Raw genomic sequence first — 72,089 nt, 5'->3', positions numbered from 1 at the left:
ATTTTTATGGAACGAAGCGAGTATACGAGAAATTGAAAATTATGCCGAAAGAAATGAATATTGAGCAGGATTCTTGAATCTAATATCAGCCCAAGTTTTTTTGTTTTGTTTTTTATGATAAAAAAAACTTTATTCTCGTCTCCCCGTGGATAAGAACGGAACTTTAAAAGAAAGTCCATGTGGTGGATCGGTGTGCACTAAACGTAAGTCGACTCATGTCCAAACCTATACCTCTGGGCCATCATTTTTAGTATTATTTATTGCATAAACAACATATAATATTATAATTAATTATATATATATATTGATTGATCATAATACAAGGAAAAATAAAATAAGAAAGAAGACGACATGATTGAGACCGTGCCGGCTGGAGTTGCAGCCGCCATGGTGCAAGCAAATGCAAAAAAGCAAAAGCAAAGAAAAATGATACACAAACTCAAAAATTCAAATCTTTGATCATTTATTTAATTTACCAGTTAAGAAAACAGCCACTTGCACCATATTGTAGGCCCCCAGCTGCTTCCCCTTCCCGCCCCTCCCTCCACCACCAACCTCCACCAATAATCATAAACCATCTCATGCTAATTCCTCAATTAATTCTCAACATATTCAAATTAATTTCTCTTTTACTCAACTAAAACGCCATAACTGTTCCATCATCCAACACTAGCAAGACCCCCCTACACAATACTATAGAATTTAAGTCCACAGCCTTTGTCCGGTGGACAATAGCTTGACATTATTGCATAAGGTGTCGAGTTCAAGCCCTTTTACCTGTTAATTTCATCATTTCTACATGAGTTTATTTAAAAAATAAAAATAAATAAATAATATAGCATTTAAAAAAAATCAAAATCTACCAATAATAATAAACAAAAATCTCAAAACATTAAATCTAAACTACGAGGCGCATGTTATCATCACACATTCACACCCCTTCCCTAAATATAAAAAAAATACTAAACAAAAGTTAAAAAAAGAAAAGAAAAGGTTATATGTAGTAGTAACAATTATGAGCTACAGTAGTCAAGCCCGGAGTCTTCGGGCTCGGGTTCGGGATCGGGCTGCTTGTTGAGATCGATCTCTTCGTGAAACCAAGACGGTTTTAACGACAGAGGATTGGCAGCGGCGGCGTCGACTCGGGCGCCGACCTCCGCCGCCTTCTTCCGTATGGAGGCGGCGGAGAGGTCGCTGAGGGCGCCGCCGACCGCGACGATTTGGTCGGGGAAGTTCAATTTGGCGGTGGGGCCGCGGAGGTAGAAGACGGCGGTGTCGTAGGCGCGCGCGGCGGCGACGGCGGTGGAGTAGGAGCCGAGCCAGATTCTGGATCGCTTGTTGGGCTCCCTTATCTCGGCCACCCACTTCCCCCACTTGCGCATCCGGATGCCCTTGTACGGCTTCTCGCCGCTCCGCCGCCGGTTCGAGACTCTCGCTGCTCCGCTGCCGCCGTCCATCTGTGGTAGAGTTGAGAGAATTATGCGGTTAGTGTTGGTCTCATATGGTTTAGTTTTATTATTCCTCTAACTCGGTTTCGTGAGGAAAAAAAACTAACCAAAAAAACAAAAGAAAAACCACCGACACCCCACAGTGCCTCTCTATCTCTCTAATTGCGGCTTTTTCTCTCTCTTCAGTACTCATGGTTATATAGAATTGTTGCCTATTGGGGCTACACATGTGTGCATTAATATATTTATATTAGTGGTGGCAAGTTGCGCGGGTTTGATTATTATCGGGTGAATCTAGGCATGCACAAACCGACCCGGCCCGGCGGTTAACCGGCGGTTCGGAACCGCCGGTTCATGACCCGGAACCGGGCCCGGAACCGGCGGGTTGAACCGGCAGAAGGGTCGCAGGGTCATAAGGGTCGGTTCAGGTTCGGCAATATCTTGAACCGTGAACCGGCGGTTCGGCGGTTCGAACCGCCGGTTCAAAGGGTCGAACAGCATAGGGTTCGTAGGGGTTCGTAGGGGTTCAAAGTAGGGATTGGTATGAACCGGCGGTTCGCCGGTTTTGGGCGAAAGCAACCGGTTTTGGACGAAAACCGCCGGTTTGAACCGGCGATTCCGACCGGTTTCCGCCGGTTCCGGAAGCTTTTCAGGCGTAGGGGCTAGGTGAGGTCAGAAACCGGCGGTTTGTGTCGGAAAACCGTGGACCAACCCGCCGGTTTTGTGGAAAAACCGCCGGTTCAGGCGGTAAACCGGCGGTTCGGCCGAAAATTTGAAAATTTGAAATTTAATTTTTTTTTTCTTCCAATTTTACTCCAATAAATACCCCACTTCTCCTTCATATTTCCTTACCCCATTCTTGTGTTAACAAGGATTTCATTCTCAATCTCCATTTCTCTCTTCTCTCCTCATTCTCTCTAATTGCGCAAGTTTAATTCTACACTTTCTGCTCACTACTATATTTGTTGTGCTCATAATTTACCACTTCTTTTATACTTTATACATATTTCATTCCAAGTCAATATTACTTTTCATTTAAGAACTTCAACGTCATTTCTTGTCATTTGTAATTAGTTCTTCACTAATAGTCTCATTTGTATTTAAATTTTGTTTAAGACTTCAAGACTGCCATATGTTTTCAATTTGTAATTGTTGTAACTTGTAACGTGTAATTTGTAAACATGCAATTTCAATAAAATTGCAACTTTAGCCGTATTTTTTTCAATTTTATTTACTCACATTGCATACAAAAACAAACTTGAAAAGTGTAATTTAATTTGATTAAAATTGAAAAGTTGAAAAATGCAAAAAAAAAATAAAATAAAAAAAAATCGTCGAACCGCCGAACCGGCCCGGAACCGGTGGTTCAACCCGAAAACCGGCGGTTTTGAACCGCCGCGTAACCCGCCGGTTTTTTGAACCGGAACCGGAACCGCCGGGAGCTAGGCGGGCCGGTTCAGGTTCGGCAATTTCTCGACCCTTGAACCGCCGGTTCGGGCCCGGAACCGGCGGTTTACGACCCTTGTGCATGCCTAGGTGAATCTGATAAGAATATAACTCATTTGAACCTGAATACGTTATCTATTTTTAAATTCAAATACACACCGACATCTGATATAAACCGTTACGGGCATATGATATGAGTCAATACAAAACAATAACCACCCAAAACTGATTTACCCAATTAAAACATGATACTACTCCCTTTGTCTCCTAAAAATAGAAATTTTTTCCTTTTTAAGAAATTTCTTTTTTTCTAATATGACGGTGCTCATTTTCAACTAACAAACTTTTTTTTCTATATCTCTCTTACTTTATCAATTTTGCATTAAAATCCGCGTCGTTTCGAATGTTTCTATTTTTGGGAGCGGAGGGAGTATTACACGGTTAAACTCGATTTACACAATTTAAACATGATCTACAAAAACCTAGAGAATAAAACTAACAGATTATTATTATTTTCAAAGAATAAAACCCGAGTATTATTTTTTAGCGGGTTCACTCAGCTCTATCTAAATTTTTGGATTTCAACGGTTCAACCCAATAAGAACACAAACCCTAATAAAACTTGTCCAAATCCATTAATTTTGTATATGTTTATGTTGGATTTTCATACCATATCAAAAATATAAGCCATAATAAAATGAGAACTGAGAATATTATCAGTCATTGATTCAGTAATGGAGTATATCAGTAATTGACTATGAATATCACAAAATTCTATTGATATTGAGTCAAAAACTAATGCTATGTTTTATGAATCAGGCTAATGGATATAGTTTTCTTTCTCATTTAATAACAATCTTATGAGAATAAGACCCATATATCACATATGCATAGATATACGTGATCATATAGTAACTAACTTAATATCTATATATACATACAATACTCTTTCCATTTTCAAAAAATAGACAAAGTGGTAAATGATACCGGTTTTAATGTGTAATTAATAAATAAGAGAGAATGAAAAAAAGTAGTAGAAATAATATTAGTAGATTGTGGGGTTCACATAATCAATAATGTGTAATTGAATAAAAACTTTTTATATTTAGATTTAGTCTAATTTAAGAAATGTAAAAATTATTTAGATTTAGTCTAATTTAAGAAATGTAAAAATGATAAAATTTATCTATTTTTTTAAAGGTGTGAGCCGGTGAAGCCTTCCTTCCTTGCTTGTCCGTTGTTATTTAATTTATTTTACAACATGCGAAAAATATAAAGGTAGGCCGCCATGTCCATTACCATTACATTTGGTTGCGTTGCAAGCTAAGATGCCTTTTTCTGTCTTATCATTTTACTCAATTTGCTCCATCTTTTTTACTGTTCTCCACTGTTTTGCTTCAACAGAGAAAAAGGGGAATTAAAAGTTGGACCTCCTTTTATTTTGATCGTTGGATCCATCGACATAATATTATAGGGTTTTAATTTTTGCTATTAGCCTCTTATCGGAAATTATATTTTCACTCCAGATTCTCATTTCGTGATTAGTGCTCCTTTCGTTCCATAATAGATGATATACTTGGGGCATCACACTGAATTTTAAGAAAAATAATATATTTATATTAATATGAGAAAACTTTTTTAAAAAAGAAATATCATAATATTTTGGGGTAAACTAAAAAGTAAAGTGTGATATCTATGATTAGACAGAGAAAGTATAAAACATAATGTCGTATTTTATTTATATAAAATACAAGTGATAATGGTTAAAAATTCACTAACTTCCACCAATTTTTATTTTGGTTAAATATTATTCTCTCCGTCCCTCATAATTCGTCACCATTTGACTCGGCACGGGTTTTAAAAAATGTAATAGAAAGTGGGTTGAAAATGTTGGTGGTATGTGAATCCTACTTTTATATATTAGTTTTATAATAAAATGTGAGTGAAAATGAGTTAATAGAATATATGGTCCACTGCCAAAAATGATAAAAGTGAAATGTGACAAGTTCTTAGGGACGGATGAAAAAGGAAATAAGTGATAAATTTTCGGGGACGGATGAAGTACTATAAATTGGCCAAACAGTGTGTTACGTGCACATCATCAGAATATTAGATTTTATGCTGGAGGCAAACCACGCAGTGCAGAGTGTTGTGGTCATCAAAATAATTGAAACGTGTCTACTTTTCAATAAATTGAAAAATAATATTATTGTTCCAATAATTTATAAAACAAACATAAAAACTAAATTTAATAAATGCTGATCAGAAAGTACTTCCTTTATCCCAATAAATATGAAATGTTTGATTTTTGATACGAGATTTTATGCGATAATTTTTTTAGAGTTAATGAAGACTGAAGATAGTAAAATATAAGAGAAAAAAAGTAAAGATAGTGTTATTTCTATATTAGTTAATGTTCATTTTTAATAGGATAATTTAAAAAAAAATGTTTCATTCTTAGTAGGAAATAAAATAGGACAGAGAGATTAATTATTTTTCGAATCCACTGAATACAAATTTATAAAGTAGTATATCTTTATAATTAAATATTGCAAGACGTAAAGAGAGCAATTTAGTGAATACAAATGTTGAATAAATGAGAGACACGTGAAATGCATTCGATTGCCCGAGATTGAAAATAATGACCTGAAATTATTTAAAATTAAATTAATTCGTATAATTGCATGAGATTAATTTTATCATGAATGGATGACTAAGCTTTTTAAACTATTATTATTTGAAAATAAATATATATTCTGATCAATTCATTCAATTTTATTCATTCAAGTTACTTAGAGTTTTTTAAACTGCTACATAATTTAAATAATTTAAGCTATTTAGATTAAAACGATGCTGTTTTATGGCTCTTATAATTCAAAATTCAAAAGATAACTTATAAATATAGATACTTAGTGTCTAATTATAGATTAAAAAGATGGCGTTTTATGCTTTTAAGATGAAGTAAATGTTTTTTTAATTAAAAGTATGTGAACTGTTTTATTTTGCACAGTACTGTAGTCAACTGTCAATAATGTATTGTTATTATAGATAATTGATTTGAGTACTATCATTGTAATTAGCTAAAGTGGTGTATTCAGATTTAAAAAAAACTATAATTGTATAGACGATTTTATGTGATAAAATCTGTAGACAGCCACCACCAATAAGAAATAAAAACAGAGATTGAAAATATCATCTGCTTACAGAGGTAAAAGCAATGAAAAAATAGGAATATTCGTTATTGTGAAGAAATAATAAAAACAATTGTAGTAGTAGATGGTAGGTCGGTGGTCGGTGGGGAGGATAGCCTTGACTTTGGGACCCACTCCAACAATTAACGATTTTACTAAATTGACTGCCGTTGCTTTTGATCGTGTGCCTCTGCTTGGGCCATCCTCTGTTTTAAAAATAGTAAGAATTTTAATAATTCCTCCATCCCAAAATTTTAAGTACAAAGATTAAGTTTTGACAAAAATTTTAAGTATAAATATTAAGAAATTGTGTTAGAAAGGTAGGAAACGAATAAAGTAAGAAAAATAATGAGAGAGTAAAGTAGATGGTGGAATAAAGTAAGAGTGATTGAATGTTTTGTTTTTGTTAAAAATAAATGACTCAATTTAGTTGGGACATCACAATGAGGAATATGACTCAATTTAGTTGGGACGGAGGGAGTATGAAAATGATAAAGTAAAAGAAAATAGAAAAAAAATATATGTTAATAGAAAATAGGTTACATCCAGAGATGTCAATGGGCTGGCCCAATGGATTTCGGGCCAACTCTACTCGAGTTGTGGGTCAATCGGGTACGAGCTAATCGGCATCTGATTTTTTTTTCAAGTTATAAATGTTCAAATCTAACCCTAAAAGATCAGATTATAGGTTAGCCCAACGAGTTTATCGGGTTATTACTGATAAAATTAACATGCGATCAATCTAATAAGTAATGATGAAAATTAATTATATTTATAAAATGTAAAACATTTAATTATGTCAAATTTGAGATATATGCTTAAACTCAAACATAAACATAATCAAATACTAGTAATATTTGAGATTTATGCAAAATAAAACATAAACTAATTTCAAGAAATTTTAAAGAATGTTTTAGAATTTTAAATAATTTTTAGTGAATTTGAAGTTATAATTTGTTTATTTGTTATTATATTAATAAAAATATTGCCAGGTATCCCTGGATTAAGGGTTTATTTAAAAAAATGGTCCTTTAGACTATTTTTTATCCGAAAATACCCTTTTAGGTTGTTGGACAATTTTATCTTTTCCCATTTTTAACATTTTCAATATGATAATATTGCAATGATGTACTAGACAAAAAGTTAAAAATGTGAAAAAGACAAAACTGCCCAGCAGCCTAAAAGGGCATTTTCGGATTAAAAAATAGCCAAAAGGATAATTTTTGAAATAAACCCTTAGTCCAGGGATGTCTGGCGATGTTTTTAAAGTCCAGGGACTATGGACGAGATAAACAATAGTCCAAGGACCATTTTTGTAGTTCACTCTTTAATAAATATTATTCCCTCGTCTAAAAAAAATAAACAACATTTGAAACGACATGAGTTCTAATGCGCAATTGGTAAAGTAAGAGAGAAATCATAAACAAAAAATGATTGAAGTATTGTTAGAAGAGAGTGAGATCCATCTTATTAGACAGAAAATAATTTCCATAAATAGAATTGGTCTATTTATAAGGGACATCATACAAATGACAACTATGATCTATTTTTAAGAGACAGAATATATATCTACAAATATCTATATTTCCGTCTCATTTTCACACCTCTCATTCTCTCATTTGTCACTTTCAGTTTTTGGTCTATCTTCAAATTATGACACTTCATATTTGTTCGAGGTTGAGCCCCTCTGCCCTGATGACCAAATTGGAAGTTAAAATATAACTTCTAAATTTAAATTAAGAGAAATGAGATGCTATATACTTATAAATTAATGTAATTTTCTATTTTGAAATAATATAAAGTAGTTTTCTTTATTTATTTTAAATCATGATCCTGCAATAATATAAAGTAGTTATTGGGATTGAAATGAGAAAAACTAGCGTGGCAATTGAAAAATGGAGCTTGGGACTGTTTTTTTGGGGGCACATTGACGTTTTCGTAGTTGTTGGAAGATTCCCTCTCGTATACTTGAAATGGAAGTTGATTTCCTAATTTATTGGTTCCTCTATTTGACACTATATATTGTGAAGTATTTATGTTTATGTTAATTTTTGGTGGTTCATGATCAACCGTTCATTCAATCCAACATAAAAATTTGACATCAACCTGCCTAGTTAATTTCTCTTGTTCACCTAGCGATGCATACATGATCTTTTGTCGAAAATTTATTAAATTATTTTGTACTATTAAATTATTATTTTCATTCTAGTTGAAAAAGTTAATTTAGATGTTTATCTGTGTAATTAGAAATTGTAGAAAAGGGGAAAAAAGTAGTAGTTCCCATCTAGAAATACTTCCGGTTTTTTTATTTTTTTATCTAAAATGAACTTTACAAATCGTTCATGAATTCTCTCGTTTTCACATACATAATTCCTGTAAAAAATAATATCAATAGTGGTATCTGTGTTAGAGTTTTATATACAACAAAACCTTTTCTGAGTGTTCATATATTATTAAAAAAAACTGTTTATTTTTCAAGGAACAAGGAATTTATTTTGTCACAATGTATTATGATTTTAAATTTTAATAGTTGTTTTGAATATTTAAATATATAAGAAATAAAACAAGTAAAAGTTTTTTATTTACGTAGATTGGTTGTGGGCGTTCACTTTAAGGTAACACACTTAGTTTTTAACATAAGAGAAATAATATTTCACAACTTAAATATTCCTTAACTACCTATCGTGAAAAGTTTCAGTGTCAGTCCATACATTTTCAACCCTTAGGATATGTTCGCTAAGTCGTTCAGTAATTGAAGAACTTAAGATGGTTTCTCCGAAGTGTGAAGATCAAAATGCCCCTTTTCTAAAGCCATAATTCGAGATGAACTAAGGAGCTTTCTTCCATGCGGCAAATTCAGCCTAACAAATTATCATAACTCTAAAAATTTCTAAGAGTAAATGCCACAATTGATCCTGAACATATGTCCATTTTACGATTTTAGTCATATACTTTATCTTTTAAATTTTTGCATCCCAAACATTTCAACTTGGATCACAATTGGTCCTACACTAACCATTCCATTAGTTTTTAACGGTCAACGAATTTAATGTCAATTTTGACAAAATTAAGCTGTTAATTATGATTTTTTTATTATTTTGAAATTGAAATCTTATATTTAAATATATGAAATGAATTTAAATGCGATTTGGGATTATCACGTTTCGTCTAGGCGCAAGACGATTGAATTGAATTAAATTGCATAAGTGACACCTAGTGAACTTCGATTTACAGAAGTGGAGTAATCGAATTGAGAACTTCGATTTACAGAAGTGGAGTAATCGAATTGAATTGCACAAGACGATTTAGAATAAATAAAATGGAAAAAGAGTGAATTTTTCAAGCATGAAACTGGTGAATCAATTCAAGGGCGCCTTAGCCCGCAAAGGATCAAACACCTTCGGCGTCGTGTCGGCCTCATCCTCGAAGCTCTGCCGCCGCTGCTGCTCTGCGGAAGGTGAGAGGTGGCGCTTGGGATAGAACCCTAATCTTAAATTCATTTCATATATTTAGGGCATCCACTACAAGAATAGCCCATCCATAGCCCAACCATAGCCTAGCCACAAACTCCTCCTGCCACATCATCAACACTAAAAATCCTTCTGCCACATTAGCACGATAAGCAAATAGCCCAGCAATAGCCTAGTAGTAGCCTAGCCACATCACTCAAAATTATATAAAACAAATAATTGACAATCACACAAAATAATGAATTAAATTTACGACACAGATACGAGAAAATCTAATAATTTTATTTAAATTAAAAAAAAATACATTTAAAAAAATTACATAATTTAAAAAAACTAATGCCGTGCAGTCCTCCGCGCCCACAACTCTTCAATTAAATCCTTTTGGAGTCGAATATGAGCATCCGTTTGCGCATGTCGACATGTGCTTGGAGGAGGCCGGCTTCATCGTGCGGTACCCCCCCTTCGTACGTTGGGGGCGGCCATGCCGTGGCTTGGACCGGCTTCATTATCGTCGTTGGCCCAACTAGTCAGTTGTACACCTTCATCTTCGACAATCATGTTGTGCATGATAATACAGGCGTACATTATATCAGCAATGCAATCGATATGCCACAAACGCGTTGGACCTCTAACGCTTCGTTCATTCGACGTTCGTACTCCTCAGCATCCCCACCACTACCACCACTACTACCACCAGCGTTGCTCATTTCCCGATGTTGGTCTTGTACAAAAATTAAGATAGAGAGAGTACTCGTTAAAACAAGTGGTGCAAATGAAAATGAAATGCTAAGCGTGTATATATAGTGTTTCAAAAATTTAAAAAAAAAAGAGAAAAATTCGCTGGCCGATTGCTTGCCGGTCCGGAGCCTGTAATGGCAGCGAGCGGACCGGCGAGCGCATCGGCCAGCGCTCGCTGATGGCATTAACACGCCGATATTTTCGCCGAAATGGAGCTCGCCGGTTACAATGGTTCGGCGAGCGAACCTGCGAGCGCCGGGGATCGGCTAGCCGGTCCACTCGCCGCCATTGTGGATGCTCTTAGAATATAAGATTTCAATTTCAAAGTTATAAAAAATCATAATTAACAGCTTAATTTGGTCAAAATCGAGATTAAACCCGTTGACCGTTAAAAACTAACGAAACAATTAGTGTAGAATTAATTGTGATCCGAGTTGAAATATTCGGGATGCAAATATTCAAAAGATAAAGTATATGACCAAAATCGTAAAATGTGCATATGTTCAGGGCCAATTTTAGCCTTTACTCAATTTTTACATCAACCAAAACAATTATCTTTGTCGGCACAAATAGAAGAACTTAGAGAGGATCACTTTGGGAAGCCGATGACATGGACGGCGGATTTTCGGTGCCGGAGGGCATACGTTGGCTGCAGATGCTGCAGACCTCGCCCTCCTCGAAAGAAAGAGTAGTTTAAATGTTGTTAGTGAAAAATAGAATTCATCTAAAAAATAAAAATTTATTATAAATAGATAGAGACTTATTTTAATGAATAACCATGAAATGAAGTGATAGAACTAATTTTTTTTTATATTGGAATAGTTATTCATGTTGTTAACCTTCTGGTTGCAGTACAAAAATATGTTATAAAATGCAATTTAATAGTCTTTTAATACATCCAACCAAACAATGAAATTGAAACATGTATACTCCATTGTCTTAAAGTTTTTAAAATTACATCATAGTCGAACAGCTCATATATTATCCGATAGTCCACCAAGTGATAAGCGACAAAAATATAATGATATTTAATTCAAAAAAACAAGATTTGAATTATTAGATTTCTAGCAAAAATTGACAATAATCTTTATCCCTCCGCAGATGCCGGCAAGACAAATACTGAGCGAATTTAAGAACAAACAGTGTAATTAGTTAATGCCCAGATCGACAAAAACTCAGAGCAAATCTTAAATCTGTCTTCATATTTTTTCAGACATCCTACCAACTAAAATAGCATTAAAATGCAACAACTTCCACTGTCCTTATCAGTAATCTTATTCTCAAATCCTATGCAAAGAGTCGGTAACCGAGTGGAAATATAATGGTCATGTTGACCCACAAGACCTCTCTAATGATCATAATTCATAGGCATTTTGGAAATTTCTTACATAGTAAGAAACTTTAATCTTGGCATAAGTCAAGAGTAGTTGAAGAAAATTAAGTCATGAATATATCTTCTTGACCCAAAGTTTGATAAGTTTGACCCCTCTGAAAGATATCCAATGACGTAGACGGCAGTAGATCTCCCGATGCTCTACAATCACACAATGGAATTGGAATACTAAGAGCATCCACTATAGGCGGCCTTCCCAATAGCCCCACTCCCTTTTTTTTGTCCACAACCCCAATTTTTTGTCCATAGCTCCAATTTTTTTCTCCACTGCCCCACTATAGACGGACACTTCCAATAGCTTCGAAATTTAATAACCAATTTTCATTTTAATTTTTTCGTTTCGTTTTTAAATCGGCTGAATTGAAATAATTATAAAACGAGGTAATTGATACCGAATATCCCGACGGCTGTGAAGGATTGCCGCCATATCCCGATTCGTGCGAGCCGGGAGGATTCGTCGTCTCCACCGTGCATTTTTTTAGAGTGAAAGTGTAGATAGTGAATGAAGGGAAAATGTGTGAAAATGAAGGGTCAGTGGCGGACACACAGCCAAGGGAGAAAGGGCTTAAGCCCTCCCCAAATTATATATTTTTTTATATTTTGTACTTCAAAAAATTTCAAAATGTCTGAAAAATTGTCTTTAGCCCTCACCAAACTACTGTATCTAAAGTCTAAAATGTAAAAGATTGAATAAGAAGGAAGGGCTGAAACTTGAAATTGCAGAAGAAAGTTTTAAAAAAAATGGTTGTCGTTGCCGCTTGAAGAAGAAGATGAGATAACCAAGGCTAATTAAATTAATAATAATAGTAAAATTTGCAAATGTCAAGTCCCCTGCCTATAGGCTACACCCATATCACATGTTCTACATTTATTAGTACGTTTTAGTGTTTTACAAATGTTTAATTGTTGCACTGTAATTTAAAAATATTAATCCCTCCATCCTAATTAAGTTGAGATGAAACTTTTGGATACGGAGATTAAGAAATTTTGTTGAAAAGCAGGAGATAAAGAAAAAAGTAGGAAATATAAATGAAGAGTAAAATAGATGATGGAATAAAGTAAGACTGATTGGATATTTTATTTTTTGTTAAAAATGAAATGACACAACTTAGTTAGAACATTTGAGGAATACAACTCAACGTAGTTGGGACTAAATAATTACATGTTTTCACTACTCTTATTAAATATAGTTAAATACACTAACGACAAATATTTATCTTTTGATTTATTAGTCATTTTAAAATTTTGATAACCTTTTTATCATATATTATATTATTAATGACGTGGATTCCATCCACTACAACTAATACTATTTCAACTAGTTTATCAATTTATGTTTCATACTATATCAATTTCACTATAAAACTCGTGTCGCTGCAGAAATCTCTATTCTTAAATGACGAAAGAAGTATATACTATCTTCGTCCCTAAAGAATATGCAATTTAGATTCGGCACGGGTTTTAATGCAAAATTAGTAAAGTAAGAGAGATATAGAAAGAAAAAATATATAAAGTATTGTTAGTGGAGAATCGGTCACATCTCATTAGAGAGAAAAGTGTTTTCAAAATTAGAAAGTGTATATTCTTATGGGACGGGCTAAAAAAGAAAGGGTACATGTTCTTGTGGGACGAAAGGAGTATTAACTAAAAACATTTACTGTACAGCCCCCTCCCAGAAAATATTCTGCATCCGCCACTGTGAAGGGTGCGAAAGTGTGTAAAAATAGATGGTGGAGGAGTAGTATTTATAGGGTGATTTTCGAAATAAAAAAAAATTCAAATGGGGCGGACGCCCGTCGCCCCACTATAGGATCTCCCGCCATCGCCCCGGACTCGCCCCGTCCTTGCCCCCTAGTCGCCGAAGCCTCTACCGCCCCAGCCCTGCCCCCTTTTTTCTATCCGCCTTGGGGCGGACGTCCGGTCCAATATAGACCTCCCCCTCCTCGCCCCGATTTTCCGTCCGCCCCCTTTGAGCCTATAGTGGATGCTCTAAGAGCATCCACTATAGGGGCGGCGCGCCGGCCGCCCCGGAGGCTGCTGACTATAGTGGGCGGAGTGTCCGCCCCGTAGCAGACAAATTTTTTGGGGTGGAAAGGCGATCGGCGAGTAGACGCCAAGGCATCGCCAGTGGGGGAGCGGCGCGGTGATAGGCGCGCCTGTCTACCAGCGCGGCGGCCGCCGGTTTTTTTATTTATTTTTTATTTTTTAAATTTTCGACATTTTTAGAGAGAGGGGGAGATTGGAGAAGGAAGAAGGAAGAATGAGAGATTGATGTTTTCTAAAAAAATGCGAGAGAGAGAAGTAGTACACGTTTTTTTTTGGAAAATGGAGCATGAAATTTAAGTGGATGAGAGGCACTACACGTTTTTTTTTTGGAAAAGGGAGTATGAAATTTGTTTTCTGTTTTAAAATGGTTAGGGTTGGAACGGTACGGTATACCGCACCGAAATGGCCATACCGCATACCGTACCGTACCGTGCGGTATGACCAAAAACCATACTTTTACCGTACCACTTTTGTCGGTATGCCAAAATTTAGATATCGTTACTGTACCGCTTTTGTCGGTATACCGTACCGTGATTTCGGTATACCGCAATATGCGGTATACCGCGGTATACCGTGATTTTCGGTATATACCGCAATTGCGGTATACCGTGTTATTTGCGGTATGATGCGGTATATACAAAATGAATGCATTTACCGGACCTAAAACTGTCGTTACGGTATGATACAATACCGAAAAGTACGGTATACCGAAAATTCGGTATTTTTTCGGTATGGTAAGTGCGGTATTTCGGTATATTTTCCCAGCCCTAAAAACGGTATTGGAGTGTATACGTGTGTTTTCTTTCAAAATTGGGAGGATACTATTTTGTTTCTTTCCTTTCATTTTGGACTGGTGGCGGAGCCCGAGGCGGGGGCGGCGGCGGCACGGCGGGGTGGGGCGTGGGCGCGGGTGGGAGACGGCTCTATGTCTGACAGCCCGTACGAATCCGTACTGAAATTGAGATCGTACTGGGTGTTGGAGTCAAAGGGCCGGTATTCATCAGGGTCTGTACCCGGCCACCGTGCACCACCACTGAACATCGGACTATTCGAACTTGGGTAATCACCAGGATTCATTTTATAGTCTATGGAAGAGTGAGAATGGAGGAGTGGAGTGAATGGAAGAGTGAAGTTGGGGTGTATATATATAATAAATTTTGAAGAATTATAAAAAATAAAAAAGGAAAACGCGTTGCATCGTCCGCGGTATCGTACACGTGACCCGCAGTGGGGCTGATGATACTGCGGACGATGTGTGGTCGAAGCCCTATCGTCAGCTGACGAAGCATAGGCCGCGGACGATGGATGTGCCATCGTCCGCATGGCTACAGTGGCGGACGATAGTCCGCCCGACACTGTGGATGCCCTAAGACGCAATACTATAATTACAACTCAATTGTTAAAAAATCGTCCGCCCGACACTGTGGATGCCCTAAGACGCAATACTATAATTACAACTCAATTGTTAAAAAATCGTCCGCCCGACACTGTGGATGCCCTAAGACGCAATACTATAATTACAACTCAATTGTTAAAAAACATTGTACTATTTAACTACAGTTAGATGAATGAAGTATATCACTAACATGGCCATAGACAATGATTCATTAATCCTTCCATGTTGTAATGTGAACTTTTTGTGGGAGTTCGGTTGCTCCAGATTAATTTGGCCCAAAATTGAATGACTCAGTATTACTCAGGACTAAATTTTGTACAGTAAAAGACCAAGACCAAGACACAAGTAAAACTAATCTTATGTGGCATTATCATGAGATTAACTATCGTGCCCCATCTAGCCAACCAAACATAATTTACAAGACTCTGTGTAATTAATCAAATCGTACACCACCTTATGTATATATATTCAGATAACAAAATAATGTTAGGGTGCAATTATGCTCCGTGGGCCATTTTCCCAGTCCATTAAGTTAGAGGTAAATTTCAAATGCTATAAAACAAGGCTTGCAATTAAATAAAAGAGAAAAGATATAAAGATAAAACAGATGGAAATGGCGTATGAATCACGATTTTTTTTGAAAAAATTAGAAATATTTATTAAAATCGCCTAATCTAGCATAAAAAATATCGCTAATCGGGCGTTGACCGTTATTTTTTTACGGAAACGTAAAAAAATGACTACTCCGACGATGATTTCATTAGCTTAGGACTTGATTTTCGAAAAGTGAATATTCTGAACTAACTTCGTAAAACGGCCATATGTTTAGGAATGTAAAAGGACTTTACTATAAATTAATCGTGCATAAGAAGTGCGCATATGAACTTTGTGTGGAAGAATAACCAATTGTGTTGTAAGCAGAATTACCCATTCCAGGTGTGTGAATGCTGGTGCCCAAGGGTGCAAACATACTCTCTCCGTCCACTTTTTCCATTTTGGTCCGTCCGCGAAATGTTGTCCACTTTATTTTTTTTTCCATTTTTGGTAAATGGTCCCCACTTTCAACTAACTCATTACATTCACATTCTATTTTAAAACCAATATATAAATGTGAGACCTACATTCCACTAACTTTTTCCACTAACTTTTTTTCACATTTCTTAAAACCCGTGCTGAGTCAAACATGGTCAATATTTTGCAGACGTAGGGAGTATATGTAACATGAGCTTTTAGAATAATGTGCCATCAATATATCTAATTAGCTAGAGCCTCAAAGGGGATCATAAAATTTACTCAAGTGGCACATAGAGTAACATGTAGACGGGACAATAAATGGACACAATAATGGATAAATAGGAAAATAAATTTTGGGCTTGTTTGTTTTTTAGGGTTTGTAATCTGGTAGATAGATGACGTAGTAAACCCTAAACCCTAATAAAACAAAAAAATACTACTCCTTCCGTACTCCACCAATGAACGTCTCATTTTATCATTTTCGTCCATCCACCAATAAATGTCTCATTTGTTTTTTTTTCTACTTTTAGTAATTGATCTTAAGTTCCACTAACTTTATTTTACTCACACTTCACTGTAAAACTAATACTCTCTTCGTCCCATGCTACTCGCACTTTTCATTTTGACAGCGTAAATTTAAGCATGAGTGATTAGTGTAATTAAATTATAATTTTAAGTGTAATAAGGTAACATTTAATAAGAGAACAATTAATTAACTGTAATATCTTAATGAAATACCATAATTTTTACTTCAAATAGAAATAGTGCAAATAGTTTGGGACAATCCAAAACTGAAATATGCAAGTAGCACGGGATAGAGGGAGTATATAAAAGTAGCTAGACCCACCTTCCACTAACATTTTTCACTCACTTTCTACTACATTTTTTAAAACTCGTGTCCGGTCAAAATTGACCTTATATTGGTGGACGGAGTGTGTATGTCATTTGTGCATTTTGAAAGTATATATTAAGGAAGCTTATCTATCATTTGACTCAAACCAATACAATCAAGGGTATTAATTGTCTTTCAATCTACATCCAAAGAAAGGGACTCAGAAAATTTCTCATAATCATTTGACTCAAACCAATACAATCAAGGGTTTTGACTATGTATGCTTTATATAATCAAAGTAGTGGTCATATCTTACCAGGATCATCACAGCTTGAGCTAGCCACAGCCCCTTTAAGTCTCTTTTCTGGACCTTGGCATTCATCATATATTCAAGAGATTAGTTAGCTTGAGAAACAAGCATATGAGGAAATATCTCAAGAAACAGAGGCATAATATTGAAAATTTTGCTAGTCTTAGAATTAGATGGACATGATAGAGTGTCTTACACTGAATGCATGCTGAGCCATTACTGCTGATTGTTGATTCACAAAACTTCAAAGGCTGGCAAGTGCCAAAACAAGAAATAAGTGTCAGGAATGGTTGCTAAAGAAACAAAGTGATGAACAATAACCTAAGTATTCACTCAAAGAATCTCCTTTTCCTTTTTTTTCATTTTCTTTTTGATTTTTCTCTTTTGCTTTTGTCCAATAAGTGCTTTGAGGAGAATAGGTCGTATATATACACCATGAGTTAGGAAATCACAAGCTTGTATGTAAAAAAAAAGAGGCGAAAATGGAGTCACCCGAAGCAAGTGCTTCAGAAACACCGGAAAAGAAACTATATGATGCTGCAACGAGGGGAGATGTAGCAACTTTCCAAATACTTGTGCAACAAGATCCATTTCTTGTTGATCAAGTTTCATTCGCTCGTTCAAGAAATCTCCTTCATGTAGCAACACTGGTGGGACAAGTGGGCGTCGTGGAAGAGTTGATGAGGATAAACTCAGAGCTAGCTCGAGATGTCGACTCCAAAAATTCATCATCTCTTCACATTGCAGCTGCAGTAGGGCACGTTGAGATTGCCAAAAAATTGTTATCCGCAGCCCCTGAGATGCTCTGGTGGCTCCACGATCAAGGCATGAATCCAGTTCATATTGCAGCCACGAGAGGGCATGTTGGGATCTTGGAGATCCTGCTTGAACATGACTTGTCTCCTGGTAGGGAGACAGTGGCGGATCCAGGACCCGAAAATGGCGGGGGCGGAACTTATATTTAAATATTAAATATTTAATTTAATATTATTTTTAATAATAAAATAAATAAATATTATATTAATATTTAAGTAGCACTACTGCACTAGCTTCATTAATAAAATATAAACATGCTTCAGCTTGCAAATATGTATTATTCATTTTAAAATAAAAAATTATATAAATATAAACATTCTTTAGCTTGCAAATAAGTATTATTCATTTTAAAATATAAAATTAGTGTAAATATATGTACATTTAAAATCACTATAAATATTATATACAAAAGTGATATAAGTAGAGCACTAAATATTTATATTTCAAAAATATTTAAAATGTTTATTTTGTTACATAGAGAATAATTAAGATGCATGGATCAAATTATAAGTACTTTAGGATAAAAAAGGCTTTAACACAAAATTAAAAATTATTTTAACTAAATAATAAATATAACAACATAATATATGCAACTTAGTAGTATTTAAAGGTATTATTTTGATAATAAGAAGAAATATGAATTGATAAAATAAAAAATGAAAAATGAAAATAAATATGTTTTTGTTGAGGATTGAACCCTAGACATCTTAGTTAAAAATCCAACAACTAAACCATTGGACTACTACATTTTATATAACATTTATTGAAAACAAAAATATTTTTACATTCTACGGAGGGGGCGGATATCCTATTTTCGGATTGATTCAATGAAAAATTTAGGCTCTCCGGACGGTCGGGTAGGGGCGACCGCCCCCACCTGCCCCCACCTGGATCCGCCACTGTAGGGAGAGACTGCATCGCGGTCAGACCGTGTTGCACTTGTGCGCAAAACATAGTCAGGTTGAGACATTGATATTTTTGGCGGATAGATTGGGCCATCTTGTGATGGTGAAGGATGATGATGGGGAGACACTCTATGATTTGCCTGTTAGAAGCACTCAAGATGAAGTAAGTACCATCTCTTTAGTTTGTGTTCATGGTTTTAGTTCCATAAATTAGCTAGCCAAACCTTTTTTTTAAATACTTTAGTCATACTATATATACATTCGACTTGAGTTGTAACAACAATCACTCCTCATATGTCTCATTTAGGTGTTAGACATAATTATTATGAGATACAATATAGGATAAAAATATTAATGTGAAGATGTTGAATTCTTTGAAAAAGTAAAGGGTAAAATTATAGAAAACGTTAGTCTCAAGCTAATAAGTTTATTTTGTTGAAGTTGGTTACTATAATTCTTTATGAGTTGATTATCCATTATAAAAGGTAAAGGGTATATTTGATCACTTTTTTATTAAAAGAATGGTTCAAATATATTTGTTTGCTTTTTATTAAAAAAATGGTTCAACTATACTATAACATCCAAAAAAAAATGCAACTGATCAACTACAAGTACTCCCTTCGTTCATAATAGCATAATAGTGGAGTCATTTTGCCATATTGGTACGTCCCATAATAGTGAAGTCATTTCCCTTTCTAGTCAACACATTTCTGTTTACTTACTTTACTATCTCTTACTTTATTCTCTCTTCGTCTCTCTACCTTTTTCATTTTCTACTTTATTCTTTCTTTACTCATTTAATACAATATTTTTTAATCTCTGGACAAAAATATCTCCACTACTATAAAATAGGGGGAGTAGTACATTGGCTAGAATTTTCTGAAATTAAGTTGGTGACTAGTACTTCCACCTTCCGTCTCATGCTACTCGCACTTTTTTAAATAGTAACTTAAGAATTAAGTAATTAATGTAATTAAATTAGTATTTTAAATATAATAGGGAATACTTAATTATTTCTATTATATTAAATAAATATCCTAATTCTTACTGAGATGGTGGAATATTTGATTGAAACCAATACAATCGTGCGATCAGATGAATCCAAAGTCAAAGAGATAGCTGCGATGGCCTTCCAGGCGGCCGTCAGCCCCCCAGGCGGCGTGTGGCAGGATGACACGCCATCACACACGGCCGGCAAAGCAGTGATGGCATCTTCTCATACCAAACTATATAAACTCTTCTCTTGCGCTAACACCACAGCTTTCGTTTCCTCTGTCTTGGTAATCTTTCTTGTCACCATCAATGCGCCAAAGAATTCAGGGAAATTCGTGGTGGTGGTATGCAACGCCGGTGTCGATGGCATCTATTAGAGTGAGTTGTGGAGCTTCCATATGTTAGAGTTTGTATACTATAAATCACCTTTCGAGTGATTGAATAATGTAAAACTCTATATTTTATTTTCCAATGGATGCAACATACTCCCTCTGTCCCATTAGAAATGAAACGTTTTCCTTTTTGGTCTGTCCCATTAAAAATGAAACGTTTCTAAAAATAGAAACAATACTCTCTCTACTTTTTCTTCTATCTTACTTTACTCTCTCTTCATTAACTCACAAAGCAACACTACATAAAATCCCGTGCCGAAAAGCAAATGTTGCATATTTAATGGGACGGAGGGAGTATTATTTTTGTCATAATGTTGTTATGTTTTACATTTAATGAATGTTTATTGCATATTTAAATGTATAAGAAACGCAACAAAGTCTAAGTCTTTGTTTTAGTAGACCGGTTGTGAGTGTTGTCCACTTTAAGGTAACACGTTCAGTTCTGAACAAAGAAAAATAAGAATTTCACAACCTAGATAGGCCTAGACTACCTATCGTAAAAGGTTGCAATGTCAGTCCGCATATTTCTAAGCCTTACTGAAATAAGATGACATTGGTGCATACGTTATTGATTATGCACTACTTTGACTTACCAAATGGTGCAGGTTTTTCGCAACCCAAGAATTCAGGTATATTGGGTAGTGGTGATTAATATCTAGGGGTGCTAGGATTGCTATTATATTGAATCGTGCGCGAGGTGAGTCTCGTTTGATAACGTCCACAAGAGGAGCTCGAAACAAGGTTTTATTATTCGGAACCTAGCTAGTTGGAGTTTGATTACTCTATGAATAATAAATAAGAGTTTCTTGCTAAGTCCACTCTTGGAGTTAATAATATGTTAATAATTAAGTTCATAGCAGACATTAATTAATTAATGGACGTTTCTATCTTAAGCACAGGAAATGAACGACAAACAAATGGAAATTCGGAATACTTGTAATTTCGGATTTGGATGGGCAGTGCAATATTACTTCTGTAGTGGCTGCTCGTAATATTTCAATATAAGCTTATATTAAATTGTGGGTTCAATTTAATTAGTAAGAAGCTAATTGGGGGAGGACATATCCAAATTCTTCTATAGATCTCTGACTGGGCCTAATATGTGACTTAATATAAATAGGAGAATAAAAGAGACAGAAAACACACTTAATTTTTCCTCCAAAATTTTCGTCCCCCTCTCCTTGCCCAAGAGGGACGATTTTTTTTCCAGCTCCCTCCGTGAGCAGTTTTCGTCTTCTTTATTTAAGTCCTAGTATTCTGGTGAGATCAGCTCATACTGATATCAGTTTACAATCCATGAACAAGTCAGAAGATCCGTGGTTTAGTACTCAAGATCTTCACGTGGAGAGGGCGCTAGCCAACTTCAATTCTTTGGAGAATTAATGAGGTAAATTGGCTAACTCCATAGTAAGCATGTTTTAGGTTTCAATTACGCTAAAGCATGATTAAATTCAAATTATGAGCATGATACATGTGAGAATTACGCGAATATATTTTGTCTAAATAATCTGCTAAATAGATCAAGATATTATGTGATCAAACAAGTGCACGCTTCCGCTGCCAACCCCTTCAATTAGTATTAGAGCCAGGTCTTTGACTCTGATTATTTGGATTAAAATTTCGCAAAATTCATGTTTGCATGTGTTATTTGATTGAGAATCATGTTCTTGGTGTTGTTATTATTTTATGCATGTAGAACTTAAGAACAATCGAATTAAAGAACTTGAATTGTTCGAGCACGCGAGACGTGCGATACGTCGGCGCTTGCGCCGAGACGGATCGCACCACATGGGTTCGACGAAGGGTTGTCGATTGAGTGGGAGTCGTGGGTTCATGATCACGGGGCGACGCGAAGACGAGTGTGGGCTCGTGCGCGCTGCCGACCGAGATCGCAAATACTAGGCGGCCGCCCGCACCAAGGTCGATGGATGGAGGCTGGCGCGGTGCCGCGGTTCGACCGTCAGCGCCAGGCCAGGCCGAGAGCGACGTGCCCCGTGGTGGGACGCTGGCTGAAGTAGTGGGAGCTGACGGTGCACGCATGGCTGAGACGGGAGGCGGTGGCTGGCTGAGAGCAGTGGCACATCTCTGCACGCTGCTGGCCGAGAGCTGTCAGTACCCGACGAGCCATGGTGATGGGCGAGAGGACGGGACGTGCGACCGAGAGAGGTACGCGGCAGCGTGAGCCGCTGGTCGAGATGACGCGCCTATCGCTGATCCGGGACGTGCGCGGATGTCCGTGACGCAGTGTGCGTCGGATTTCCGATGGTGAACTCATCGGATTTTTCATCCGTGCGAACCTCGATCGACGAGATAACGATGAAATTTATGATTATTTAATTCTTGAAATAAAAAGAAATCATTAAAATATTATTATTTAATGGAAATAAAATATTTTGGGAAGATTTCCCTAAAATTTAGGAATATTTAAATTATTGACTATATCTATGGAAATAAATAATATTATTTGATTTCTAGATGATATGGACAAGAATAATTTAATAGTTTCCTAATTAGTATATATCTAGAATCCTAATTAGGATAGACATGTAGAAATACATTAAATAATATAATTTCTCTTCCTAATCTTGAACATGGAAATAATTTGAATTTAATTTTTCATGCCTAATTAAGATTTAAATAATTCAGAAATAACATATAGTAGACGTGAATAATAATTAAATTCTAGAATAATTTATTTTATAAAGTAAGATACTAAAAGATAATAAAAGATTTAATTATCCAGTCAATTAAATGCCAACAGAATTTAATTAAGCCTTTTTTGCCTTAAGGCTAAGGATAATTAAAGAAAAACCATGACCAAAATATCTAAACTATAATTACGAACTTAATGTTTGTATATGGTCTACATAGATTGGTCTGCAATTTGTGAAGCTAATTTCTAATATTATCGCCACCCATTATGTGGGGACAATAATCCTAAGAAATAGTAAGTTCATGAGGGCCGACTTCTAAAACAGAAATAGTGTGAATAAGAATGTGGTTTCTAATATTATCGTCACCCATTATGTGGGGACAATAATCCCAAGAAACTGCGAGATTCAGGAGTTCACACAGAATTTATGAGATAGCTTGATTTTATTAGCAACACATGAACATTGTTATGGGAGTGTGTTGTAGAAATGAGATTCTGTAATGCTAAATCTGGTGGTCTTGCTTAGGCAACATTAGGCGGTCATGCCATTATGTGGTCTCTGGACTATTCGTCGATGTTGTGACCAGTAAAATGCTAAAATTTTAATGCGTATTGACCTCTTATGGAGGGTACAAAATTTTAATTTTACAGTTGTAAGATTTTAAAAAGTTTTATGGTTAGTCTACTCAAATTTCTTACATAAGTTTATGACAAATAGTAAATCTTCTGTTTTGCAGTGCAAACTAAATCGTCAAATTGTCATTCAATCATCTTTATGCAATTCTTAAAGAAAACAAACTTGAGGGCCAAAATTACATACAATGGAAATAAAATTTGGACATCGTTCTCACAGCTGAAGAGTACAAGTTTGTGCTTACTACTCCACAGCCTCCAGTGTCGGCGGCAAATGTCGCGGCAGGAGTTAGAGATGCGCATAGACGGTGGCATAAGATGAATGAGATGGCTAAGTGCTATATGTTGGCTTCTATGTCTTCACTGCTCAAGCATCAGCATTCTGCCATGGCGACTGCCGCCGGGATTATGCAAAATCTCACAAATCTTTTTGGTACTCAGAATCGGACGGCTAAGTCTCAAGCCTTTCGGAGTATCATGACGAAGACAATAAAGGAAGACACGTCTGTGTGGGACCATGTCCTTGAGATGATGAGTCACCTCAACCAGATTAGGTTTTGGGAGGGACAATCGATCCTGAGTCCCAAGTGACTATTATCCTTCATTGTCTTCCCCCTAGCTTCCAGCAGTTCAAGCTCAACTTCGAGATGAACAAAAGGAATTACACCTTGGCAGAGTTGTTGACTGAACTTCAGTCGGCGGAGGACCTTATGGTTTAAGCTAAGGTAGCTATGCTGAGTTTGGCGCATCATTCCTTTGGCTCTAAGCCTGGTGTAGGAATGAAGAGGGCACCAAACCCGGTTGCGACTAAGAATGCTAAGGGAAAGAAGAAGAAGAAGAAGAAGAAGAAGAAGCCTTCGGGGAAGTGTTTCAAGTGTGGAGAGAAGGGGCATCGGAAGCCAGACTGTCCTAAAAAGGGCAAGGCTACAGGTATGCACCAAGCTCTAGTGGTCGAGTCATGTTTGGCTTCGACATCTACTAATACTTGGGTTATTGACACTGGAGGAACTGATCATATTTGTTTTGATCCTGACTTAATGCATGTGACAAGACGGCTATATGATGGTGAGATCGAGGTCCAGCTGGGCGACGCTACTAAAGTGGCGGCCGTTGCAGTGAGAGACGTTTATTTGCTTTTTAGTAGTGATAGATTTTTTATTTTGAAGAATGTTTTGTTGATACCTTCTTTTAGAAGAAATTTAATTTCAGTTTCTAAATTGGTTTTTGATGGATATTCGATTTCTTTTAATGACAATTGCGTTGTTAAGAAATATGGTTCTTATATCTGTCGTGGTATCATGGAAAACAATCTGTACACAATCACATCTACACAGTTTAATAATTGCAAATCAAAACTCAATACAACAACGAAAATTTCAAGGAAAAGAAAAGAACCTTCAAGTTCAATGAACGAAACGTACTTATGACACCTTAGACTTGGTTATTCCAAAGAAAGAAGGATCCATTCTCTTGTGGACCAAGACCTTATCAAGGGTCTAGAGAATGAGCCGTTTCTTACGTGCGAATCCTGCTTGGAAGGCAAGATGACCAAGAGGTCTTTTAAGGCTAAGGGCAATAGGGCCAAGGAAGTACTTGAGCTCGTTCATACCGATGTGTGTGGACCAATACCAACCGAGGAAAGAGGCGGTTTTCGATACTTCATCACCTTTATTGATGACTTCTCAAAAATTGGATATGTCTATTTGATGCGCCACAAGTCTGAATCTTTTGACAAGTTCAAAGAGTTTAAGGCATATGTGGAGATGTATCATGGAAAGAGTATCAAAAGCCTGTGATCTGATCGCGGAGTCGAGTACCTCAGTGCCGAGTTTTTGGACTACTTGTTGGTGGCGGGAATTGAATCCCAACTGACCGCGCCAGGCATGCCCCAGCAAAACGGCTTGGCTGAAAGAAGGAATAGGACCTTGTTGAACATGGTCCGGTCGATGATGAGTTATGCACGACTACCTATATCGTTTTGGGGACATGTCTTGCTTTCTGCAAGTTATATTTTAGACAACTTACCGTCAGAATCCGTGCCTACTACTCCTTATGAGTTGTGGACTCGGCGCAAGCCCAATCTAGCACATCTCAAGATTTGGGGTTGCCCGGCTCATGTATTGGAAAAGGATCCAACTAAGCTTGGATCAAGGACGGAGGTATGTGTGTTTATAGGGTACCCTAGAGGATCGAAAGCTTATGAATTCTATAGTCTCCGGGACAAGAAAGTCATTGTGATTACTCACGCGACATTCTTAGAGGAAGACTTTGTAATGAATCATAAACCCAGTAGTGAAGTGGCTTTTGACGAGCTAACTTCTGTCACAAGTTCCATTAACCAAGAACCCATGCCTAGTGTACAAACAATTCCCGAAATTTCAACTTCTACTCCAAGTATTGTAGTGCCTCGCCGCAGTGGGAGGGTCTATCATGAGCCCGATAGATACATTGGTTTGGGGGAATCTATGGATCACTCCTCGAACAGCAATGTATCAGATCCCTGGAACTTTGCAGAGGCGCAGGCAGATGTCGATCATTGCGAATGAGTGAAAGCAATGGATTCGGAACTACAATCTATGATAGACAAAGACGTCTATGATTTGTCCGTCTTACCCGAAGGCTGTACTGCCATTGGGAGTAAGTGGATATACAAGCGTAAACGTGGACCCGATGGACGAGTTAAAGTCTTTAAAGCAAGACTAGTGGCCAAGGGGTATACCCAAAGGGAAGGTGCTGATTACGACGAGACCTTCTCCCCGGTGACCATGCTCAAATCAATCCAGATACTTTTGTCTATAGCAGCTTACATGGATTGGGATGTGTGGCAAATGAACGTTAAGACTGCGTTCTTGAACAGGAGTCTTGAGGAGACCATCTACATGGAACAACCCGAAGGATATGTCGTGAAAGGCAACAAGGAACACATGGTTTGGAAGCTTAAGAAGGTCATTTATGGCCTCAAGCAAGCATCTAGATCATGAAACCAGTGTTTCGATCAGATTGTTCATAAGTTTGGATTCGAAAAGTGCCTAAATGAAAGCTGTGTTTACAAGAAGGCTGAAAAAGGGAATGTTGTGTTCTTAGTTTTATATGTAGATGACATTCTTCTAATTGGAAACAATGAAAAGATGTTGTCATCAGTACGAACATGGTTGTCAAACCAGTTCGAGATTAAGGATATGGGAGACGCGGGACACATCCTCGGAATCAAGGTTCTTTAGAATCGTGAGAAGATGACGTTGTGCTTATCTCAAGAACCTTACATCGACACTGTACTTAGTCGCTTTAGCATGCAATATGGCAAGAAAGGTTTCTTACCTTTTAGACATGTCATCCATCTATCTCAAGAGATGTGCCCCAAAACGCCATCTGAGATAGAAGAGATGAGAATGATACCATATGCTTTGGCAGTTGGAAGTCTCATGTATGCTATGCTTTGTACAAGGCCTGATATTTGCTTTGTTGTTGGCATGGTGGCAAGATATCAGTCGAATCCGGGCCAAGGACATTGGATTGCCGTAAAGAACATACTCAAGTACCTTAAACGGACTAAGGACTATGCTCTAGTTTACAATGCAGCCGAGCTCTGCCCTTTGGGATATACTGACTCAGCTTTTCAAGTTGGTCAGGACTCGAGAAAATCTACTTCTGGATATGTGTTCACCTTAGGAAGAGGAGCCGTAATTTGGAAGAGTGTGAGAAATGCATCGCAGACTCTACCTGCAGAAGAGGCTGTATGGTTCAAGAACTTCCTTATCGACTTAGGTGTGGTTACGAATCTACCCAACAGCATCACCATTTATTGTGACAATTCTGGTGCTGTGGCGAAAGAACCACGGGCTAACGAAGCGAGCAAACACATAGAGAGGAAGTACCATATCATTAGAGATATAGTGCAGAGAGGAGACATACAAGTGGTCAAGATTGCGTCAGAGAACAACATGACAGATCCTTTTACAAAGGCATTGGCGGTGAAACCGTTCGAGCGCCATGTTGAAGGGATGGGAGTTCAACTCATTCAAGACCTCAACTCGCTTTCAGTATAAGTGAATTAGACGTAGTGCACATTTATTTTGTATACTCGAAAGCTGTTTTGAGTATAAGTGGGAGATTTTTAGAGTTTGTATACTAGAAATCACCTTTCGAGTGATTGAATACTGTAAAAACTCTATATTTTATTTTGCAATTGATGCAACAAATTATTTTTATCATAATGTTGTTATGTTTTACATTTAATGAATGCTTATTGCATATTTAAATGTATAAGCAACGTAACAAAGTCCAAGTCTTTGTTTTAGTAGACTGGTGGTGGGCGTCGTCCACTTTAAGGTAACACGATCAGTTCTGAACAAAGAAAAATAAGAATTTCACAACCAAGATAGGCCTAGACTACCTATCGTGAAAGGTTGCAATGTCAGTCCACATATTTCTATGCCTTACTGAAATAAGATGACATTGGTGTGGTATAGCACTGAATTGGATCTAACAACAAGACGAGTCTTTATGCTATCTACTGAAAGACGAGGTCTTGATAATTAATTTCTTAATCAATGTACGTTAGCATTGAGCATACGGTATTGGTTATGCACTACTTTGACTTACCAAATGGTGCGGATTTTTCGCAACCCAAGAATCCTGGTATATTGGGTAGTGGTGATTAATATCTAGCGGTGCTAGGATTGCTATTATATTGAATTGTGCGCGAGGTGAGTCTCGTTTGATAACGTGCACAAGAGGAGCTCGAAACAAGGTTTTATTATTCGGAACCTAGCTAGTTGGAGTTTGATTACTCTATGAATAATAAATAAACGTTTCTTGCTAAGTCCACTCTTGGAGTTAATAATATGTTAATTAATTAAGTTCATAGCAGACATTAATTAATTAATAGACGTTTCTATCTTAAGCACGAGAAATGAACGACAAACAAATAGTTGTAATTTCGGATTTGGATGGGCAGTGCAATATTACTTCTGTAGTGGCTGCTCGTAATATTCCAATATAAGCTTATATTAAATTGTGGGTCCAATTTAATTAGTAAGAATCTAATTGGGGGAGGCCATATCCAAATTCTTCTATACATCCCTTACTGGGCCCTATATGTGACTTGATATAAATAGGAGAATAAAGGAGACAGAAAATACACTTAATTTTTCCTCCAAAATTTTCGTCCCCCTCTCCCTGCACAAGAGGGACAATTTTTTTTCCAGCTCCCTCCGTGAGCAGTTTTTATCTTCTTTATTTAAGTCCTAGTATTCTGGTGAGATCAGCGCACACTGATATCAGTTTACAGTCCGGGAACCAGTCAGAAGATCAGTGGTTTAGTAATCAAGATCTTCACGTGGAGAAGGCGCTAGTCAACTTCGATTCTTTAGAGAATAAACGAGTTAAATTGGTTAACTCCGTAGTAAGCATGTTTTAGGTTTCAATTACGCTAAATCATGATTAAATTCAAGTTATGAGCATGATACATGTGAGAATTACGCGAATAGATTTTGTCTAAATAATCTGCTAAATAGATCAAGATATTATGTGATCAAACAAGTGCACGCTTCCGCTGCCAACCCCTTCACCATAAGCGAGCCTCACTTTCAACAACATCATTACACTCAAATTTTACTACTCCTTTCGTCCGTGAAATGTTATCCAGTTTTGTCATTTTAGTCCGTCCGTGGAAAGTTGTTTACTTTGCTTTTTTTTGGTAAATGGACCTCACTTTCCACTAATTCTTTAGAGCATCCACAACCGTGCTCTTGCCAGCGAGCACGGTTGTGGGCCCGACGCCACTATTCCTGCCTGCTCTCTAGCAAGAGCACAACACCCATAGTTGTGCTCTTCCGCAAGGACGAGCACAATTCAATTTAAAATTCAATTAAACAAAAACATTTCCATAATATTAAAATTCATTAAAAAACTACAATAAATATTACAAATTACAAATAAAATAAAAAAGACATAATTAAAATCCTAAAAATTTAAAATTACATAATTAAAAGATTGAGAATGGATATGAGAGAATGAAGGTGAGAATGGATATGGGAGAATGAATATGAGAATTGTGTAGTTTGATGTGAATTTTTGGGTGTGAAAGTGGGGGTATTTATAGATGAAAGTGTGTATTTTGGGGGGGGGGGGGAATAAAAAAAATTAAAAAAGTGGTAAAAAACGGATATATTTTTTTTGGGAAGTGAATTTTTTTTTCAGTCGTTTTTTTAATTAAAACCGATTTTTAATAAAAAAATTCCAAAGGCAACGGCATATCAATCGCCGTTCGCCACGTGTCCTGCTCGCTGGCACGGCGCTGCTCGATGCATCGAGCAGCGCCGTGCCATCAGCGCGGACGGACGCAGGGCCCGGCGCCACCGTTGTGCATACTCTTAAACTCACATTCTATTATAAAACTAATATATAAATGTGGGACCCTCATTTCACTAACTTTTTCAACTCACTTTTCTTCACATTTCTTAAAACTGTGTCGAGTCAAACTTGAACAATGTTTTATGGACTGATGGAGTATAAAACTATTGGAATATATACTCCCTCCATCGCATAGAAATAGACCATTTGGATCGACACGAGTTTTAATACATAATTGGTAAAGTAAGAGAGAATAGGAAAATTAGTTGAAATTATGTAGTGGATAGTGGGACCCATAAATAGTAAAATAAAAGAGAAGGGGAAAAAGGTTGCTATAAATGGATATGGACTATTTCTAGGGGACGGACGAAAAGGAAAATATGGTCTATTTCTATGGGACGGGGGGAGTATAAAAGTGGGATCCATATTCCACTATCTCATTTCTCCATTTTTCTTCGCAGCGTCAAACAATTTCTTAAAATCTGTGCCACTTCAAGATGAGACTATAAATGGTGGACGGAGAGAGTATTTAATACTACCTTCATCCATTAAAAATAGAAACTATTTCCATTTTGGGATGTCCCTTAAAGATAGAATTTTTCTAAACTTTCTATTTTAGGATGTGAACCCAACAATCCACTAACACTACTTCAAATACTTTTTCTCTTCCCCTCTCACTTATTTTTCATTTCCTCTTTCTTACTTTACCAATTCTTTTCTTTTACTTACCAATTATTCATTAAAACACGTGTGTTTCAAATGTTTCTATTTTCAAGGACGGGGTAACTAGTATAAAAATTGCAAACACGTATCAACAATAATAGTACTCTCTCCGTCCAACTAAGTTGGGTCACTTTTTTGGACACATAAATTACGAAATTGTATTGAATGAGGTTAATGATAATAAAATAAAATAAGAGAGAGGAAAAAGTAGAAAGATAAGAGAAAATAAAGTATGTGATGGAGTAAAGTAAAAATGATTAGATCTTTTGTTTTTCTTCAAAAAAGGGAAATGATTCAACTTTGTTGAACGTCCCAAAAAGAAATGGAGTATGACTCAACTTAGTTGGCATAGAGGGAGTATCATATACTCCCTTCGTTCCATAGTAATGGAGTCATTTTGTCATTTTGATAAGTTCCATAGTAGTAAAGTCATTTCTTTTTTTAATAAAACTCAACACATTTTTCTCACTTACTTACTCTCTCTTACTTTATTCTCTATTTATCTCTCTACCTTTTTCATTTCCTACTTTATTATTCTTTTAATTAACGAGGGGAGAGGAGATGTAGCAACTTTCCAAATACTTGTGCAACAAGATCCATTTCTTGTTGATCAAGTTTCATTCGCTCGTTCAAGAAATCTCCTTCACACAGCAACACTGGCGGGAAAAGTGGCAATCGTGGAAGAGTTGTTGAGGATAAACTCAGAGCTAGCTCGAGATGTCAACTCCAAAAGGTTGTCATCTCTTCACATTGCAGCTACAGAAGGGCACGTTGAGATTTCCGAAAAATTGTTATCTGTAGGCCCTGAGATGCTATGGTGGCTCGACGACCAAGGCATGAATCCAGTCTATATTGTAGCCATGAGAGGGCATGTTGGGATCTTGGAGGTTCTGCTTGAACATGACTTGTCTCCTGGTAGGGAGAGACTGCATCGCGGTCACACCGTGTTGCACTTGTGTGCAAAAACATAATCAGGTTCAGAATACTGACTAAGTAAATACATCTTAGACACTTACGTAAAATAAAAATAATTTATAGGGGAAAAGTAAATACGAAGTGAAAAATTTTCCTCGAAATTGTTGAAGCCAATAACAGAATCTACATCTATAATAACTATGATGGTGAAAACACCAAAATGTGAATCTAACTTGCCAACTGAGTGAGAGGAAGTGCCCATCAAAAGTCTTATGCAGTCAATTGCTATGAATAGCAAATCACATGACCGTCCATATCTCAAAATTTAACATCACTAGAGTAGTTTTAATTTGAAACTCTATCAAGAAGTTACAAATATAAATCTGGTAAATAGTTCAAGCTATTACTAGTGTTATCCTACTTGAGCTGTTGGCTGGAGAGTGGATATGGTGGTGGATGTGGAACATCGGGGCTCGATTGTGCTGGAAATGACTGCTGCTGTGGCAGGGGCGGATGACAACTTAGGGGTTGTCGCAAACTGTGGTTTTGGTTGTGGCACAACAGCAGAAGGTGGAACCACAAGTAACGGATCGTCCTGACGATGAGGGGGTGACAGTGGCAGAGGGCATGGATGCAACACGGGTGTTGGAGCTCTCGCTGCCTGAACAGTTGAAATCTTAACGGGTGAAGGCAAAGACAGGAGTTACTATCGGTAGACCGTATGGCAAGGGGACGCTGCATGCACTCGCAGACAGTGATCACTGTTTGGAGGACGTAGAGAACGTACAGATTAAATCAAATATGTTGAAGATTCAAATCTACTAAAGATAAACATGGCAATAATAACAAACTCCTAGGATAAAGGTAACGCCTGAATACATGGACATCTTTATTCTCGATCTGTATCAAGAGCACACCTTAAACGCTAAGAACTCGTGTTCATCCGTTGCTCCTCTCTACGTAATTTGTTTGTCTTCAACACGGTATGATGCTTATACATTAATTCTGCAACTGAATGGTGCCCAAAGAAGTGTGAATTCTTGAGTATCATATCACCTGTAGTTGAATCAACAGCATAACCTTGACCAGGCATCCACTGTAGCAAATGAAGAAGCAGGTCTTTCTTTTCCGGTTGCTCAATGTAACGGGAAATGGCCAAGTGAAATATATCCTGAAACAGATGTGGCAATAAATGACTAAATCTTCATCCAAAATGTGAAAGTGAAACAGACAATGAATAACAGAAACTTATTTTTCATACTCGAAATACCAAAATTCAATGTGGCGTAGAATTAAGACCTGTACTACACTTGAGTATGCAATGGGGTATTTGTACATGCTTAAGATAAGACAGAACAGGTAAAGGAGCAGGCATAGAAGCACATTTTTCCATGGCGATATATGACTACCTGATCAATCTTGTAGTTTGAGTTGTGAATAGACTTGATCACATCATTTACTAAGTTTATGTTGCCGTTCCTCATAAAGGAGATAGCAAACTTCTTAATGGCTGGCTTAGGGATTAACTCTGCATTATCCTGATGAAATGAAAGAGCAATAAATACATAGGGCACAGAGAACGATTATCAATTTAGATACTCAAAACAGAATTCGTACCTTCACAACTAGATATGCATCTTTAAGAAGTCCACCTGAAAGTAAAATGTGTAAAATTTTTCCATGAATGGCCTTATCCATCGTTCTCTTGCTATATTTCAGCATAGTGTATACTGAAAATGCTTCTGAATATGCACCCATTGAACCGAGAGATTTCATCAAAGAGACACAGAGATCCTGCAAAGATAAAAACTTCAAATAAATGTGGAGCTAATTCAATGAGTTGTACTATTCTTAGCATGTCCTATCATCGTAGCTGGAGTCATTTCCATCATCTTTACATTGTTCGATCTTTGAGCAGTTACTGCTTCACCACATGTAGGATTATACTCATTCAATCATGAGATGACAATTATCGGCGAAGTAAATGGTGAGGAAAGACCAAAGTAAAATTTGAATATTGTAATGATATTATTCTGTAGATCAAACCTCTTAAAGTAATGAACAAGTAACAAAATCAACCAAATATAATAGTTTCTCATCCTTCAAATAATTGTATAACTCAACTAATAGTCTCCCAAGCCTATTTCTGAATCACTGGGGCAACAAAAAAATTAAGGAAACAAACTTCATTCGTATAGCAAACGGATTTGGAGATTTGGATTTGATGGGATGATTTAGAGGACCTTTTTATAAAATCCAGAAAAAATCCCCCCTCAATGATAATTTAAAATATTTATCAAACTCATTGTAAACAAGTTCACTGAATTTGCTGTTGCGAATATAAGTCCTCAACTCTATATCTGTTATTTGTAATTTTACAGATTGTTCAGGACAAACGCAAACATTTCACCAATTTTCTCAAAAAACCAGCTTCTTAGCGTGGTCCCTAAATGAGAAGAACACGCACAACAGGTGAGCATATTGATTATGCCTCAGGTAAAAGCTACAAGAACAAATAAAATCATTTGGGGCTCAGAAAACAGTACTTCTATTCTGCGGCATACAAACTATTACCTCCAGAGGCTGGTGACCTTTGCTGTGCATATCCTCCATCGTACGATAGGCAAGTAAATACAGCTGCTCCTTGCAGAAATATTTTATTAAAATTTTAAAGGTACTCCAGTCAGGACTAATTGCTGACTCATCCATTTTCTTCATCATCTTCATTACATTCTCCATGTCACCTGATCTACAATAGGCACACAGCATTGAATTCAAAATAACCACATCGTATTTGTCATACTTCATCTCAAATTCACTAGCCAACTGTTTTGCTTCATCAATCAGTTTGCCACGGCAGAGGGCTGAAATCATAATGCTGTAGGAGTAACCATCTACAAGTGTTTTGAGCCAAGATTGTAATTAGTATGGTATGGTAGGTAACTCCAAAAGGAGATTCAGAAATGTAAAATAATAAAAAAACTAAAATACATGTCCACATCGTGAAATTATTCTGCATTTCAAACTACATAGAAACAAATAGAGAATTTGCAACATTTTAAAATAGTCTCCACACCTTCAGACCATTACTAGAGAATTTGCTGCTGATGGCTATTCTAATATGTACGTTAAATCTTGTGAATTGTGATCATAAAGATTTTAAATTTCTGGTTCTTATATCTGTTCCAAACAAAGTTCAAGAAACAACCATGTTGAAGATCTAGTAAAGATGAAAGATTAAATCACTCAACGAAATTTTCTAAACCTATTTGGTTTCAGGCTGTGAGGTTAGTGGGCGTTACAAATATAATTTGTTTCCTAATACCAGACATAAAGTTTCTACCGTTTCCATGCTTACCATTTTTCACTTCCTTTCTCCTCATTTCATCGAAAACTATTTTAGCCTCTATAAGTTTCCCAGACTTAGCAAGGCCATCCATCAGCAAACAGTATGGCATCTGCAAAGATAGTGTCAGATAAGTTAGCGAAGGCTGTAGAAGCTCCCCAATTTGACTGCGAAATCTAAAGTTGCCCCAATTGCAGCATGATGCAATTGCAGTGATAAAAAAAGTACTCCCACAAAAGATGTCACATTTCCTTTTTTGAAAAAAGTTCTCTCTCACATTAATATAAATATACTATTTTCTCTCTCCACTTAATATACAAAATAACATCTCCTAAAATCCTGTGTCATTATCCAAGTGTGCCATCTATTATGGGACGGAGGGAGTACAATTTTTAAAGATATTACAAACTAAAACATAATGTTGTAAAGCAAATAGCCACTCTTACAATTTCACCCTTATCATAATAATGCACAGCCACGAAGCTCCTTAGTCTTGACTTGACCCAATTTTGCCTACAATTCACAACCATGAAGCTTCTTAGTCATGAATTGATCATATTGATCCTACCATTCATGGCCAAAATGCTTTATAGTTGTGAATTTACACTATTTTGCTACAATCTACCACCACAAAGCTTCTTAGTCATGAATTGACTCATTTTGCCACAATTCACATGATCGAAGCTTCTTATGCGTGAATTAATGCTATTGCACACAAATTAAGAAGTACATTTAGCCAAAATGGCCATTTTTATCTTTGTTGCTATTTTTTATCTATATAAATGCAAATTGGTATCATTATATATTAGCTCATTTAATAATCACTACATCACAGGCACGCACAAACATACATGCAGATCATTTTGAACTTCAATAGAAACACAAAATGGATGCAAAAAGTAGATTCATTGTCACCTCATCTTCAGCATGGCCTAAAGCTTGCAGTTCATCTAGCAATTCTCTCGATTTCTCGAATAGCCCTGCTCTAACATATACTTTCAGCAGAGTTGTGAGAATGACCTGAAAAAAAAGATAAGAGTTTCAGAGCACAAATAATAAGCTCGAGTTACCTACAAAGGCTGATAACAATTTTGTCAATCTCGTTTGGCGGCTTATGGCGGTCTACCTGAAAACCGCCACAGGAATATGGCGTATCGGTATGGCGAGATATGGCGGTCAGTAATCAAATAAATAAAATAACACTTATAGTACTATATTTAATCCAAAAAATTAGAAAATAATAAAAACATAACATCTAAAACTCTTAAAACAATTAATAAAGCATAAAATGGTGGTGGAAATATGATTTACTTTTTATATTTTGACTTAATTAATTAACCTTTTAATTTAAAATTGGGTCGGGTATGGGCCAACGGTCGGTCTGTAAGGGTTAATTGGGCCAGTCTCTAGTTATTGGGCTGAATAGTCAAAATTGGAGATTAAAAGGTCAAAATTAGAGGTAAATAGTCAAAATCAACGCAATGCCGGGATATGGCGACGCCACAGAAAGATGCCATAAATCGGCGTGGCGATGGCGTTTCCATCGCCGAACGCTATGCAATAGCACTATATCCCCGCTATATCCGCTATTTGACAACATTGGCTGATAATAATTATAGTTTGCTATATCAATGATAATATTACAATAAAGACTAAGTAGGGCCCTCAACTTTAGCGAGAAAGGGAGCAATAAAATAAGTTAATGCTTTCTGCCTTGCTTGCTGATACCAATTATTTCCCTTTCTTCCCATATCTCCAATCGTAAGGTTAATACGTGCACAAAGATACTCGATGAAATTTTTCTACATCATTTACTTTTAATAGACATGAACTGAGATTAATTCTCTGCAATAAACAATATTACCAGCACATAGTCATATAATTGGATAAGGTCTGCACAATAAAGGCTGGGAATTCAGAAATACACCTTGTTCAAAGTTAATCCTGCAGATCTCATGTCTTGAATTACTTTATCAGCCTTCTTATAATTCCCATCAATAGCATATGCATTTAACAAAGAGCTGTAGTGAAAGACATTAGGTGAATTTCCTTCCGACTTCATCTCATCAAAGTATTTTTCCGCTTCATCACATTGATTATTTGAAGCACAAACTGATATTAGCGTTCCGTACAATACATCATCCATACTCAATCCCCTGGACTTCATTTCATGGACCAGTTCCATTGCCTTAGAGTAACCACCTTTGACCTTGGCACAACCCGAAAGTAGCTAAAATGATGAAAATAAAAATTGTGAGGTCATATGAAAACTGAAGAACTCCACAAACAGCCATTTGATAAAAACAAGAAATTGTTAAATTTCTTACCTATCTGAATATATTTTACAAGCAGCTATGGTATCAACTCTCTTGGGCATGTGAGTTCATAATTTAAAATTTTTATTAATATATTGGGTACTCTTGCACTATGTGAATAACAACATGAGAAAAAGTGTTGGCTGCATATGACTATTTAATCCACGTCGCCTTTTATTTGTAATGATACATCCGTCCTTTAAAAATAGAAACTATTTCCATTTTGGTCCATCCCTTATAATTAGAAACTTTCTATTTAAGAAACTTTTTTATTTTCTAATGAGGTGGGACCTATTCTCCATTAACAAGATTTCAATCACACTTTCTTTCTATATCTCACTTACTTTACCGATTGTGCATTAAAACCCGTGCCGTTTCAAAAGTTTTTATTCTTAAAAGACAGGTGGTGTTAAACATAGAGTAACATACCGTACTATAAGTTATAATATCAGGTATGAGACCAGCTTGCTTCATTTGATTAAATAGCTTGAGGCTGCTGTTGAACTTGCCACATTTAATTAGACAACTTAATGTGGAGTTACAAACAGATACATTGCTCTTTGTAGAGTCATCTTTGATGCTATTATATATCTCTAAGGCCTTCGCAGCATTAGAATCCCTCCCCACAAACTTTATATAACTGCTGTAGGAAGCAATATTAGTTTTTCCATGACGCCGCATCCAATCAAAAAGCTGCAAAAATGCCAAGTAGCATATTATAACAACAAGATGATGAGTTTTCCCTTCATTGTAAACCGTTTTGATCAGAAAAGAGTGTCAGTAGGAGAAACCCCTCATAAAAGCACATATAAACTGATATGGCATAACATTGGATCATATGATTCATATCTATCAAGTAGAATATGATAGTACAAGATACCCATAAATCAGGAAAGAAAAATCTCCACAGCAACAGCCTCAAATTTTTGCTCAAGGAAACCAAAACTTAAGGGTAAAATGAAAATCTGAAAGACAAGGTATAACAACAACATTCTAATCATTTTATAACAAAATGCGAACATCTCAAATGCCAAATCTGTAAACAGGTATTAAACGGTGCATGCTATTTTGCATATGATTTATTAGTTGTTCAACCATATATACATTGATTGGACTACTAAAAAATATTTATGATTTCAATGGCCGTCTGGTTTACGCCAAAAGACTCATTGTTTCCCAGTCTGCATCAACAGTATCTATATACTACACACAAAGTGAACTTAGACATTTTATGCACAAGTTATATAACAAATACACCACCATAATGTTGAAGCTATCAGCATAAGTCTGTGCTCAAAGTTTGTGTTATTAAGAAAAAGTTAAAAGGAATATTTTATTTCACTACAACACACTAACTAATCAAGAAAGTGAAAATTGCTTTATTGACATCAGTAATCACTAATCACTAATCAGAGCAAACAATACAGTCAGCAAATTCATTATTAAATCCCAATGCCTACATGCCATGGGGAGAGAAACAATTGACAAGCATGTGCATCAAAATACTGTGAACAAGATATGCTACACGGATGAAAGAAAGATATAACAGCACATTTGCAATCAATTAGAACCTGAGAGACATCCTTCCATCTGTTAAACTTCCCAAAATAACGCAATATGATATTCAGATCTTGCACTCTCAACGCCTCTCCTGACCTGCAAGCAGAATGACATGTTATACTTCTGCTTTTGTTTGGTTTAAGGTGAGGTGAACATTCACTTAATGAGCATAGCCGAGGGAATGCTCCCATCATGGCACCCCAATTTGGGCGAACGTATATAAAGAGGTAAACAACATATTAGTGATAAACATGGCGACTGTAGTGAGAAAAATTCACATTTCCCGCAGTATCTTAGTGTATTAGATGAAAAAAGACTTATGTGAATATTGTAAATCGCCGGTATAGTAATTAGCTAAGGATATTCTCCTATAACAATATATGATGTTAACAATGACAAATCAGTCTATAGTTCAAATTGAGCATAGAAAATCGTTTGGGAAGACAATGGAGTAAATACCTAGTTCTAAAAATACAAGACTAACTCTTAATTTTTTCGAATTTCAGCTTCATAATACCACCAAACAATTAATAAATATTGGCAGATATCAAGGAAAGAAACAATTCTGAGGCTATACATTCAGTTGCCAAAAAAAGGTTTTTTAACAAGAAAACAGCAACGATAAGAAACAAACACCTTAAGAGAGCAGACTCCAAATCAGAAGAATCTTGAATATCTCGAATTGCAGATTCTCTTGTTTCCTTAGATACTTTTCTGAGTGCGTTCGCTGATTTGGTCCAAACTTGGGGATGTACTGAAGCATCATTAGAACAAATTGGATTTGCAATACGCACCGGTGTAGTGGCCGCGATCTGGTTGGTATTATTGATGGTTGAATTGAAACGAAATACAGGTTGAAAGCCGTGTCCCAACACCGAAGACAACTCCATCGCAATGAGATGAAATGATGTGATGGAGTATGGACAATCTATATATATATATATATATATATATATATATATATATATATATATCTATATCTATATCTATATCTATACTAATCTAAAGTGCCGGTGAGCGCGGCGGCGAGGTGGGTGAGGCGGTAAGGGGTAGAGAAGAGGATGTGGTGCGGGCAGCAACGAGCCAGCGCGGCGGAGGCAACGTGGGTGAGGCGGTAAAGAGGGAGAGATAGGAATGGGTGAGAGCAGAGTGGTGAGCGGCGAGGGTGAGTGATAGTTTGGGCTTTTTGTATTAAATTCAATAATTTAGGCTTTTAACGATATAGAAAATTTAATTTGGATTTTTAATATGCTGCTGTCTATAAATTAAATTTATTTATATTTAAGTATATTAGTTTGGGTAAATATACTAAAATTATTAAACTTAGTATCCGAGTTGATTTTGATTTATTCTACTTGGCTATTGGTGTATATAACTTTGAGTCCTATTTTTTTATGTTTCTTAAAATATTATAATTATGAATATGATCACGTATTAAATTTACTTTTGGTAAAAATGAATTTATTAATTGCTTGCTTGACGCATATAGTAACAGACAAGAAGCAAAATGCATGATACCAACAAGCTCCAACTTCTATGCATGCACTATTCATGATCAAAGTAGTAATCCCATTAACCACAACTAATTTATAACATAAGACCGATGCAACCTGCAGAAAAATAAGAATTTGCATCTCAGAAAATGTTTATTACCTCTGCAGATACAAGTTGGGCCAACGGTATCTCCCCATTCGCCGCCTTCTATGAATATGGAGTAGTTATTGCTATCACCATCGCCTTGTTGGTACTTGTATATTTCTTTTCTTCCGCCAAAACCCGTCCTATTTACCTAATAGACTTCTGCTGCTACCTACCACCTCCTAATCTTCGTGCCACGGCAGCTAACTATATAGAACACTTTGAACTATGTGCTGCTCATGAGAGAGAAGCTATCGACTTCCAAACCAAGATGATCAAAAGATCAGCCATTGGTTGTGAGGCATGTCTTCCTGTTTCAGTGCATCAAATCCCACCTGATAAATCTCTTAGCTGCACCCAAGAAGAAACAGAAACAGTTCTTTTCACGGTTGTGAAAGACCTCCTCAGCAAGCAAAGTATCAACCCCAAAAGCGTTGACATTCTAGTAACCAACTGTAGCATCTTCTGTCCCACACCATCCATTACAGCTATGATCATAAACAAGTTTGGGTTCAGAAGCAATATCAAGAGTGTCAGCCTCAGTGGAATGGGATGCAGTGCTGGCCTTGTGGCCATTGGTTTAGCAAAAGATCTTTTGAGAGTACAAGGCAACTCGTTGGCTCTGGTTCTCAGCATGGAAGCAGTGACCCCTAGTGGCTATGATGGTAGCATCAGGTCCATGCTTTTAGCCAACACGCTTTTTCGTATGGGAGGCGGTGCTGTCTTGTTGTCGAACAAGAAGCAAGACATGTTAAGAGCCAAATACAAACTTCGCTATCTCTTACGAACACATATGGGGTCAGATGATGAGTCATACCACTCAGTCATCCAGAAAGAAGATGGAGCAGGCTCAGTAGGTGTTGCACTATCGAGATCTCTTCTACATGTCGCAGCAAATGCCCTGAAAATAAATTTAACAGAATTAGGCCCTTCTTGCTTACCACTTTCAGAGCAGCTTCTGTATGGATGGTCAGTCTTGCAAGGGAAATTTCAGAATGCAGCAACAAAGCGGGAAGTATACGTACCAAACTTCAAGAAGGCGTTTGAGCATTTCTGCATACATGCAGGTGGAAGGGCAATCGTTGATGCTGTGGAGGAAAGGCTAAGGTTGAAAAAAGAAGATGGAGAAGCATCTAGGATGACGCTCCACAGATTCGGCAACACTTCATCTTCTTCTGTTTGGTACGAGTTGAGCTATCTGGAGGCGAAAGGCAGGATTAGAAAGGGTGACCGGGTGTGGCAAATTGCATTTGGTAGTGGCTTCAAATGCAATAGTGCAGTTTGGGAATGCATATCCGAACTCGATCATAACATCCGAAATGCTTGGTCAAGTAGCATACATTTGTACCCAGTTCAGATCCCTGATGTAATAGATCACTAATGAGCCCTTGATGCCTGCTAATCTTTTAAACTTGCAATGTTTCATAATTCATAGATGCAACATCAATGCAGATTAGAAACACCAGAACGCCTTACAGAAACAATCAATTCTAAGATGTTATATCAAGCATCCTATTTGGGAATTAATGTAATCATAGATATTTATCAAGTCATTATAAGTCAAATGTACATTGTACAAGCATTGGGTGCTCCACAACAAGACACTTAAGAACTTTCCCTCTACCATCTAACTTAGTGCTCCCAAAAGTTTTATGCACGTGCACACAAAACAGACACACACTAGTTGACCTGGGATGCAACATCTGCATCGCTCTCTGAAAACATTATTTTAGCAATTTATAGTTCTGCGGGCATTAGTTTGTACATACACATCTGTGCACAAATTAACATGTAATGGTGCATAGTTTACTGTACTTGGTCCAGAATCTATCATACACCATAGATGCATAAGAGAGAAATTCTGAATGGATAAGTGACGATTTTAGTTATTCTCTATACTTTTTTCTCTTTCTTATCTTTTTATATATTTATTTAACACACTCAACATCCATTTCTTAAACTCCGTGCCGAAAAGTTCCGTCTCAACTATAAGAGAACAGAGGGAATACTTTTATAGCTGAACAAGTTATTTTAGATGTTTATATGTGTAATTAGAAATTATAGAAAAGGGAAAAAAGTACTCATATCCTAAAATATAGTTTCGATTGTAATTATTTGATTTAGAATGAACTTTACAAATCGTATCCACTCTCCCCGATCACATATCCACTCTCCTCGATCCCAAGCTTTCCATCTTCGATCACCGCATGCTCTCCTATTATTACATTATAAAAAACTGCCTATTTATCCGTCTGTCATATCTATAGATATATAGAAGGAGAATTCTAATGAAAAATAACAATAAACATGAAATATAAAAATATCACGTAAATAAAGCTAATAAAAATAGATATGTATTAAATTTTTAAAAGTGAAAAAACTTTGAAAACGAGAAATTGAAAGGTTTCAAAAAATGATCCTAAAATACTTTTTTGGACTTTTTTGAAAATAACAATAAACATTTTCATCTGTTAAAATCTTTCACTCTCTCTTTTCCAAAGTCTTTTCATTTTACAAATTTACTATTATCCATCTTGTCTTTTCACTTTTACAAATTTGTTATTATCTATCTTTATAACCTTCATTTATGGGATATTTTTATATTTCATGTTTATTGTTATTTTCTTTGGAACTCGTTATATATCTATAGATAATGGGATCTCAAATATTCTTTTAAAGGTATAAATTTTTGTAATAGCATTAAATACATGATTAATAGTATACACTATTTTCAAGTATTGAAAAATTCATATTTTCTATATCACTCTTGTACCATTGGTATGTAGGGTTGGCACGGTACAGCATACTGCACCGAGAATGTCTTACCGCATACCGTACTGTAAATTGCGGTATAAGAAAATATCATACCTATACCTTACCGAATTTTTCGGTATACCGCAATGATTATTTCTGATACCGTTACCATACCGTCTATGCGGTATAACATACCGTATGGTGGTATACCGTACTTTTACGTTATACCGAAATAAGGTATGGCTTACCGAGTACGGTATATCAAAATAAGGTCTGGCATACCGTTATATCTATGTTTCATACCAAAAGAATTCTATTATAGCCAAATATTTAAAATAAAATTTCACCTATTTAAATAATGTCCAAAAGATTAAAACTACACCACAATCAAATCTATACAATGGACTTGATTTGCATCTCTGCGTGAGTGTGTTTGGGGTTGGGGCGGCTGAACTAAAATATGAAAGTAGGGTTAGGGATTTTAACATATTAACTATTTATCATATAAATTTTAAATACAACATATATATCTAATTTTTGGCAAATATCGTAAATGCGGTATATTGCTGAAAGACTCGTTCGTTTCTTCTGATTCTCTCTTCATTCTATTATCATTGTGGCTTGCTCAAGTTGGATTGTCGAACTGATCCGGCCAACAAATTATATGCTCTTCCACCTGGGAGAACAGGTTAGTGGATCCATTAAAATTTGGCCTGGTCAACTCGACCTACTCCTACTCAAGTGAGATGAAAAGAAGAACTCGAAAGCGTGTTTTCAAAACCTTAACCCACAATACTATTAACTAGTATATGGAAGTAAGGATCGATCCCACAGAGATGATGCGTTAAACATTTGCTTGCGAGACACGAAATGGGAATGACTATTGCCACGCTTTCTAGGGGTGCGTTAAGTTAACTACTGGACTTGAGAAATTTAAAACTAACTGAACTGATCAACTCATAAAAGCTTAATTAGTCTACTTGATCAACTTAACTGAACTTTCTAGAAATGGACAAACAGAATAAACGGGACTGTCAGTCCCCTGCAAGGTGTACGATAAAGTAAAAACTTTTTAACAACTTCATCTTCTTCACCGAATCAACATGAGAAACAGAGCAAAGAACAAATCTGAAAATGCTACGGAAGACGAAACATCAAAACAATTCATAGAATTGAATCCACTCCTAAGATCTAAACTGCTACCGCATAAACAAGAAACTAACCCATAATCATGCAGAAAAGAAACATAAACACTCAGATCTAAACATCCTAAGGAAACGCAGATATAAAACATCATATCTGACTCAATCTAAGCACAACGAAACATTCTTAACTAAGACATGAGTCGGAAAACAGAAATCGAAGGTAGATCAGAAGTATCATGCATGAAATAGAACACATCAGCTGAAAATGAAAACATAACTTCAAATATACTAAATCAAAGCATCAAAAGTCGATAACATCAAAAAGAAACCGAGAATAAACTATGAAAACAGGAAATTGTTTCATCACTTCTTCTCGAAGTGGAATAGCAAGAACATGAAGCTAAAAGTGCAGAAACTATCACCAAATGCCAACTAAACTTGACTAAACTAGAACAGGACCAAGTGTGTGTGCGAAAACAGGAAGATGAAGTGTTTGGAGCTCCCCATTCCAGCTCTAAAAGAGAGCTGAAATCTAATGAATGACACCGATCGAAGCTCCATCTTTCCTCTTTCTCTATGTCCATTTATAGGAAGGCGCGAGGTTTGGATCCTTATGGCATTTGTTCTTTGAAAGGTCATCTTTACCCTTTTCCCTTGAGGATTTTTTCTTGTGTGACGCATTAGTCTTCTCATTGGGTGCTCTGCTGCGTATCATTTGTTTCAACTTGATCTATTTGTGCTGCAATTTGGCTTATTTTCCTGATCCATTCGTCCGCCCAGTTGATCAACTCAGTTTCTGAACATGGTGGACTTACACACACACCTGGCTCAAAGTTAGACGTTAGTTTATAGAATTTGATGCAGTTTTAAGGTAGGAAACATGCGTGAAACGAGCCTCATCAAACTGCTCACACTTAACCCATACTTGTCCTCAAGTATGAAAGAAAAGAAAAGGGAAAGAGGCAAGTTTCAAAGCATGGTTTTTATTGAAAAGATTAACACAAATATATACAGGACTTAGAAAGGAAAATCATGTAAGTAAACTAAACACATTGACAAGTAAACGGAAAAACAGAACTGGTTTATATTGTTTGGCAATCGTCCCCACAAGCTTAAGGTCAATCCAATTATCTACAGTCTCAAATTCCTTTCCCTCATCTCTTCTATCTAATCATGCTTGTCCGCTTGTCAAGATAGCTTCTATCTTTCCAACTGTTGGGTTCACTCTGTCACTCAATCCTCACCAGAATTGTTAGGACAATTCTCTCATTCATTTTGTCATACCATTGATACTAGAGTTCTTTTGACAACAGCTAACTCCTTAAGGTCTTTATTTAGGTTGTAATGGGGGCAGGGGTTGTAGTGTATAAATGTGAGATCCTATGGGTTCTAAGTTCATGATGTATGCAGAAGTGTGAATGACGTGTGAACTCATGGACAAAACTAAGGCAACCTCCCTTTATACAATCTGAAACTTTTACCCTGGGGATACCTTTGGCCATATTGGCCTTATTTATCGAACTGTTCTTAGGGCCAGGTTACATAATTTCCTACCCTTCCATTTTTTTTCCTCTTTTATGTGGGTTAGGTTATACATTCTTCCTGCCCATTTTCTAATTTTCTTTTTCTTTCTATCTTCATTTTCTCTTTCTTTTTTTCTGGGTCAGGTTACAAGGTTTCCTGGCCTTTATCTTCATATATATTTTCTACCCCCCTGTTTCACATCCTATCCTTTACCCCTGATGGTAGTTGCCCCAGCCTATCCCCTTGTTCATACGAAATGGAGGCTTCGGGTATACAAAAGAAGGGGTTATCATAGTCAAGGCTCAAAAGGTGCAACTAGGGGGTACCCTTACAATGAGGCCAGTTTGGATAGTTTGAAAGAATTAAGCTCAACTGGCTGATCCTATTACCTTTAGTCCTCGCTAACTTGTGTCATTTCCCTCTAAGCATCAATGACAGCCTCTCTTATCGTCTAATAGTAGAAAGGGTTCTACTGTAGGCCTTTAACTCACATTTTAGAGGGCTTCACAGAAGATTTAGATTAAAGCACTTCTATAGTTCTTACTTCATCCAAACATATTTCCACCGCAGGTCTAACGCTTCTCATCATTCCCCTAGGATTCTCTTAATGTGAGCCGCTTGAAGAAGTTTCCAAGAGTTGAGTGGAGTCGGTGGTTGATGACGACGAAGATGTGGGTGTGGAGGGTTCCTGGCGAGGGGTCGCCGGAATCAATCGTACCCGTCTGCCGGACGCAGGTTTTCGGCAAAGGCTGGAGGCTGAAGGTTTCTCCATAGTTGGCGAACAAGAGTGATTTTTCCTGAATTTTTTAGGGAAGGGCCTTGGAAGTTTTGTACTTGAGAGATGGTAGAGGCTAACTGGAGGTGGGGAAATGGAAAGGATAGACGCGGATAAAGGAGTATAGGGGGAAGGGGAAACGGTCGCCATGACATAAGCGTCTGTTCGCCTTCCTGCGCCAAATTTCAAATTTTAAAGTTAAAATTTTAAAGTTAAATAATTCCGCATTATACTCTTCCCAGTTAAAGACAAATTTACTTATCCATTTCCTCCTTCTTACTTATTTAGCTAATTCCTAACCCAAAAGTAAAATAAACAAAATAAGAGATTTTGTGGAGTACTGGTTGGAGATTCCCTTCCGAGAATTAAAGATTTATCATTTAAAAATAGAACTCCTTCCAGATACGTCCAAAATTTCTTTCCTAAAACATATTATTATTATTATTTTGTTATTTTCTGAAAACAAAATTCGTTTTGGATTTTTTAAAGAGGCGTAAAAACAACATTTATTCCCAGTCTTGGTGATTCTTGGAATCTACTCGATCAAGTGTCTTGCTCCCTATGAGTATGTGTTGAGTAATTAGATCTCCAAGAATTTTCCAACGAACACTTATTCACTTGATCAGACTAGGTATACGTAGTGGGGTTTCTCCCGCTTCACATACTGCTGATTATATTTTTTTTAAACTTTTAAGGTGGAGAAGTAAGACTAAGTAACAGATCCGGATACTCCCTTCAAACTTTGTGATTCCCCTGTGGTGGATTGGAGGAGCTGAAAAAATTGTCTTCATCCTGCTTCGATGTCCCCCAAGACGTGAGGAGTAGTACTTTCTGCCTCCGGCAGCTTCCTTCCCTCCTTACAATCATCCATCCTCGGGTTCAGTTGCTCCCCAAACATTTAACTGGATCAACTGGGGATGAGCTTCTTCCCAACCTGTCATAGGAAAAATCATCATTTGGAGATCCTGATCGCACTTTTCTTCTTACACTCCACCGATTTTGCTAAAGGCACATCACCCTCACGGCTGCCCGCCTTTTCTTGTGATTCTTGTAAGTCCCCTAAATTTTCTTTCTTTTCCTTGGGGCGTAGTCTAGTGTCAGGAGACTTTTCCACCTTGAACGGCTCAAGCAATGGCTCTAGTTGTACCCAGTAGATGGCTCTTGCGGCCTTTCTTTCCGACCTTTCCTCCTTCATTTCTGGTCCTTCCTCGCCGTGGCGTCCTTCGAGCTTATCTATCACTGAAGGTGGTCTCTCTAGTTGTGCATGTTCTCCTTCCACGTTAGACATAACCCTCACTATTCCCCCTTCAAGGACATGCTCTGTTTTCACCTGAAGGTAGAATAATGAAGTTCCCAGTTTCTCAGGGTGTATGATGTCTTCTTCTTTCTCCCCCGGAAGTTTGTCCTTCGCTTCCTCTAGAGTTTTGCATGTTAGGTCGTCTGTGAGAGGCGCGGCGCTCGACTCTTCTTCAGTTTGAGACTCTTCCTCTGCTAATTCGTCCTCAACGGCTCCTGCTTTTCCTGGCTTCTCCAATGAGTCCTCCGACTTTTGCTCAGCATCTGACAGCTCCTTCTCTTCAGGCTCACTTACCCCTTCTTCATCTCCCTTCTTCTCATTCCCCTCAGACATTGCTTTGTCCTCTTGTATCTCTTTCATCATCTCGGTTAATGGAGCAACCTGCCTGATCATTTCATCCATGTTGGATTTCTGTTCATTGTGAGTGTGCTGCATTTCCATCACTAGTTCATCTTTTGACCTCATGCAGCTCCTCATGTTCCGTTGTGATGCGTTCAACCCCTCTATCTCCCCCTTTGTGGAGTTTGCATATTGATTTTCATTCAAGGGTGGTTCCAAACTCTGAAGAGGTTTTTTTTTCAAAATTAACTCCTATATAAGGGGGGAAATTATAAATAAACTCCTATACTAGAGATAGGAGGAAATTAAAACTGATGTCAAGAGGGCTCGAACTCGGCACCTCATGTAATAATGTCTAAGCTCCTTGCCGATAGGACAAAGGCTCTGGACTCCAAACTCTGAAGAGGTTGAGGTGGGTATTGATGTTGATCACGGCAAATTTGGTCTTGGTAATAATGAGTATCTTGAGTAGAGATCAGATAGGGCTCTGTATAGTATGAGAAAGGTAGGTTCTCCTCTGTCAAGCTCCATTCTCCACAGTGTGGGTATTCCTGTTGGTATACATCTGCTTGACTTTCGGGGTTCCAGCTCCTATTTAAACTCCATATCTCTCTTGTATTCTGGCGATAACTCACTTGATTAGTCTGGCAGTGGGTTTGGATTGGGAAGACTTGAGGTTGGCTTAGCTCAATCACTGACTGGAGTGTTTCCTATAGCTTGTCAACTCAGCTCTTCAGCAGACTATCATTGTCTTCTGTGGGAGTACTCCTTACTTTACCTGGTTGGGCTATGGCTGACGTATCGTCGTACTCCCTTTTTGCATTTAGAAGCCTTCCCATGACAATCTTGGCCTTACTTAACCTGAGTTTGTAGAAACTTCCTCTGCTTGATGAGTTCACTAAGTCCTTGCTCTTTGCATCCATCCCAACATAGAACCTTGAATAGACCTCCACTTCCTGCAGATTGTGGTTTGGGCATGTATCCAAAAGACCTCTGTATCTGTGCCAATATTTGCTCAGGATTTTACCACACCATTGGGTAGCTTCTCTGATTTCCCTTCTGAGTGCATTTGCTTTTGCTACTGGGAAGAATTGATTCAGGAACTCCCCTTTGAAATCTGACCATGTGTTGATGTTGTTGGACTCCAATCCTCTAAACCAAGCATCTGCTTCGCCTTTTAAAGAGAGTGGGATAGTTCTCAGCTTGAAATCCTCCTCACTTGACCCTTTTGGCCTTTTCTGCACTCTGCAAATTTTGTCGAACTCACGAAGGAATTCAATTGGACTCTCAACACTGGCTCCCAAAAAGGTGGGTAAGATGGTAAGTACTTCTGGGTTCACATATACCGCTTCTTGCCCCTGAGTGATAGATATGGCTGATGTTCGTTCGTTCACTGAATGGGCATAGAGTGAGCCTAACTCCAGATCATCCTCCTAGTCACGAACCATGGTAGGTTCCTTCTGGACTTCCTCCTTGTCTGGGGTGGCTATTGATTCACACGGACTCGCAAAGGTGATGTCCTTACTTTCTTCGCAGTTGGCATCAGAGTTGATTAGTGGAGTGGGAACTGATTTGTCTTGGACAGTGTTTGGCCCCACTCCTTCTTGTTCCTCTATTCGCCTCTTGGACTCGGTTCCTTCGAACTGGGGAAATCAGAAAATAAAAAAAAACTTATTTACAAAATTTAAACTAAAATTCTTAAGAAAAACCTGAGACGCTCCGCCCATCTATGTGTTCCTTGCTTCAGCAGTCCCCTTGGCGGTATACCGTACTTTTACGTTATACCGAAATAAGGTATGGCATACTGAGTACTTTATACCAAAATAAGGTCTGGCATACCGTTATACCTGTGTTTCATACCAAAAGGATTCTATTATAGTCAAATATTTAAAATAAAATTTCACCTATTTAAATAATGTCCAAAAGATTAAAACTACACCACAATCAAATCTATACATTGGACTTGATTTGCATCTCTGCATGAGTGTGTTTGGGGTTGGCGGCGGCTGACCTAAAATATGAAAGTAGGGTTAGGGATTTTAACATATTAACTATTCTTTATATAAATTTTAAATACAACATATATATCTAATTTTTGGCAAATATCGTAAATGCGGTATATTGTCGAACTGATACGGCCAGCCAATTATACGCCCTTCCACCTGTGAGAACAGGTTAGTGGATCCAGTGAAAATTTGGCCTGATCAACTCGACCTACTCCTACTCAAGTGAGATGAAAAGAAGAACTCAAAAACGTGTTTTCAAAACCTTAACCCACAATACTATTAACTAGTATAGGGAAGTAAGGATCGATCCCACAGAGATGATGCGTTTAACATTTGCTTTCGAGACACGAAATGAGAATGGCTGCTGCCACGCTTTCTAGGGGTGTGTTAAGTTAACTACTGGACTTGAGAAATTTAAAACTAACTGAACCGATCAACTCATAAAAGCTTAATTAGTCTACTTGATCAACTTAACTGAACTTTCCAGAAATGGACAAAAAGAATAAACGAAACTGTCAGACCCCTGCAAGGTGTACGATAAAGTAAAAACATTTTAACAACTTCATCTTCTTCACAGAATCAACATGAAAAATAAAGCAAAGAACAAATCTGAAAATGCTACGGAAGACGAATATTGACTGCTACTGCGTAAACAAGAAACTAACCCATAATCTTGCAGAAATGAAACATAAACCCCCAAATCTAAACATCCTAAGGAAACTCAAATATAAAACATCAGGTCTGACTAAATCTAAGCACAACGAAACATTATTAGCTAAGACATGAGTCGGAAAACAGAAATCGAAGGCAGATCAGAAGTATCATGCATGAAACAGAACACATCAGCTGGAAATGAAAACATAACTTCAAATATACTAAATCAAAACATCAAAAGTCAATAACATCAAAAAGTAAACTGAGAATAAACTATGAAAACAGGAAATTATTTCATCACTTCTTATCAAAGTGGAATAGCAAGAACATAAAGCTAAAAGTGCAGAAACTATCACCAAATGCCAACTAAACTAGGCTAAACTAGAACAGGACCAAGTGTGTGTGCGAAAACAGGAAGATGAAGTGTTTGAAGCTCCTAATTCCAGCTCTAGAAGAGAGCTGAAAACTAATGAGTGACACCGATAGAAGCTCCCTCATTCTTCCCTCTCTATGTCCATTTATAGGAAGGCGTGAGGTTTGGATCCTTAGGACATTTGTTCTTTGAAAGGTCATCTTTACCCTTTGCCCTTGAGGATTTTTTCTTATGCGATGCATTAGTCTTCTCATTGGGTGCTCTGCTGCGTGTCATTTGTTTCAACTTGAACCATTTGTGCAGCAATTTGGCTTCTTATCCTGATCCATTCGTTCGCCAATTGATCAACTCAGTTTCTGTACATGGCGGACTTACACACACACCTGGCTCAAAATTAGACGTTAGTTTATAAAATTTGATACAGTTTTAAGGTAGGAAACCTGCGTGAAATGAGCCTCATCAATTGCGGTATACCGCGGTATAGGAAAATCTATACCTTTACCGTACCGAGATCTATCGGTAAGGTATCATACCGTACCGCAACTTGCAGTATACTGCAAATTCAGTATTTTTGGTATTTTTTCGGTATGATAAGTACCGGTATTTTGGTATATTTAGCTAGCCTTAGGTATGTTGAGTACCATCGATTATTCATTTACTAAAATAAACAATTTTTAATGTACCCTATGGCCCATACAAATTAATACTCTCTCCATGTTATTGAAATGGGTCATTTAGGATTTGCATGAATTTTCGTAATTGGTAAGGTAAAGAAGGAAAAAAAAACTAGTTGAAATTGTATAGTAATGAAGTGGTCTTCCTTGTAGGTTTCATAAAGTCATGAAGTGACTAAGGCAGAATTAATTATTTACAAAATATTAAATGTACTAAGCAAACTTTGCTAATCCAACGAAATGTACTTCAAAAAGGTTGACCGTCAATTTTAAATGGCACTGTCATTAAAGGAACATTTCTAGTACGCTATTCGAGATTCAAGATCCAAAAATTAATGTTTTCTTTACCAAAATCATAAAATGATAATAAGTTAAGGACTCTTTTAAAAAACATCAAAATCAATGATATGTACAAATATCCTACAATGTTTTTTAAATTAAAAAAAATCCAAGAAACTCTTTTAAGTTGATCAAAATATGTCAATTGTGATATAACGGTGTACAACAAAAAAAAAATAGAGAAGATAAATACAATGCATATTTGTAGTATTTTTAAGTTCCAACAAAAAATTCAACATAATATAAAAATTAGATTAAGAATAAAGAGATCGAAATTAGAAAAGTCATAAAAATAGAAAAGAAAAATATCTCTCAATCCCTAATAATTTATCACCATTTAACCCGGCACAAGTTTTAAAAAATATACTCCCTCCGTTTGCCATTGGTTGGCACACTTCGACCGACCCTACACTGATTTTAAGAAATGTAATGGAAAGTAAGTCGAAAGAGTTAGTAAAATGTGACTCTTAATTTTATATATTAATTTTATACAATGTGAGTGAGACTGAGGTCCATTACCAAAAGCAGTATAAAGTACCAAAAAGTAAATTAGTGACAAGTTGACGGACGGATGGAGTAATAAAAAGTAGGTTGAAGAAGTTAGTGACATATTGATCCTACTTTAAAATGTGAGTAAAAATGAGTTAATGGAATATGGGATTCACTGTTAAAAATGGTAAAAGTTTTAGGGGCGGACAAAAATGAAAATAAGTGACAAATTTTCAAGGACGGATGGTAGGGTGTCTAAACGGGTACCCGCACCCGATTATGGCCGAAAAGTTAGTCCCGATACCCGTCCCGCATTTAGTCGGGTATTACCCGATACCCGAGTCGGGTATCCCGCACCCGACACCGTGGGTACCCGACCCGAAACATTTTTTTTTGAAATCTTCTTTTTTTAAATATTATTTGTATATTTTAGATGCTTTTTTAAAAATACTACTTGATGAATGTAATAGTCTCACTTGAAACTTTTTATTATTATTTAATTTTGTTTAATGATTGAGATCAAGCCATGTAAAATATTAAAATAAAAAATAAAAAATTATAAAATATCAATATATATCGGGTATTTTCGGGACTATCGGGATTACCCGGTCGGGTATCGGGCAAAACCCAAAATTATTATACCCGACCCCGCCCCCGCCCCGTTTCCCGATTCCGTCGGGTAACGGGTACCCGATACCCGGCGGGTAACGGGTCGGGTTCGGGATTACCCGTTACCCGCTACCCGTTTCGACACCCATAATGGATGATACTAAATCCGTACGTGTTATCATTTCTAAATAATAAACCCCTCTAAGAAAATATAACAAGGGACAGGGGTTAATGTTTTGTACTTGATGGAATACATCAAAGCTAGGTCCCTGTCAAAGGGCCAAAAACAACATTCTTGAATGTCTGAAAAAATACGCATACCTCAAATTCGAGCAAAGGAAAGGCGATCTTACATTACCACATTCGACATCAATCTAATACAATCTCCTTATCACAACCAAATCAATCTAATACAATCTCCTTATCACAACCAAGAGGTTTCTATGCGTTATGCAGGTTCAGTAACTAGAAGCACATCCACACATCGTACCAGCAAGCAACATTGTGTTGCCTCACTGGGGTACGTGATAACCTTCTTTTGATAAATACAAATTCTAGCAACACGTTTGCATCAAAACTAAGGAATAACCAGCACAAAGACATATTCAGACAAGAGGAGGATACTGCTTCGCCTGTTGCCGAACCCTTTTCTTGTATTCAACTGGATCCTGCAGGATATACACAAGTTAACATGGAGCTTTTTTGCTCTCTAGGGCTCACGAAAGAATATTAATATGAATATGAAAATACACTGGCACAGAAATTATTTTCACCCATGACCTATTGAAGAGTGATGACTTTGGAATTAAATATCCTGAACAAGGAAGAACTAAAGAACTGGCCACATACATGAAGAGTATCAGAACGAAATATACTCCCTCCGTCCAATAATAAGAGTCTTATTTAGCCATTTCCGTCCGTCCCACAATAAGAGTCCTATTTCGCTTTTACGATAAATGGTAAGTAGGTCCCACATTCCACCAACTTATTCCACCCACATTTTATTATAAAACTATAATATATATAAGTGGGACCCAATTTTCCACTAACTTATTCACCCCACTTTTCTTTACATTTCTTAGAACCGTGCCCAAACCAAATAGGACTCCTATTGTGGGACGGATGGAGTATATGCAACATTAGAAAAATATCAAGAATTATGTTTGTATTATATCTCATGCGCACATTACAGCCAAGGGGAGAAATGATTTTATAGCAAGTGGTAAATAAATCTCTACAAAAAGAGCACGGCAACAATTTCAAAATCACAGAGAATTTCTATAACCTGGATGAACATATGGTATCCCTCAGTTTGAGCTGGATCCTGTGGATTAGGCGTATCCAACAAATCTTGGATACCAACCAAAATTTGCTTCACTGTGATGGCTGGGCGCCAACCCTAATGATATTTGAAATAGATACCAAAATAATTATCACCACCATAAGAATTAGCAGAGCAGTAAGACAACAGATATAGAAGAATCAGTTACACTCACACTATCTTCATTAAGAATAGAGAGGCAAACAGTTCCAGATGGGTACACATTAGGATGGAAAAATCCTTGTGGGAATTTACACTTCGGCGGCTTGCTTGGATAATCTTCACTAAACTGCATTGTGAGTGGGTAATAACCACCCTCCCAGTCGGTCTGCAATGCACCCATGATCAAATATATGTGCCAACCGAACACAAAAAGTAATACTCCAGGATATTGAAAACTCAAGTAAACACCACAGTCAAAAGTTTAGTGCTATAATTCATCCATCTGTACCTATAAGAGTAAGTTCATATGCTACCTGTTACAAGCATTGCCACACACCAGTTATATGTATACAGCAATCAGAAAATGAACATGGAACAATTTAATAAAACAAAAGACAGAACAAAGAAATTCAAACTGAAGCCAATTCAAAATTTTGAAAGTACATTCCGTCAGATCTCCAGTCTACTAAAGTTATTCACCCAAGTTGCCCAACTAAGTTCGGTGGGAATCCCAATCGACCAACAGAGTAAAGTGGAAACTCATGCATTACATACAAATAAAACTCTGTCAACCAAATTCAGAAAACACTTGGATCTCAATCAACAGCAAGTGAAGAACATTATGATGATAGTAATATTCGAATGAAAGATTAAGAAAATAGTTAAAATAAATAGCCATAGTCTTCATGCAACTAGAAGAATAAAATATAATGAGGTCCTTTGCCATGGTAATAATAAGGCTACATAATATCAACATAATTCTTCATAATCTATAAAACAAGCGTATTTCTTATTTTAAACAAATATCAAGCCAGAGAAACTGAAATACAATCAAAACACTGCAGATTGAATTCTGTCTCTCTCCTCCATGGTTTGGTATATCAGGGAAAAGTACCATGGCTGACTTCACACAATTCAAAACAACTTCCACAAAAATTAGTAAGCTGATAAACGACACCAGTTACGCAATCACAAAATTCAGGATCTTAACTCCACATTATTCAACCCCAAATCAGGGGCTTAATTCCAAGTCAAAACAACGATGAATAAACAAAATTAGTTGATTGATAGAGTGATATACTTACCCCGGCCTTACCAGGGATCGTGCAGTGCCATACCATCAAATTCACTGTACCCTCAGGCAGAGTCTCCGGCTTAGCCACAAAACCCTAAACCCAAAACGAAAATCAACAATAAATGCATACTTAAAATCACTCCATAAACAACAAACACAAACTGCAATCGAAACTAAAAGAAGAGAAGTGCTCCGACATGTGGATGATTCTTCCGCCATGACTTTCGCTCCTCCGTCAGCCGCCCGCGCGCAATTCCACCGGACATTCTGCTCCGAGGATTATCTGAGCCGTAGAATTCCGGGAAGGGAAACAAAGAGGCTTCGCAATCTTTAATGGGGCTATTGCTATAGAATAGTCCGCGAGGCAAGTGATAATAAATGGAGAAAGAGACGTTTTATTTTTCATTTTCGTTTTTGCTTTAATTTTATGTTCTGCTGGAATAAATGGACGGCCTTGATTAGAATCATTATCTGATGGCTGGAAATATTTTGGAAATAACCATATAAGAAATGTTTACTTATTGGTGAGAAAAGTCAAAACGGTAAAATGAATTACTATTATGTTTTATTTCAGCGTGAATGCAACGCTATTAGGAGCATCATGTGTGCAAAACTTGTGGGAATGGTAATGGACTTTGTCCTTCTTAAAGCATAATCAATCCGACTTGGATTCCTGCTGTGGAAGAATCACGGTAGAGGTGTTGTGTTCTCCCTTCCTAATATTTTATTTATAAATAATATTAAAATATTATTTTTTTTAATAAAATAATTGGTATGTGAGTGCATAGCATCTTTGTTGTGATTCATACGCATGTTAAAATGGATATAGGGTGTATTGGGTACCTGATATCTAAACCCAAAAAAGTCGGGTAATTGAATATCCAATACCCAATTTTTCGGGTTTTGAATCGGGATCGGGTAGTGAGATTTTTGGTTTATCGGGTATTGGGTATAACCGAATTACCCGATTTTTTTAGTTTTTTTTTATTTAATAAATTATGTATGTGTTAACACTTTGCTTGTTGTAGAACCAAGTCCACTGCGATTAATACTTGGAGACTTTATTGTGTGTGTATGTATGTGTTAATACCTGTCAACAGAATAGAAATATCAAATCTGGGATATATTTCGAACTTTCGATGGATTTCTTTTGATTATTAGAGTTAATAATTATCTATAAAACTTATTGATTTTTTTTAATGTGAGCTGATACATGATATGCTTTGGCAATGGTTTAACTTCAAAATTCACATGAAAGGTTATGTATTAATATTGTTTAGGTACTTTTGTTTGAGGATGAAATGTTCATTTTGTATTCAGTGTCATTTTTTTATACATGTTGTTTAGTGTTATTTTTTATACATATTGTTATTTTCTTTTAAATTTGAACTACTCTAAGTTTGTATATTTAAATTTTCTAAAAAAAATTAAAATCGGGACTGGATACTCGAGTAGGGTATTCGGATACCCGAAATCAGTTTCGGTTCGAGTATCAGTTTTTGGGAAATTTGGGATCCGGTAGCCGAAATTTTCGGATCGAGTATCCACGGGTACTCAATTTGACAGGCCTAGTGATTCCTACGAAGCAGGGGATCCAAATCCTAATTACAAGCTCATTTTCAAAAGTACACCTCTTCCGTCTGGTATTAAGTATTCATTTTCTCTTTGACATGGTATTAAAAATATATAAAAGAATATAGGTTTAAAAAGTTAGTGGAGTAGAATATAAGAGCATCCACAATAGCAGACGTCCCACCGCTTAACGGCTCGTTCGTCGCGGACGTCCCCTGTTGCATGCGGCGAGCGGTTGACAGACGTCCTAGGCGGACAAGAGGTCGTCCGTCGTAAAAGGCGGACGTTTGTGTCTTTGTCCATGCGCTCGTCCGCTACTGTGGGCAGGCGACGGACAAGAGGTAGGATGTCCCATTTTTTTATTTTTTATTTTTTATTTTTATTTTTACTTTTTTTATTTATACTCAATATTTACAACTCATTGCACATTCATTTTTTGTATATTTGATAAACACCAACAATTAAAATGAATTAATAGTATTTTTCAATTTATTTTATTGGCTAGGGCGTCGACTAGTCCTAGTGCTTGCCCACTATTGTGCAGTGGGATGTCCCAGTGATGTGGTAATGTAGTGGGATGTCCTAGTGACGTGGCAGGAGATGTTTTTGGGATGTCCTAGTGCTAGTCCGTTGGGATGTCCACACTATTGTGGATGCTCTAAGTCTTCCTTTATATATTTATTTTATAATGAATTGTAAATAGAATGTGTTAGTGGAATGTGAGACCTCCTTATCATTTATACTCCCCTAGTCCCCCAATAATTGTCCACTTTGATTCCGGCACGAGTTTAAGAAATGTATAGGAAAATGGATTGAAAAAGTTAGTATATTGGTCTCACTTTTGTATTAGTTTTATAATAAAATGTGAGTGTAAAGAGTTAGTGGAATATGTGCTTGTATTAGTTTTATAATAAAATGTGAGTGTAAAGAGTTAGTGGAATATGTGCTTACTTACCATTTATGGTAAAAAAAAGTGAAAGTAGACAATTAATAGGGGAGTGACAAAAATGACAAAAGTGGATAATTAATGGGAGATAGAGGAAAGAAGTAGTATTAAAAAGGAAAAACTGACTTCTCTCTTTTACTCTTTCCTCTATTTTATTATATCTCTTACTTTATATTTCTCAACATAACTAACAAAGCCTATTTAGCTATTTTTATTAAATCTCGTGCTGAAATAAATGTCTCGGTTAGTGAGGGACGAAGGGATTAATAAATTGTTGAAGCGAAGAGAAAGTAAAGTACGATAATAATAATGTAGAGGAGATTATTTATTATAAACACGTGCAAAAACGAAACGTCTTGTTTAGACTAGGACGGAGGAAGTATATGATTAGTATCTATAACTATTGTATTATGTTTATACATTTATAAAAATCTTAGGCCGTTAAGCTAACACGAAACCCGAACATTTAGGATTATAAATTTCTAAAACGATAAAATAAAATCTGATTTGCCCCAACCCGAGTAGAACTGACTGAACCTAATGGACTAGCCTAATTGACACCCCTACCACCATATGGTTTATAATGGCAAAACTTCAGACAAACAGAAACCCTTGCTACCTAAAATCGAAGAGAAATAAAAAAAATATGATGAAACACAAATCTTTGACCATTCTAGTATTATGCAAGGAGTGATCTTTAGTACAGGGGAGATCATGGTAGCAATAATACCTAGGGCTGGGAAAATATACCGAAATACCGCACTTACCGTACCGAAAAAATACCGAAAATACCGAATTTTCTGTATACCGTACTTTTCGGTACGGTATCATACCGTACCGACAGTTTTAGGTACGGTAAAGGTATGCAGTTTGCACATACCGCGGTATACCGCAAATACGGTATATACTCAGATATATACCTGGATTTTTAATTTTTATTTGGATTTTTCTTTAATCGAGAAATTAGGATTAAGAGTTAATCTGCTGACGTGGGTGATTACTCATTCTTTAGTCATAAGCGTGCTATATAGATTATCGAATAGTAGTAATTATTTTATTGATGAAATTTTGAATAAGTTTACAATATTTGCAAAATTAATTTAACATTCGGCAGTATTATGAAGATCATATATGTAATTCAATTCAAAATTAAGGCCATAAGCTATTTTTCATTAATTAGTTTGTGTAGTTGTTGACCTACTAACCACTAATACGGCGTATTTAGACGTTTAACACGTCACTATACTACTGTATTTCGTACGTTCACATGATGTGGTGCATTTTATTTTGATACTACCTCTTTTTTTAAAAAAATAGAAACATTTAAAATGACACAAGTTTTAATTCACAATTAATAAAATAAAATAAAAGAATTGATAAAGTAAGAGATATACTATACTCCATCCAATTCAATGAAAAATAATAGTTTATGGCCTTATATTTTAATAAAATATGAGATGAGGTATAATGTACTCCATCCATCTTTCAAAAATAGTCTCATTTTATTATTTTAGACTGTATCACAAAATTGATCAATTTAAAAAAAATCACCACACATTACACTACTTATAAGTTTAAGTTGAGTCTCACTATTCATAAACACTTCTTCATTTATTATTCTTTTTTTCATACTTAACTAAATTTACATTAAAACTCGCATAGTCCATAAAATCTTTATTTTTAAGGAACTAATGAGGTAGAATAAAGAAAAATAAATAAAGTACTTGAAAATTAAAATTTCATTTTTATTAAAAAGAATAAATATGGAGTATCATTTCATTTGGACGTTCCAACTATTTTTTACATTAAAATGATAATTTACATTAAAACTCGCATAGTCAAACTATCATTTTATGATGCAAAAGTATCATTTTATCATCCAAAAATCTAAAACTATCATTACGAAACAAAAGTATCATTTTATCATTTGAAACTAATATTTTATCCCCTCAAACTATCATTATGAAACAAAAGTATCATTTTATTATTTGAAATTATCATTTTGTCCCCTCAAACTATCATTTTATGATGTAAAAGTATCATTTTATGATTTTATCATCTAAAAATCTAAAACTATTATTCTTTTTTTCATACTTAACTAAATTTACATTAAAACTCGCATAGTCCATAAAATCTTTATTTTTAAGGAACTAATGAGGTAGAATAAAGAAAAATAAATAAAGTACTTGAAAATTAAAATTTCATTTTTATTAAAAAGAATAAATATGGAGTATCATTTCATTTGGACGTTCCAACTATTTTTTACATTAAAATGATAATTTACATTAAAACTCGCATAGTCAAACTATCATTTTATGATGCAAAAGTATCATTTTATCATCCAAAAATCTAAAACTATCATTACGAAACAAAAGTATCATTTTATCATTTGAAACTAATATTTTATCCCCTCAAACTATCATTATGAAACAAAAGTATCATTTTATTATTTGAAATTATCATTTTGTCCCCTCAAACTATCATTTTATGATGTAAAAGTATCATTTTATGATTTTATCATCTAAAAATCTAAAACTATTATTCTTTTTTTCATACTTAACTAAATTTACATTAAAACTCGCATAGTCCATAAAATCTTTATTTTTAAGGAACTAATGAGGTAGAATAAAGAAAAATAAATAAAGTAGTTGAAAATTAAAATTTCATTTTTATTAAAAAGAATAAATATGGAGTATCATTTCATTTGGACGTTCCAACTATTTTTTACATTAAAATGATAATTTACATTAAAACTCGCATAGTCAAACTATCATTTTATGATGCAAAAGTATCATTTTATCATCCAAAAATCTAAAACTATCATTATGAAATAAAAGTATCATTTTATCATTTGAAACTAATATTTTATCCCCTCAAACTATCATTTTATGATGCAAAAGTATCATTTTATCATCCAAAAATCTAAAACTATCATTATGAAATAAAAGTATCATTTTATCATTTGAAACTATGATTTTATCACCTCAAACTATCATTTTATGATGCAAAAGTATCATTTTATCATCCAAAAATCTAAAACTATCATTATGAAACAAAAGTATCATTTTATCATTTGAAACTATCATTTTATCCCCTCAAACTATCATTTTATGATGCAAAAGTATCATTTTATCATCCAAAATTCTAAACCTATCATTATGAAACAAAAGTATCTTTTTATCATTTGAAACTATCATTTTGTCCCCACAAACTATCATTTTATGATGTAAAAGTATCATTTTATCATCCAAAAATCTAAAACTATTATTCTTTTTTTCATACTTAACTAAATTTACATTAAAACTCGCATAGTCCATAAAATCTTTATTTTTAAGGAACTAATGAGGTAGAATAAAGAAAAATAAATAAAGTACTTGAAAATTAAAATTTCATTTTTATTAAAAAGAATAAATATGGAGTATCATTTCATTTGGACGTTCCAACTATTTTTTACATTAAAATGATAATTTACATTAAAACTCGCATAGTCAAACTATCATTTCATCATGCAAAAATATCATTTTATCATCCAAAAATCTAAAACTATCATTATGAAACAAAAGTATCATTTTATCATTTGAAACTATCATTTTATCCCCTCAAACTATCATTGTATGATGCAAAAGCATCATTTTATCATCCAAAAATCTAAAACTATCATTATGAAACAAAAGTATCATTTAATCAGATTATCCATAGTGTTTAAGAACGAAATTAATCAATGTCAATATCACTCTCATCTCATGTATTAAATCATTCCACAATTAGAACACAAATCTAACCATTCAACACTAGCTACTGAGCTAAAATATAGAACTCCATTCTATAAGAAAAAATATATGTTTAAAATATAGTGATTAAATGTTTTTTTTCATAAATAAAAATTTGAATATTCGCCTTCAATATATTCTATTGTAAATATGCAAAGCCCGAATTCAGAAATGATTGTCATTATCTTTATAAAATATATTATTATATAATTTTATTAAACATAATACATAATTGGGGAAGAATTCTTGCAACCCTAGAACTATCTCCATTCTCCGCCTCCACAACTATTCTTCCCGAGAATCCAAAATTGAGACACCACCACCACCATTTCTTCCTCTATCCAGCACGGTAGTGCATCGAGCTCGACCATTGCTTAGCGCCGCTGAGCTCCCCGCCGACAATCCTGTGAGAGGCTGAGAAGAAGTATCTTTAACTTGAACGTTGAGAAGAAGTTCAAAAGGCGAACTCTCAACCTCTGCCTCGATTACTCTCTCTCGCGCGCGATTACTCTCACTCTCTCTATTATCTTCTCACTCGCAGCTTTCTCTCATTGGTGAATCCAACTCAGGTGCTTAGCATATTCCTTTTCAATTTGCAATATTATGCTTACTAATTTGTTTTTGTGGGCTGGATTTTATTACGTTGAATTAGGGCTTTTATTGTTTTAATCTAGTTTCTTTAATGGATAGGATTGGAAGAAGTATCTGCACAATTAGGAAGAAAGTAGTTGCCCAGTTTTATGCATCTTTGTCGAGCTTGCTAGCATTTATGCATCTTTGTCGAGCTTGATGTATAGTTAGTTGGGATATATTACAAAAATATAAGATAAAATTTTCAGCTTTATACAGGTAGCAATCCAATTGAACCTTTTGTTGATCCTACTTGTTTTATTCTTCTTCTGCATATAAATGTGCAAAGTTGCTGCATTTTATTGACACATTATTGACGCAAAATATTGTGATTTCTGCATTTCTATTCATTCTTTATAACGCTGAAGTTGCAGCAAAATATTGTGATTTCTGCAAAGTTGCAGCAATACCAGTTTGTATTTTTATGCGGTATTCGGTATCTGATTTCGGTATACCGCATATTGCGGTATACCGAAATCACGGTACGGTATACCGAAATGTCGGTAAGGTATCGGTATCGAAATTTTGGTATACCGGTATGCGGTATATCGAAAAAAACGGTACGGTAAAGGTATGCATTTTGGCCATACCGCACTTTTCGGTACGGTATGCGGTATGACCATTTCGGCGCGGTCTACCATACCGTTCCAACCCTAATAATACCCAGATCACGTTCAATTAGTTTTACTACTCCTTCCATCTCCTTCCATCTGTGAAATGTTAGTCCACTTTTACCATTTCGGTCCATCCACGAAATATTGTTCACTTTGCTTTTTTTTCAATTTTTGGTACAAGGACAAATTAACAAATTCAAAAAACAATTATAAAAATTAAAAAAAAGCCTATAATTTATAGGAACAAGGACAAATTAACATATGCAACTATGAAGTTTATCGCTCTTTGTTGTACTATGCCAATAAGCTTCAATCTCAACCCAATACCGATATTGCAAAATTGAAAACTACGTAATGAACCAAATCCACACATTCAAATAAGGGAAAATATATTGAATTTGCCTTGTATTATACACGGAATTTGCTCTGTATTATGATTCCAAATATTTTTGAACGAATAATTTTTTTGATGAATCAACCTACTTAATTATTCATATTTCATTTTATTTCGTTTGCTAGAATGAGCATATATGAGGATTTCATTTCATTTAATTTTTATATTATTTGTAGCTATCAAACATAGTAATGAAATTCCACCAATAAATAACAATTCAATTCATTTGATATTTCTTATCACAACCAAAAAAGAAAATGAAAATTCAATTTTATTATACCAAGGACTTTATTGTGTCTGAATATTACGTACTCCATTTAGTACATTGTGTAATTGTAAGTACAATAGGTTGGGTAATGATCATATATATCAATTCGATCAATCGAGATTGTATGAAAAATGAGAGTTGAGGGTAATCAAGTTATTATTAATTCTAAATCAATTTAGTTCGTTTAATCTGTAAAATCATATACTGCATATTATTAATCATTATATTTAAATTCTAAATTTCTTACAAAAATTATACTCCCTTCGTTAAAAATAACTTATATTTCCATTTTGGGACGTTCATTAAAAATAGAAACTTTAGAATCTTTCTATTTTAGGACATAGACACTACAATCCACTAACTCTACTTTTACAACTTTTTTTCTCTCTCTCTCTCTCTCTTACTTTAGAGCATGCACAACGATGGACGGACGGAGTCCGTCCGTCCGTGCCGCTGGCAAGAACGAGACCCACCGCCGCTGGCATGGCGCAGCTCGTTGCATCGAGCACGTCCGTGCCAGCGAGCAGGCGAGCAGCGATTGGGCAACGGCATAGCCGTTGCCTTTGAATTTTTTTATTAAAAATTCGGTATTTAATTTTAAAAATCGATAAAAAAAATTCCAAATCTAAAAAATATGGTTGTTTTTTGCCCGTTTTTTTGAATTTTTTTTAAATTTTATTTTCCCCCCAAATCATCTATAAATACACACATTCATCATCCATTTATTACTTCAAATAATCTCTCATTCATAATTCTCATACAAACTATCTACACCTTCATCTCTCACTCAAAACCTCAGACGGATTTCACCCATCTTATGGCGGAAGCGGAGCGCGAAGAACAAGAATACTACGAACAACAACGTGCCGCTTACGAAGCATATGTCACGGCGAATACCCCCGCTCCTCCTCCTCAACGAACTAGATCAACTCGCCGCTACATCCATCGTGACCGGGAGGGAGCCCACGAAAGGCTCGTTGCCGACTATTTTGCAGACCAGCCGCGGTTTCCGGCAGATTACTTCAGGCGCCGTTTTCGCATGTCAAAACACTTGTTTATGCGAATTGTCAACACATTGTCTGCACGTGTTGAATTCTTCCAAACAGGTCCAGATGCAACCGGCCGGCAAAGTATCACGCCATTGCAGAAGTGTACGTGTGCCATCCGACAACTCGCTACTGGGCAAACGACCGACCTCTTCGACGAGTATTTGCATATCGGTGAGTCCACTAGAATCCTTTGTCTAAAATTCTTTTGCTATGGCGTTCGTTCAGCCTTCGGTGATGAATTCCTTCGGGTACCCACCACCGATGATTGCCAAAGGTTGCTTCGTTTTCACGAATCAGTCCATGGCTTTCCCGGAATGCTTGGCAGCATTGACTGCATGCATTGGAGGTGGAAGAATTGCCCGACTGCTTGGAGGGGGCAACACTTAAGCGGTCACAAAGGCGGCGGCCCAACACTTATCCTTGAGGCGGTCGCCGACTACCTCCTATGGATTTGACATGCATATTTCGGCGTTGCCGGATCCAACAACGACTTGAACGTGCTCTATTCTTCACCACTCTTCAATGATGTGATGAATGGTGTAGCACCGGCGATCGACTTCACCATCAACGGAAATACATACCACATGGGTTACTATCTCGCCGATGGTATCTACCCAAGGTGGTCGACTTTCGTGAAGACGCTCAGCAACCCGCACGACCCGAGATGGTTCTTTTTGCGTAGCGTCAAGAGTCCGCGCGGAAAGACGTCGAAAGAGCCTTCGGGGTCCTTCAAGCCCGATTCAACATTGTGAAGGCCCCGGCTCGGCTGTGGTACGTGAATAATATCGCCGACATCATGTTCACGTGTATTATCTTACACACCATGATTATAGCCGACGAAGGACTGAGGGCGGCTAGCTTCTACGACGAGGATGAAGCCGGAAGCTCAACCGCGAGGTCTCCCCACGCCGAGGTGTGCATACGACGGTGGGCCAGAGGATCTAGACAAGGCACACAATGCGCGATACCCAAACCCACATTGAGCTACAAGAAGACCTAATCAAACACATGTGGGCGAAATTCGGCAACGAGTAGTGATTTTTTTAATTTTAGGATTTTAATTATGTATTTTTTAATTTTAGGATTTTAATTATGTCTTTTTAAATTTATTTGTCATTTGTAATGTTATTTCATTTTTTTAATGAATTTTCATATTATGGAAATATTTTTGTTTAATTGAATTTTAAATTGAATTGTGCTCGTCCTTGCTGAAGAGTACAGCTGTGGGTGTTGTGCTCTTGCAAAAGAGCAGACAGAAAAAGTGGGGCCGGGCCCACAACCGTGCTCGCTGGCAAGAGCACGGTTGTGGATGCTGATGCAGTCAAGCAAGGAACGAGCCGGAAATGTCCTGTGTCAGAATGACATGAAATTCGCACGGTGCTTGCGAAACGGGCTTAGAAATCGAACTCATCGCTACACCGTCGCGATGATGGACGATGGATTTTGGCCATCTGACATTGTTTAGGGGGTCAAAATGGCAATTTACTGTTTTTAGGGTTTGAATTTTAATTTCCTATTTTACATATTATTTCCTTTTGAGTTTCTAGGGTTTTCTAAGCATTATAAATAGCGTGAACATGTGTTTTGAGCGCAGCTTTTTGAGATTGAATATTGAGGATTTTTCTCGAAAATTTGGTTTTCTTGAAATTATCTTTTGGTTGTTTCTTTCTCGTGGTCGATTGTCATCAAGTGGTATCACATCACCAGGTTGATAATCCATGGCCGAATGTGCTCGTGGACGTGGTCGTGGCGGTCGTGGCGGAAGGGGTCGTGGAGAGGAAACCCTTGTTGATGACGGGAACCGACGACGAGATCTGCGTGACGTCGAGAACGATGAACTGCGACAGCAACTTCGCGCTCTCCAGGAGCGTCTGGAACGTCTGGAGAAGGTGGAGGTGGAGAACTCGACAGAGGACAATTCAGATACTGATGTATCTACAAATAACGACGTCGACGACGTCAATCCGTTCGCTCATCTGGACGGCCGGCGAGGCGGCGGCGGTGAATATGGACCTGATCCAGCACGAGATATCGGCATGAGGGTTGACATTCCGGAATTTGAAGGTCGAGCCCTTCCTGACGAATTCATCGATTGGCTGAATACGGTTGAGCGGGTGTTTGATATTAAACACGTCAGTGATAGCAATAAGGTGAAATTGGTCGCAATTAAGCTGAAGAAACATGCTTTAATATGGTGGGAACACACGAAGAAGCAGCGATCAAGGGAGCGAAAAGGGAAAATTCAATCGTGGGAAAAGATGAAGAAATTGTTGCGTCGCAAGTTTCTTCCGGCTCATTTTAGGCAGGAGGCTTTTATTGAATATCACGGATGTAAGCAAGGAGATAAGTCTGTAGAGGATTTCACGAATGAGTTTGATCGTCTGAAGAAGCGTTACGATGTTGATGAAGAGGAGGAACAGACGATTGCTCGATATTTTGGGGCACTCCGGCCTGAAATTGCAGATGTTGTGCAGCTACAACAATATTGGAATTATGACGACGTGTGCAGGCTCGCCTCGAAAGTCGAGAAACAGTTGACGAGGAAGAAGGCAGTTAGTCGCTGGTCAGGGAAAGATGCGACACCTTTTCGTAGCAGTGGCAGTACCGCGGGGCAAAACAAATCATCCACTCCGGCAGCGAGACATCCAGCTGCTAAACCGATGGAAACCGGGCAGCGGTCGAGACCACCAGTGCGCTGTTTTAAGTGTCAAGGCTTTGGGCATATACAAGCTGATTGCCCCAATCGACAGATGATCACGTTAGTGGGTGACGAGGGTATTCCTACGTATGACAAAACATACGACGAGAGCGAACTGTCAGATGGGAGTGCCGAGTTGGTGTATGCGGACCAAGGGGCTGCCTTGGTAGTTCGGCGTGTGTTGAATGTGAAAGCTGCAGAGGATGAGCTATGGCTACGTCACAATGTTTTTCAGACCAAGTGTACGACAAAAGGAAAGGTTTGTCACGTCATTATTGATGGAGGCAGTTGTGAGAACGTGGTTTCCTCGATCATGGTGGAAAAGTTGGGGTTAAAGACGGTTGCTCATCCACAACCCTACAAGCTATCATGGTTGATCAAAGGTAGTGAGTTGAAGGTCAGCAAGCGATGTCTAGTTCAATTTTCCATTGGGACGCGATATGAAGATGAGGTATGGTGTGATGTAATTCCTATGGATGCATGTCATATTTTGCTTGGTCGTCCTTGGCAATTTGATCGCAAGGTCAAGCATGATGGGTTTAAGAATACTTATACATTCAAGAAAGATGGTGCTACTATCACCCTGTGTCCTTGTCCGGATACGAAGTGTGACCCTGTTGTGAACAAAACTGCCAACGAGAATAGTAACTTGTTGACGAGGTCAAATTTCGTGACAGCGGCGTCGGAGGCACCAACATGCTACATGTTAGTCGTGGTCGAGAGTAACGGCGCGGGTATGAGTATCCCCAAAGAAGTGCAGCCGCTTGTGAAATTGTATGAGGATGTGTTACCGGCAGCCATTCCGCCTGGTTTACCTCCTATGCGAGATATACAACACTGTATTGATTTGATTCCAGGTTCCTCTATCCCTAACAAGGCTGCGTATCGTTTGCGGCCAAAGGAGCACGAAGAGTTGCAGAAACAGGTGTTGGAGTTGTTGGAGAAAGGCGTCATTCGAGAGAGCATGAGTCCGTGTGCTGTCCCGGCTTTAATGGTGCCGAAAGCAGATGGATCAATGAGGATGTGCATGGATAGTAGAGCGATCAACAAGATCACTATCAAATACAGATTTCCCATTCCACGGTTTGATGACTTGTTGGATCAGCTTCAGGGTGCGCAGGTCTTCTCTAAAATTGACTTACGTAGTGGTTATCATCAGATTCGCCTAAGACCGGGCGATGAGTGGAAGACAGCATTCAAGACGCGCGACGGGCTGTATGAGTGGATGGTTATGCCATTCGGCCTGTCGAATGCACCAAGCACGTTTATGCGGCTCATGAACCAGGTTTTTCGACCTTTTATTGGCAAGTTTGTGGTGGTTTACTTCGATAACATTCTGGTTTTTAGTCGCTCAGTAGCACAACACCTGGAGCACTTGAAGCAGATTTTTATCGTGCTGCGTGAGCAAAAGCTGTATGCTAACGCGAAGAAGTGCCATTTTCTTACGGAAGAGGTGACGTTTTTGGGTTATGTAGTCACCAGGGAGGGAATAAGGATGGATGCGGGCAAGATAGATGCTATCACTAGTTGGCCGACACCGACTAGCATTCATGATATTCGGAGTTTCCAAGGGCTGGCTTCATTTTACCAGCGCTTCATTCGGGATTTCAGTAGCATTATTGCTCCGATCACCGAGTGCCTTAAAGTGGGCAAGTTCGTGTGGAGTAGTGAGGCGGACGCCGCATTCCAACTGTTAAAATTAAAGGTGACCCAAGCCCCTGTCTTAGTTTTACCCAATTTTGATGATGTGTTTGAGGTTCATTGCGACGCTTCCAACGTGGGAATTGGTGGGGTGTTGAGTCAGAATCAGAGGCCGATTGCCTTTTTTAGTGAGAAGTTATGTGATGCACGACAAAGGTACTCTACTTATGACAAAGAATTTTATGCTATTATTCGCACTTTGGATCATTGGCAGCATTATCTCTTGTCCAAGGAATTTGTGTTATTTTCTGACCACGAAGCATTGAAGTACATACAAGGTCAGCATAAGCTGAATTTTCGACATGCCAAGTGGGTTGAATTCATTCAGTTGTTCTATTTTGTGATCAAGCACAAGGCAGGAACGCAAAATAGGGTAGCAGATGCTTTGAGTCGACGACACTCCCTATTGTCTACCATGCAAGCTCGGGTCGTGGGATTTGACACTTTTAGTGACTTGTATTGTGACGAACCAGATTTTCGTGATATATGGGTAAGATGTGCTGACAGGAGTTTCCAGCAGTTCGTGACACACGAGAAGTTCTTGTTTAAGGGAAACAGATTATGTATTCCATAATGCTCGTTGCGAGCAACCATCATCTCGGAGGCGCATGGGGGCGGCCTGGCTGGTCATTTTGGCAAGGACAAAACTGTTGCCTTACTTGCTCTTAATTATTATTGGCCTCGAATGGAGCAGGATGTGGCTCGATTTGTGGAGAGATGTAGGACGTGCCACATAGCAAAAACCCGTCACAGCAATGCGGGTTTGTACACGCCTCTGCCTGTTCCTTTTGCACCTTGGGAGGATGTCAGTTTGGATTTCGTGTAGCACGTACACAGCGGCAGAAGGACTCAATTATGGTTGTTGTGGATCGATTCTCGAAGATGGCGCATTTTGTTCCTTGCAAAAAGACATTCGACGCAAGTCAGGTTGCACAATTGTATTTTAGGGAGATCGTGAAGCTACATGGAGTTCCCAAGTCTCTGACTTCTGACCGAGACGTGAAGTTTGTGAGTCACTTTTGGCGCACGTTATGGAGACGACTGGGGTCGCAGCTTCAGTTTAGTAGCTCACACCATCCATAGACGGATGGTCAAACAGAAGTTGTTAATCGAAGTCTGGGGAATCTGCTTCGTAGTTTGATTGGGGACAATCCATGGAAGTGGGACTTGGTGTTGGCACAAGCAGAATTTGCCTATAATCAGTCACATAACAGAACCACAGGGAAGAGTCCGTTTCAGATTGTGTATGGTCGAAACCCGATTACCCCATTGGATTTGGTACCTCTCCCTACAACGACGCAATTCAGTGGTGATGCAGAGGAGCAGGCACAACAGATTAAGGACTTGCATGAGCAGGTACGACTTCACATTATCCAACGGAATAATGGCTATAAGTTGCGGGCTGATAAGAGGCGAAAGAGGGTGATTTTTGAAGAAGGCGATCTAGTATGGATTCATCGAAGGAAGGAATGTTTTCCAGGGGGACGTTGGGACAAGTTACAGCCACGGGCAGATGGTCCTTTTCGAATTCTGAAGCGCATAAATGATAATGCTTATAAAGTGGACCTGCGGGGTAAGTATAATGTGTCGGCTACTTTCAATGTGGCTGATTTATCTCCATTTCATGGGAGTAGTGAGGATGAATTGGATGAGGCAGCAGCAGAGACTGAAGTCGCAGCAGCAGATGAAGCAGACTCGAGGTCGAGTCTTTTTCAAGAAGGGGAGTATGATGCAGTCCAGCAAGGAACGAGCCGAAAATGTCCTGTGTCAGAATGACATGAAATTCGCACGGTGCTTGCGAAAAGGGCTTAGAAATCGAACTCATCGCGACGTCGTCGCGATGATGGACGATGGATTTTGGCCATCTGACATTGTTTAGGGGGTCAAAATGGCAATTTACTATTTTTAGGGTTTGAATTTTAATTTCCTAGTTTACATATTATTTCCTTTTGAGTTTCTAGGGTTTTCTAAGCATTATAAATAGCGTGAACATGTGTTTTGAGCGCAGCTTTTTGATATTGAATATTGAGGATTTTTCTAGAAAAATTGGCTTTCTTGAAATTATCGTTTGGTTGCTTCTTTCTCGTGGTCGATTGTCATCAAGTGGTATCAGTGAACCAGGTTGATAATCCATGGCCGAACGTGCTCGTGGACGTGGTCGTGGCGGTCGTGGCGGAAGGGGTCGTGGAGAGGAAGCCCCTGCTAATGACGGGAACCGACGACGAGATCTGCGTGACGTCGAGAACGATGAACTGCGACAGCAACTTCGCGCTCTCCAGGAGCGTCTGGAACGTCTGCAGAAGGTGGAGGTGGAGACCTCGACAGAGGCCAATTCAGATACTGATGTATCTACAAATAACGACGTCGACGACGTCAATCCGTTC

The 72,089-nt window shown here is 37.1% G+C and overlaps 6 protein-coding genes across 6 annotated transcripts; 2 read left to right on the top strand and 4 right to left on the bottom strand.

The window, feature by feature from the left end:
- Window positions 1-841: 841 nt before the first annotated feature.
- On the bottom strand, window positions 842-1,672 carry LOC121763580 (ethylene-responsive transcription factor ERF011-like). The gene is made up of 2 exons (XM_042159629.1): window positions 1,556-1,672; window positions 842-1,457 (listed from the first exon to the last, which is right to left on the bottom strand). The coding sequence occupies exon 2, from the start codon at window positions 1,455-1,457 to the stop codon at window positions 1,014-1,016; it is 444 nt and encodes a 147-aa protein (XP_042015563.1). The 5' UTR covers window positions 1,556-1,672; the 3' UTR covers window positions 842-1,013.
- A 15,607-nt stretch (window positions 1,673-17,279) lies between these two features.
- LOC121764301 lies at window positions 17,280-18,219 on the bottom strand. Its single transcript, XM_042160346.1, has 3 exons — window positions 17,777-18,219; window positions 17,481-17,535; window positions 17,280-17,344 (listed from the first exon to the last, which is right to left on the bottom strand). The coding sequence occupies exons 1-3, from the start codon at window positions 18,014-18,016 to the stop codon at window positions 17,280-17,282; spliced, it is 360 nt and encodes a 119-aa protein (XP_042016280.1). The 5' UTR covers window positions 18,017-18,219.
- A 13,704-nt stretch (window positions 18,220-31,923) lies between these two features.
- On the bottom strand, window positions 31,924-39,822 carry LOC121765950 (pentatricopeptide repeat-containing protein At1g10910, chloroplastic-like). Its single transcript, XM_042162248.1, has 11 exons — window positions 39,526-39,822; window positions 38,901-38,985; window positions 37,759-38,022; window positions 36,942-37,244; window positions 35,930-36,034; window positions 35,027-35,126; window positions 34,243-34,562; window positions 33,286-33,462; window positions 33,078-33,206; window positions 32,586-32,839; window positions 31,924-32,429 (listed from the first exon to the last, which is right to left on the bottom strand). Exons 1-10 carry the CDS (start codon window positions 39,777-39,779, stop codon window positions 32,594-32,596), a joined length of 1,983 nt encoding a protein of 660 aa, XP_042018182.1. The 5' UTR covers window positions 39,780-39,822; the 3' UTR covers window positions 31,924-32,429; window positions 32,586-32,593.
- A 709-nt stretch (window positions 39,823-40,531) lies between these two features.
- LOC121764300 (3-ketoacyl-CoA synthase 7-like) lies at window positions 40,532-41,925 on the top strand. Its single transcript, XM_042160345.1, has one exon. The coding sequence runs from the start codon at window positions 40,532-40,534 to the stop codon at window positions 41,906-41,908; it is 1,377 nt and encodes a 458-aa protein (XP_042016279.1). The 3' UTR covers window positions 41,909-41,925.
- An 11,907-nt stretch (window positions 41,926-53,832) lies between these two features.
- Window positions 53,833-56,430, bottom strand: LOC121765522 (SUMO-conjugating enzyme SCE1). Its single transcript, XM_042161704.1, has 5 exons — window positions 56,261-56,430; window positions 56,074-56,157; window positions 55,002-55,154; window positions 54,791-54,904; window positions 53,833-54,173 (listed from the first exon to the last, which is right to left on the bottom strand). Exons 1-5 carry the CDS (start codon window positions 56,327-56,329, stop codon window positions 54,111-54,113), a joined length of 483 nt encoding a protein of 160 aa, XP_042017638.1. The 5' UTR covers window positions 56,330-56,430; the 3' UTR covers window positions 53,833-54,110.
- Window positions 56,431-67,024: 10,594 nt separating this feature from the next.
- LOC121764299 lies at window positions 67,025-70,279 on the top strand. Its single transcript, XM_042160344.1, has one exon. It carries the CDS (start codon window positions 67,025-67,027, stop codon window positions 70,277-70,279), a length of 3,255 nt encoding a protein of 1,084 aa, XP_042016278.1.
- Window positions 70,280-72,089: the final 1,810 nt, after the last annotated feature.

The sequence above is a fragment of the Salvia splendens genome, chromosome 14 (genome assembly GCF_004379255.2).
Source record: "Salvia splendens isolate huo1 chromosome 14, SspV2, whole genome shotgun sequence".
NCBI classification, from domain to species: domain Eukaryota; kingdom Viridiplantae; phylum Streptophyta; class Magnoliopsida; order Lamiales; family Lamiaceae; genus Salvia; species Salvia splendens.
Note: the sequence above shows the minus strand (reverse complement) of the source record. Positions and strands in the feature narration are given on the sequence as shown.

Bases quoted from the DNA above. Each gene is read 5' to 3' on its own strand.
- LOC121763580 (XM_042159629.1), bottom strand. From the start codon at position 1,457: ATGGACGGCGGCAGCGGAGCAGCGAGAGTCTCGAACCGGCGGCGGAGC.
- LOC121764301 (XM_042160346.1), bottom strand. From the start codon at position 18,016: ATGATGAATTTTTGGAGTCGACATCTCGAGCTAGCTCTGAGTTTATCC. The intron at 17,536-17,776 runs GTGACTCCATTT...GGCACTTGCCAG, and splicing joins TTCTGAAGCACTTGCTTCGG to CCTTTGAAGTTTTGTGAATC. The intron at 17,345-17,480 runs GTAAGACACTCT...ATGAATGCCAAG, and splicing joins TGGCTCAGCATGCATTCAGT to GTCCAGAAAAGAGACTTAAA.
- LOC121765950 (XM_042162248.1), bottom strand. From the start codon at position 39,779: ATGGAGTTGTCTTCGGTGTTGGGACACGGCTTTCAACCTGTATTTCGT. The intron at 35,127-35,929 runs GTGACAATGAAT...CTATCTTTGCAG, and splicing joins TAGGCCATGCTGAAGATGAG to ATGCCATACTGTTTGCTGAT. The intron at 32,840-33,077 runs GTAGTCATATAT...CATCTGTTTCAG, and splicing joins CAAACTACAAGATTGATCAG to GATATATTTCACTTGGCCAT.
- LOC121764300 (XM_042160345.1), top strand. From the start codon at position 40,532: ATGTTTATTACCTCTGCAGATACAAGTTGGGCCAACGGTATCTCCCCA.
- LOC121765522 (XM_042161704.1), bottom strand. From the start codon at position 56,329: ATGTCCGGTGGAATTGCGCGCGGGCGGCTGACGGAGGAGCGAAAGTCA. The intron at 56,158-56,260 runs GTCGGAGCACTT...TTTTGGGTTTAG, and splicing joins GGCGGAAGAATCATCCACAT to GGTTTTGTGGCTAAGCCGGA. The intron at 54,174-54,790 runs GTTATAGAAATT...TATATCCTGCAG, and splicing joins GATACCATATGTTCATCCAG to GATCCAGTTGAATACAAGAA.
- LOC121764299 (XM_042160344.1), top strand. From the start codon at position 67,025: ATGGCCGAATGTGCTCGTGGACGTGGTCGTGGCGGTCGTGGCGGAAGG.